Source organism: Daktulosphaira vitifoliae, unplaced genomic scaffold (assembly GCF_025091365.1).
Source record: "Daktulosphaira vitifoliae isolate Bord-2020 unplaced genomic scaffold, ASM2509136v1 Scaffold_5, whole genome shotgun sequence".
Classification (NCBI taxonomy): domain Eukaryota; kingdom Metazoa; phylum Arthropoda; class Insecta; order Hemiptera; family Phylloxeridae; genus Daktulosphaira; species Daktulosphaira vitifoliae.
In genome coordinates, this window is record NW_026099576.1 from 29,767,241 (window position 1) to 29,839,329 (window position 72,089).

General features: G+C 28.8%; 3 protein-coding genes across 5 annotated transcripts; 1 reads left to right on the forward strand and 2 right to left on the reverse strand.

The window, feature by feature from the left end:
* Window positions 1-37,814: 37,814 nt before the first annotated feature.
* Window positions 37,815-48,941, reverse strand: LOC126907274 (uncharacterized). 3 transcript variants are annotated; one of them, XM_050688431.1, is made up of 3 exons: window positions 48,813-48,941; window positions 43,758-43,791; window positions 37,815-38,768 (listed from the first exon to the last, which is right to left on the reverse strand). In XM_050688431.1, exons 1-3 carry the CDS (start codon window positions 48,931-48,933, stop codon window positions 37,922-37,924), a joined length of 1,002 nt encoding a protein of 333 aa, XP_050544388.1. In that variant the 5' UTR covers window positions 48,934-48,941; the 3' UTR covers window positions 37,815-37,921. The 3 variants fall into 3 exon arrangements, with proteins under 3 accessions (XP_050544388.1, XP_050544389.1, XP_050544387.1); XM_050688432.1 differs by lacking the exon at window positions 48,813-48,941 and adding an exon at window positions 47,767-48,311; XM_050688430.1 differs by lacking the exons at window positions 43,758-43,791; window positions 48,813-48,941 and adding an exon at window positions 42,376-43,348.
* Window positions 48,942-50,465: 1,524 nt separating this feature from the next.
* LOC126907287 (E3 ubiquitin-protein ligase RNF8-like) lies at window positions 50,466-54,156 on the forward strand. Its single transcript, XM_050688451.1, has 5 exons — window positions 50,466-50,579; window positions 50,721-50,787; window positions 52,520-52,617; window positions 53,664-53,862; window positions 53,917-54,156. Exons 3-5 carry the CDS (start codon window positions 52,609-52,611, stop codon window positions 54,033-54,035), a joined length of 327 nt encoding a protein of 108 aa, XP_050544408.1. The 5' UTR covers window positions 50,466-50,579; window positions 50,721-50,787; window positions 52,520-52,608; the 3' UTR covers window positions 54,036-54,156.
* A 4,675-nt stretch (window positions 54,157-58,831) lies between these two features.
* LOC126907275 (uncharacterized) lies at window positions 58,832-62,158 on the reverse strand. The gene is made up of 2 exons (XM_050688433.1): window positions 61,197-62,158; window positions 58,832-59,881 (listed from the first exon to the last, which is right to left on the reverse strand). Exons 1-2 carry the CDS (start codon window positions 62,069-62,071, stop codon window positions 59,038-59,040), a joined length of 1,719 nt encoding a protein of 572 aa, XP_050544390.1. The 5' UTR covers window positions 62,072-62,158; the 3' UTR covers window positions 58,832-59,037.
* Between the last annotated feature and the right edge of the window lie 9,931 nt (window positions 62,159-72,089).

Here is a 72,089-nt window from a genome sequence, read left to right on the forward strand (position 1 = left end):
TCTATTTATCTGCTGCTTTAGAGATAAAAAATAGGAAGAACTGCTTACAATAAGAGCGTAAAAAAAAATTAGTATGCATTTGAGAAAGATTTTTTTTACTGAATATATGCTGAATATTATACAATATTCAGCATATAATTCATAATGAATAGATTCACGTAGGAACTAATTTTGAAATAAAACTAACCACCCAAAAATCTCATTAATTAATAATTTTGAAAAATTATTAAGAAATACATAAGTTTTCAAGTTTTAGGATGTACCATCCTATTGTAATCAAACAAGTAAAAATTAAGTCACTTCTAACTTCTACTATTTAGCTTCAGATAATTCGATCGACCAAAATTAAATATACAGTGTACTTCGAATAAAAATTATTCAATTATGGAATATTTTTATTCCAAGATTACAAACGCTTTAAAGTTATATTTATAAGTTACTAAATTTAATCTTGTTGGCTAAATTATATTTTACTGTAATTATAAAGTTTTTTAAACTGGGGATATTTTGATTGCATCTACACTAATGCAATAATTTAGTAGGGTTATCATTTTTAGTATATAAACAACAAATGATACATAAAAACGCCATAGATATGCAAAAATATAGAAACCATAAAAATTAAAAATAACATTGAGAAGCCATAGAATTAAAGTAAATATTAGAAAGCCGTAGAAATGCAACATATTAAGAGGCCATAAAATTACATTTAGACTAGAATATTTTTTTTAGAAATTTTATTATCATTGTCTAAGTAAATAATGTTTATTATTCATAATAATTTTTTAATAAATGTTCATTGTTTCAAACAATTCAAGTTTGATTAAATATTGCTTATTTTTAGAAATTATTTAGTTCTTTTTTGTAATACTATATTATCCTGTAATATTCTGCAGAAAAATGTTCTCAAGAATATTCTCGTTACCAAGAACATTTTTATATTAAAATAACCATTTAGGTTTTTAAAAACATTTTAAAAAAAAACTTTAAGATTCCAGTTCTGTTCTCGATTTTTTATTTTCTTCGTCAGAAACGGGTTTGAACCGGTGCTTTAAGGTTCATTTTCAAAAGGTTCCAACCCCTGGTTACTATACTAAACAAATAAATCATTTTATAATTCTGTATTATCACTCAGGTTACAATATTTTCTTACTGTGAATCATTACAATGTTCTTGTTGATATTAATATTTATGTTTACTTTGTACATTTACTATAAGTATATTTCAAAAACGTGTCTATGGTATAATTTACATATTATATTATTACAATAATGTTACAGAACCAACTTAAAAGTCAAATGCGTTTTCATTTTGAATAAAAAACGGCAAGTGAAAGTTTTTCGCGAAATCAGTAATGCCTTCCAAAGATCAGTATAGGTCCCCTACAGTACACGATCGAATTTACTATTTTTGTCACGAACACGGCGTTTAACTAGCACAATATTATGTTGAGTCGATCAATGAGCGATTTCTGATTTCGTTAATAGACACGAAAGAAGAATTTTTCGTGGGAGTTTTTATACCGACGTCACGTTTTGAAAATTTGGGCTCTAAAATTACTTTTAAAAAATATTTATCTTACAATGTTATTTGAAAGGAACTATGTTAAGCAATACAAATTAAAATATTGGTTATAGAAATCCTGTTTAAAAGTCAATTGTTTAGATATTTTAGATAATCCTTCTTATCTATTAGCAAAAAATAATTGAAAACTTTAGTAAAAAATGCAACATCAAAATAAGTAAAAGAAACAACTCATCAAAAACTTGAAAAATATAGATTTTGATTACGAAATTAGTACTTAAGCTAAATTCTAAGGAGAATGGTAATGAAATAGAAGTATTCCATAGCAGAAATTAAAGATTTTTGTACTCCACTCAACCCAATAAATAGGTAAAAAGAAATTTAAAAAATTAGGATTAGAATTTAAAAGTAATTGCATACAAAATAATAATTTTTTCCTATTCGACCGGTAGCTGTCTGTTACATTCAATTTAATACTTGTACGCAGAGCAAACAGCTATGTTTTCCGGTAAGTATACGGGTAACTACTTAACTGTATAACGAGGATTCCGTTAGGTACGTACGGGTCTTATTATTTGTATACTAGTAAAAAACAAAAACAGTAACAGTTGGCAACCTAAAAAACAGTGATTTTTTTGCCTGGCACCTGTACACTGAGCACCTACCATCCTCACCGAAAGAGAAACGGAAAACGTCTTTAGTGTACACTACACAATATTAATGACATGTATTTGTGTTTGGCCTATACCGTCTCCTCGACCTTTCCTTTTGGGAAACATGCGTGAGAGAAGAACAACGTAGAAAACGAAGGGTGTTTGCGGTCTTCACTTTTTTTTTGTTCTCGAGAAGCGTCTTCACACTATTTGGATTGTAGCAACTGCATAGTAATGTGATCAACAGGTATATTGTTGTGCGATCTTAACAGGTGGCTACAGGTACACAATAAGACCGGGACCAGACTATCTCACGGTACCGTTACTGTTTCGTGCAATACACAACAGAGAAAGTGTCTTGTAAAGAGATAACGGGGTTGAATCTGCCCGTCCACTACCCTTAGTATACAATCAAAATAAAAATTACACATCCGGTTAAATGATTCGGTCTTCGTTCGATCTACAAAATGACGGTTCTTATGTAGACTCTTAGGGTATACTTTCAGATTCTACACTGACGACATAGAGCGAAAAGTAAAAGCCCATGTGCGGTTTGCTTCTATCCATGTTGTTCAATGTACTCCTTTAACATACCCAGACGTTTGTGTTAACATTTTTTTACTACATTTTACAAAGCTACCGGTGTAAGTACACTCTCTACGCACTAGCAAAACAGTAGTAGAGTTGCTGCTGTCACTTGGCAGGACTAGCAATTACATATCAAGGAAATTAAAATCATAAAAAAGAGTTTGTACTATTATTATCATGTGATTGCAGGACTACTAATAGTTTCTAAAGGAAATTGCAATGCGTCTATCATCACACACGAGGGGCACAAGAAAAAAATACCCGCATCGCATATAATTAGATTCAATTGCTCCAAGGAAGTGATTACCGAGTTAATATGATAGTAAAAGCGCGTGCGAACGTTGAAACGACACCAGAGGTGATTTGAAAAAGTATAAAGCTGTTACACTTTTTTTATAAAAAACAATTTTGTAAGGTGTACTGTAATTTGCCGTGCAACGTTGCGTTACACACGTTGCGACATCATTAGTGATCTAATGTACTAGTTTGTAGTTAACATCATCGTTTTTCTAATGACCGATCCATTAAACTGTATAATGACTAAAATCAAACACGGTTTGTATTAGAATATTACAATTTACAAGGCCGTTTTGGTCTTCAAGACAGTCGGCCAATTCGTATGGGTTCTTTAAACGTGTTTGTCTAATTATTTCTAGTTTTTTTTTTACAACGACTAAACGGTTGCGTGATAAGTTCTCTCATTACTTTCAAAATAGAGAAAATCGCATAGAAAAAACGGACTCAACAACTTTGTGTGTCGCCCGAGTGGGTTTGGGCTTTAGAATAACTTGACGAGCGTACTCTCATTCTATTGACTGATCGCTTCAATGACGATGTCACTGTGCTTATGACTTATCTATTAACCTTATATCTCACGTTGCATAAGAGCGTTCTTAAACGGCAAAGTTATATAATACCGTTCAATGATTATCTTCTTCATTATGTACTTGGGTAATTTATGCCACAACGGATCAAGTGCACAGTATTTACGAAGAATGGTTTTTGAAGGTTTCTCGCACTGCACCTTATAAACTATAGCTGGTTACGTTATATCTAAACATACACTGTATGTAAGTGTTATTTAGATACCTAACCCGAAGTTAGCAGTGCATAAAAACTCAATAAAAGAGTTTACAATCTTGTTGGAAGGAAATTGATGTATGAATAAAAATTATATTCGTTTCGTCGACTTAAAATATACTTTTTTTATCTATTAGATTTTTAGTAATAATTTATAACTATATTTAATGATATCACTTTTATGTTTTAGTACTTTCAAGGTTTTTTCGTTACTAACAAGATTTCATTTGACGCAATATACTGGAACACATTAAAAAAATATGATTATAATACGTATCATTTTGCGAAATTCAATATATCTTAAAATAATGTAACGATTATTTAAGAGCACATCATTATTATAATAAACATAATTCTTGTATCTTTAAGGTATCAACACATTATTTCGCATCACAATTAGATTGCAGAATCTAAATGCATCATGTATATGATACATGAAGTTTCGATATCAATGAGATTTGTTGTACTGAGCTATTAAACTACTTCATGTAAATTGCCGACTAAAAATATTATTAGTCAAAATTGTACCTTATTAACTGAAACATTAACTGTCAATAATAAAAACTAGTGAAAACTGACTATTTTTTACTGTTAATTCATTGTTTTTTACAATAATATGAAGTGAAGACCCGATTTCATCCAGTACGGTACTCTGTGAGCGTTTGTAGTTTCTGTACAACTGCGCTTCAAAATCACATAATTATAGAAACAAATGGTTCGATGCGCACAACTGTTAAGGCTTAGCACGGGCCGTATTATTTTTCTATATTTTTTTAAAAACTTTCTCACGGTTACATCAACACAAGCGGATTTGTTTATGTCATTTATTTACTCCTCTTTCTGTTAGATTTGCATCTTATTTTAATCCTAATAGTCCGCTATAACCTGTTTTGACATTCAGTAACTAACGACTGTCAATTTTGAGTAATATCGCTGATTCTGGTTTAAAAAAATCGTTATACGTTAAAAACATTACCAGTACTCTGTGTGCTACCCAGTAAATGCACAAACACTATACAAGCCGATGAATAGATATTCGTATTTCCACGAATGTTATCCAAAAACCAAAGGTCGTGGTTTTCGATCTGTTAACATTTACTGTACCCGAAATGCCATCGCGATGCACTTTTCCGACGATTTTCTTAACGTCGTTAGTATTGGAAATGGTAAAAAAACAGAATCCCAATAAGTTTCACATTTCCGAGTAAAAACGGTCAACTTTTGTTTGCAGGAGAAGTTTATCTCACCAGGCTATGCGGTAAAGGAAAACGCGGTAGCTCTGAGGTGACACAGATAAGCCAATCTAAAACGCGATGAGATACCACATTATTATGGTGATTATATTCGGGTGATAGACGTAGAAAGTTCTCTATGAAATCGAGTGCCACGGAAGAAACAGCTCTATAAAGAGATATCGTGACCGATTCGCTCCTGAAACGTGAGATCGCGTCCACCGGAGACCGCCGCCGTCGTGGCACGTTGTGTGCGTTAATATAATAATATTATTATATACATGTACAGGTATACTCATGGAATACAAACAGCGCGCGCGCCCGTTAACGTCCATTCAGCCGGTAAACAATATAATAACGCACACACGTTGTTGGCCTACGCGTATGTGTTTCTGCGGTGTGACGTCGACGCGCTAATAGCCACCGCCGCCAACGTCAAAAGCGAAGAAGCGTGAAAATAATATCGAGAGCGTGAGAAACCGACCGAGATGATGAGTTGCGCTGCAGGCTGCGGTATTATAGTCTTCAATGGCCTTTGTGCGCCGCACTCTCGTTATAATAAATAGAAACGCTTACGCGTAGCCACTTGCGACACGCTGACGATGACGAAACACTGCAAGTTTCTACCGAACAAAATAAAAACGTCTCGAATGGTGGAATTCACTGTGCGCCTCTATGACTTTTAACGTGCCACTTAGCGATGCGGCACGGTGCCGTAAACATTATTGTAATTATTCGGTTGCCGGTAATAATAACGTGCGCCACATAGTGATCATTATTATTGTTGTTGTTGTGTGGGTCCTTTGGACGGGTTAGGCCAACGATTTCACCGCATCCCCTGCGAAAAACGAGCGGAAAAAAAAAAGTGAGAAGGAATAAAAACGAGGTGGATGAACCCGGTTGATGCTGTTGTTGCAAAGAGGAACGTGGGAACCGACGGCAGGTGCTCGGCGAGGAGCAATCGCAGACGTAATTGCGGTAGTAGTAATAGTAGTAGTAGTAGTAGTAGTAGTCGTGTATTCTATACAACGCAGTTATGTGTCCAACACACAGGCCGCCACTTACGCCACCCACTACTCCAACATTGGTACGAGCACGCTCCGCCTAAACGCGAGCACACGCCTTCTCCGCCGCCGCCTCCTCGTTGCCGACTTCACCGCGCAATCAGTTTTTTAAGTATTTACTACCATTTAGCACCTAACATTGTCAATTACGTCTGCCCGTGGACCTTAATTGCACTGTTACATTGACAGTATTAATGTCACAAAGAATACTAACTCGATACTATGTAAAAATCTGTCGCACAACTTGAATGCGAGGCAAAACTTTTGGCTCAATCTTGTACTCTTTTAAATTAATTAGACTAGATAATACATAGTAATAAAATAACTTTGATTTTCAAATATGGACAGTAATTGTTATTGCGCAAAAAGTAAATTTTCACAAATCGTTCCAACAAATGTCTAATTTTTTATAAAAAAATTAACTAATTATCAACAAAAAAATATATATACATGGATGTTAATAATATTGTGCCATGTAAAGAACGTGTTTGTTAACAACAAATGACATACTTTATTAAAACTAAACACATTTTCAACTGCTAATGTTCACTGTAAATAATATAGCCAAAGACATATTTTATTGTTAATCACAACACAACTAATATCCAAAAATTAGTTTTCCTACTGATCATTCTCTAATTGTGGAAATTTACTTTACTTTAATTTTTTTTTTAATATGAGGACATATTTTTATTTCAACATAGGGGAGTATTACTGTCTGTTATCTTCAAAAAAAAAAAATAATAATAATAATTTTATTAAATTCTTCACACAAAAACCAATTTCGGAGACCGATTTTTCAATTTTTTTTTTTTAAGTTAATCATACAGTTAACTTATGTAAATTTAATCAATAAAATTTTATCTGAAAGCAGAATCTTAGTACTTGGGACTATTGAATCATTGTTTTCTTTGTCCTTCCTAAACCAGGTTTGAATATATTGATAAAATACTAAATTATTAGTTCGGGTAAAGTTATAAAAATGATATTTTTAAGGGAGATAATTTTAATAAATATTGTTATTTAAATCAAGTTTCTTTTTATGTAATTAAGCTGTGCGTGAAGTGTAATAAAAAATGTGGAGCCAGTGGTTAATAAATTTAAGAGGTTTGAATAGTTGTCTGTGTCCAGTTTTAGAGTAATTATTTTTTATTATCTAAAACAAAAGCACGAGACACAATTTGAGACTTTCGCATAAGAATAAGGAAAAATTAAAAACATTTTCATGATGTGTATAATTATTTTATTACCAATTTTAATAACTTAGTATATGATGAAATATAAATATACGTTTTTATGTTTACAATTTTTTAAATGATTATGTTCGAGCAACGCAAAAATGTATAAATACAAGTTGAAAAAAACCAATAGTAAAATCATTTTTTCTGAGGGACCTTTGACCTTTACTGATCAGCAAAAAATATTACATCATTTGTTTAATGCATAGTGCGCGGTAAATACTAGAAAATCATTTTATTATCTGAGTCTTAATGAGCTTGCACAAATATAATTAAAGAACGTTATTTACGACTGTCGTTAAAAAAATCTCGAATTATAATTGCATAGTAAAACCACGTTTAGCAAACTTGCATTGTCACATATACACATTTATGATTTGTGAATTATGTTTAAAATTTAAAATTGTGCATTAAATGTAATAAAAATATTTATAAATAAAAAATTATACTTAAAATTATAAAATTTCTGAATTCGTGTGACCAAAAAAAAATAATTTATTTATTTGGTCATCATTTTAAATGACCTAATAAGTATTTGGATAGTAAAAATAAGATTAACCCAAGTTGTTTTATGAACCTTGAACGATTAAAATAATTTGCAATTTGCTATTTATTTTACGTTACTGATGATTAATTATTTAATTATTATCATTTTATTTGTTAGTTCAATGACACCAACGAACGTTTCAGCGATTCACCGCAAAATCTTATTATCATTGCATTCCTAGAAATAGTACATAGTTTAGTGTAATATTGCGCAATTAGCTTACTGCTTACTTTCCGACTGAGCGTTTAATTTTTGTAAAATTGTTTAAAAATAATGATAACACAGATAGTAATTCATAATAATAACGGTAGTTGGTTTATAAGCACGGACTATAAAAGTCTAGAAGTTTAAAAGTGCGTGCAGTGATAACCAATAAAGTCAAATTGATTATTTCGCATATTTTTAACGTTTGTTGAACTTTCTAGGAAATTATTGTACATAAATTCCATCTAACTGCGAGAGTAGACAAAATTCTAAATATGTGTATATAATTTTTTTATACATATATTTTGATAATTTATTTAAAACGTAGTCGTTGTTTTAGCTTTTAACTGTATAATAAAGTCTTTTAATTAACATTAATCCAATCGTCAAATGATTTATATTAATAAATAAACACATAAAAATTCAAATGTTCACCAACTTTAAAATCCTACAGAAAATTTACTACTGAATATTAATAAGAATTATTTTTATCAAATAGTTTCCTAAATATTTAATGTTATGTGGATTTCTTTACATCTTTCACGTGTTGAAAAAACAATTATTTCTAATGTTATTTTCATACGTCTCAATAATAAAAATTATTAAAAAATATTTGTAACGCAAAATATACAATATATCATATGTTATTATATTTGCCAAAATATTGTGAACCAACCAACATGTACAAATACAGCTGTATTTAAAACTTAAGCTGTATATAGAAAAACGAAGAATACTAGTTGTCATCACTTTTTTATGGCGTGATGTTAACCAATTTTTAATGGCAAATAAGTAGTAATATAAATTTACGAAATTTTAAATGAGAAATAACAATAATATATTATTGTTAAAAAATAGATTGTTGCCTATGCCGTTATTATTAAATCAAATCAATAATACATTTATACTTGAAATCAAAGTCTTTAAACAATCTTAAAAAACAAAAGGTTGATCAAATAAAAAATACCTCGAAATGAAAAATATAAAATATCGAAAAATTTGTCTCAGTAATTAAAACTGTACAATTAGTAAATACAGTTAATGTAAGTGATTCAAGTAGGGATGATTAGAGTAAGCCCTCTTCACAATCAGAAATATTACGTTTTATGTCAACCTCTTCACATAAAAAATCTGGACGTACGACTAGTAAATTCGCTTAATGTTTTAAATATTTAATAGTAATAACATTTTCCGAGTTAAGGAGTTCTACGTAGGCAACAACTATACATTATTCCTATTTTTTAAAAATAAGCGCTATTTTAGAATGCTTATACATAAAACATTGATTTCTACCACCAGAGACCGATTCGTTTTTTAACATTTGTCAATTAAAATACTAATATGTATTTTTTGTAATTTTAACTAATTCAATTTGAATTCGCGTTCCATTGAGCTCTTAAACAAATTTGATTAATTTATGATTACGATTATCTTATATAATTTATTACTTTTGCTTGTCAGTGAAAACCTTTTTACATAATAAATAATTAAACTAGCATTTAACATAAAAATTGTCGAACTACTGTTTAAAATTAAGTCACTACGTTATCATCTGATATAATAGAATAAACATTTGGTACCAAACAACTGGTTTACCAGAAACACACCAAAAATGTCGGCAAAATTAATTAGATAGATGTAACGTATAAATTACATTTGAATATAAATAAAAAATCATTGATTCTACTAAGACGCTTGGGCGATGACCTTTTTTTTTTTGTACAGTAAAATATTTTAGACGGCTTTTACAGTCAACACAAAATGAATAGTCTCATTTCCGAACCACTCCAAATCGTTTGTTTTTCTCGGTGCATTTTTTCGCTGCGCCTATTTGTCCGGCACATACACAACACATTAATTACCTAAGACATGTCGACGCGCGCGATTCAAATCAGGAGACATGTCACCAAACAAGATTTGTTACAGCGTCTACTGGTGATCCAGTGGCGATAAAACTATCGGCTGTCGAGCGGAGGTGGTGGTGTGCGCCACAGTAGCGTGCCAGTAATGACGTCTGTCGGCATTGTATAAATTTATTTATTTGCCGCCACGACGGTGTACGCCAGACGTGCACTATAAATTATTATCGTTGTCTGCTCTCTCGCGGCGAACTGATCATTTTTTAATAACTTTTTGCTTTTTTATTTCACGAATAAAAAAAACCAGTCTACCGCCGTCGCCGCCGCCGCCACACTGCTTAGTCGTGCGCGATAATATTGCCGTTGTTATTGCAAACCGTGATGGCATAGACGAGATAAAGAAACGAGAAACATGAGGCGGAGGAAGGAAATACAGGAGCCATGCGCGATGACGGACGGGTAACGCGCGTCTTACGGGGCTGGGTGAGGCTCGAACCGTATATTGTCAAGACGTTTCGCGTGCCCGAGCGGCGTCCGCGTTGCGTAAGGAACCCCGTACGGCTTTATACATTATAATAATGAACAGGTAAGGCGGCAGCCGACACGGTGTGTATCCACAGCAGGGCCGTGGGAACGCGTCGAGTGAACGCTTCACAAACCTTTTATAATAATATTATTATTATTATTATTATTGTATTATTATAATCGCCGACGTCGTCGTGTTTCCTCGATCGTGGGCAACGCCTCCTCCGTTTTTGTTGTCACCTCTTCTTATACTTCATCTTCGCCTTCTTCGACGTTTTCACACCGCCCGGGCACCCGTCACGAGCGGAACGTGCCCTGCCTGGACTAGGTGGGCCCCCTCATATCAGTCACGCCGCCGATCAATTCAAGTTACAACAATAAACTACTGTAACGGCTTCCACAGTCCCTCCCATGACCTCCCACACCAGAGTATACATTGTCAGCACATTTACACGTTATTATTATCACCATGGGCGAGCAGTGATGCACACACGCAAATATTGCTACTTATGTGTTATTGTTATCTATCCGTACACAACACCCGCCGAATAGCGTGTGGTACTGCTGTCTGACACCGACGCCACTACTTTATTGGGTTATACAAACTTAAACGGATTCTACTAAAATAACAGTCCTGCACTAAATAAGTCTACTTTCGAGTTTTTCTATTTCCAAATTAACTTCACACGCTTTAATTATCCGACAGAAATCTAATAATTTTTAATTTAATGGTTTGTTATGTTTGCAATGAGTTGTGGAGTGAAAACTTGCAATTCAATAATTGGAAATTCGATTTTCCACGCATTTTTATGACTAGTAGTGCGTTAGCTTACAAACGATTTTACGAAAATAAATACAATTACCACACAATGGTAGAGTAACAAACGATTTTTCAATAATTAAAAAACCGTATGATTTATACTACAGAAGTATTTGCTTTATTTTATGTGTAATACAATCACACAATGCACAACAAATAGTTTATTCAGTGTACTACGGCAACAAATACATAAAGAGAGGAGAGAAAAGAAAAAATGTAGAAAGGACCTATACTTGTTAACTTTTATTTTCTCTTTGATTTCTTTTTCTTTACATTTCCTATGTACGAAATGTTTAATACTAGTTGATATTTCTTTGTGTACTAATACAATTTTATTGAGCAATAGATGATAAAATTATTACAGGAAAAATCAAATCGGGAAGTTATGGTTTCGTTAGAAAATAAATTTAACTTGAAGTAGTCACAAATATCAGTTAATTAATCTTTAACATAAAAATATTTTCATACGCATAGGATGAAAACTGCACAACATTGCCGTTCAGTATATTTACCCAGATATTTTTATATTTAATTTAATATATGAGATTCAATTGTTTTGTTTAACAAGACTTAAATTGAACTACACAATAAACGGTATAAATAAATTAACACTTTAACTTTCTCAGTTACTATGAATACATTGACTAGATATATTTAAATCTTAACGCTAAATGTAGCTTGTAAATAAATTAATCTAGGATAGAATCCAGTCTGTTAAATATACTATTTGATAGTGTACCGAAGATTAGGTGAAAAAAAAGACGAAAAATGTCTAAGAATTATTTTAAATAGAATTTAAAGACGATTGAACTAAGAAAATAGCAGATTAAAAGGTCTTAAAATGTCCGACTTTTCCAAAATTCCTGGATATTTCTACAGTGTTAAATTTCCAGATTTTTCACAACACTATTGACAGGAGTTTTGGGTAAGCTGCTGGTCTCTCTGCACCGGAAATAATACCTTGCGGGCAGCTATCACTAGGGCAGTACAAAATGCACTGGCCGAGTGGCTGTTAATAATACGTAAAACGACGGACATGATGTATTTTTTTACGCGAGGTGTTATCGCTCAGGGCGCGTGTAAAGCCTGGGAACGAAAGCCCTGCGCTGTGTGTAATAGCGATACCGTCTTATAATCATAATAATAATATTGTGAAGTATCGTTTCAACTCTGGCAGCCTACACCTGCCGCGCGTTACTCGATCGTGTACCGATTGCCGACGATTTATGACACGCACTTTCTCAGGTAAAGATATGCGCTACACGTCGATCGGATTACTCATATCGCGTGTCAAGTGATCCTTCGTTTTATGGACAAATGGGGCCGTTTAACGACAACCTGTTAAACAGCAATTATTCACAGACTCTCTGAGGGCGAAGTTAAACGAAAGCTACACTCTGATGCGTCGACAACGACACTACTGATGTGTCACCGCCAATAGCGAAGAAAAAAAATTTCAAAAATCGCTACTTATTCCAATAAGAAACTTTACGATTCCCAAGACTGTGTCGCCTAGTGACACGACATTGTCTAACACTCAATGTATTTATTATTAACTGTTTGTCAGGCGGACGAACACGTGCATCGCATCAACACTTATTGATGTCAGTCGGCCCCAACACGTCATCCAAACGAACCATTACTTCAATCGCACAATTATTGTAATCATTTAATTTTAATTATCGATTACATTATCGAAATCGTTACAGTGTGAAAATTAATAGCCCGCGTCAATATAAAACCAACTCGTCTCAAATGAAACAAAGAGAAAAAAATAGTTTTGAATGGCAGACGTACTATATACGCAAAAGGCCTGATGTGTAATTATCAGATGATGCATTTATAGTAATGTATGTACAGTTAGTTGCGACCTAAATTATGATCTTTTTCATGTGCAACGCACGTGTCAAACGAAACCGAATCGTACACTGATTGCTCTGCTGTTTATTATGTGCGCAATTGTTAATATGAAACATTTTTTTTTTATAAGATTATTTTCTCTATATTTGTGGATGTATTGTATCAAAGGCCGACTAGTCATCGCCCAAATGACGGCAATAATCATTTTTATTTCTACAACATCAAGTCCACGACTTTTATTCCTATTAATTGCGCAATACTGATTCTGTATAGAGATTAATCAAAATTAATATTTATGTGTAAATAATCATTGACACACTACCGAGTACAAAGTTATTTAAAATTTGAAGAAAAAATATATGACACCGAATTTGATTGAAAATATCGCTTTTACGTTTTAAACGAATAGTTATTCTGCATAGCCCTCGTTTTTTAAAATAGTTATTATAGAATAATACTTGGTAGAGGGGAGGAGTCGCATAACGCAAAGATGATAAAAACATAACTTTTCTCTTCTAGTAACCATTAATCTTGTTTTAGGCTATTAGTAATTCGCTGTTGTCTGTATCAATTTTTTGATTTCATAAGATCAAATGAATTTGACGTGCTTAAAAAAATTCAGTTCGATGGTTATTACTGGAAAAGTAAAACAAAAAATTGTACTTTTTTTGATTAATAACTAAAAATTAAAATATAACTTATGTGTTTACAAAAAATTTCACCGTCTTGAAATTATTCACAACAGATTTATTAAAAAATCAACTTATTTGTTCGTTTCGCCTGCTATTTGAAATTGACACTGTTGGTTGGCTAATATATTCAAGTAATATACACGTGCAGCCAGCGGTCATAGAACCTATGCAAGAAATTAAAACCTAAGAATAAATAATTGTTACTATAAAAACCCTAAAAAATATTAAAGATCAATGCACTGCAATGAGTATCTGAATCCACTTAATGCGCAAATGATCAATTGTAAACAGTTTAAGTATTCAAATTACATGGACGTTACTATCAAAATTATCTACGATGTACACAACAAGTAGTGCGACCCGAGACTTTTTCTTCAGCTAATTTATGTAAATGCGTTTTAAAAATACATTAATCTGGACGTGCGAGATTTAATTACTTTGCGTGCATTAACTTCAAATGAATTAACACCTCATAATAAGCACTAAGCCCCGAGGTGTCTGTGTACTCTAATGTAATCAGCCAGAGTACCTCACACGACCGGGTTCTGCTGGTCCGCATTACTTATTGTTTGTTTTGAAACGCAATTGAAAACTGTCCGATCGATAATTTCAATGATTAATTTTGTGCTGAGAATGCACATGGCCGAAAACACCACACCAAATCTTAAAAATAAATACGCACATTGCAGTCAAAAACTACATGTTATTCCAATTAGCGATTTGGTCAGCAACGTGTCCGATCCGGTCGCGCGTGTCGACGTTGGGAAATCATAAGACCGTATGGAATCTACAGACACATACGAAATGACACAAGTGTATAGTTATTAATTACCGGCAACGTCGGCGCAAGTCTCTGCCGGCACATATAATTATCGTTGTAGACTGTGGGAACGTCGTGTCCTGTGTGCGACGCAGCGCCCGCTCATTTACATAACTCGACTACATTAATTGTTTGAACTTAACTACTGCACATAGGAGTATACGTACTGGTATGCATACAACAACGCACTCGGATATAAGTTTGTGTGTGTTTCCCGAAACGGCATTGAATTACACATAAAAACAATGATGTACGTCTAACCGGTTCCGCGGACAGTGTCCGTTTTTTAAGTAAAATAATTACACTTGTCGTTTCCACGTCGTATGCCGAGTTCACACGGTTGACATTTATTTGCTAATTTAAGACCCTGTTTTTAATCGTTATCGATTAGATCTCGACGAGCGGATTTTTCCTACCACTGCGTACGTGACGCCGATTAGGTTCCAGTTGTCCCTACTGAAATCGTGTACATCAAATTTAATTAGTCCGTGTCGTTTTAAGTCATTTACTCGTCTCAAATTCGATGAGGCTTGACTACCGTGTAATAAACACCCGCGGCCTCTCTCGTAGCGTTCATAAAGTTTTCCCAAGCAGGTTGAGTTACCGGCCTCGTATGACTGCGACCAAGTTTTACCTACGCAGTCTTCGAGGGGGTGCGACTGAAAGCAAAGAAGTGTGTACGTTTTTTTTTTGGGGGGGGGGGGCTTTATACGCTATAACGTTTTATTATTTTTCCGTATTACTGTATACTGTTCATCTTACAGACCACTGAACAAATATTGAGTTTAACCCGTCGCCCGTAACCGGCCAGGAGCTGCCTGAACAAACACGTACAGTGTGTATTTTTCTACAGACAGCGTCGAGACTGTATTAATTGCAGCACCAAGCAAATCCCTTCGACATTGCGTGAGAACGTCATCAAAGAGTCTTTACACAAACAAACAATTGTGCTCAGAGCCCCGTAAAATCACTTGGATAGATTCACTGTGACTGACGGTAACAAATCGTAAACAACAAAATAACGTGTAATTACACTTGGGAATTTTCCTAAAATCGAATGCATTACGAAGGGTGTCGACGCAACGCTTTGAGTGCAAGGTCTAAAATGAGGTTAAACAATTTTCGAATTTGATTTCTGGAGGTCAAAACAGATCAGTCAATACGGTAGGTAAAGGACCGGTCCATAAAAGCTGTCGGCCGAGATGACTGACTAAGTAGATAAACTCGAGACCTTGAGATAATAACTCTTACACCACACTTAAAATAACGCCAATACATCTCGTTGCACAATACCATTCCCTCTTACATCTCTAGCTTGATTGTATTAAATTAGAAAAAAAATTAAATTTGTAATACTTGTTGTCGTGCAAGAGTTATTGTGTTAGCAGTACTCCAAATTAAAATTGAACATTAATAGTGTTGAGAAATTGTTCATTAATTGCGATTATAATGCTATTTGAAGGGTTTTATAAAACAAATCATTATACGGCACTTCAAAGACTAATCTCAGACAGTAAACTTCCGTTTTAAGTGCAAAATTGCTAACAATATCGAGTATTTTGTTTACGAGTAGTTCTTAACACACAATAATAAACACAATACATAAACTACTGCAGATCAATTACTTTCACAGACTTTTGTATCATAGAAAATCGTCTGTTATAATTGTATTATTTCGGGCAGATTTCTGTTAAAGATTATATCACAAGTGTAAAAATAGTGTCGTCCAATGTATACAAACTTAATTTATCCATAATTTTATGTTTATAGTTTTGTATTTCTTCTGAGAATAAAATCGAGATTTATGATTACTCAAAGTAGAGATTTCTTTTTTTTTTTATTAAATGCTAATTTATTCTAACAAGCAATAGCACGTTTCATAGGACATGTACACGCGTAGCTCTTAAAAACAAAATATACATGTATACATGGTTGTTATCACTGCGAAATTAGTGCGATAACGCGAGATGATAAGTAAATACGTCCGCTGTGGTTAATTAGTAAAACTGTGTTGGTTGTTGGACCGGTTTATTGAACGTATACAACGAGTTATATACACTAGACGGTAAATAACAACAGACATCTACGTGGTTTTAACGGTGGCAAAGATTTATGCGAGAGTAACACAGGTAGCCATCACCTGCCGATGGTTCTCACGGTTTACCACGGTCACCGTTGCCGTCGCACTCCTTGACCCGAAACAGGTGTCGGCAGTGGCGGAAGTATTGACACGACCGCGATAACGACTGCGATTTTACCCAAATTACCCGTACAGTCGTTTAGATTCAAAGAAAAAAATAACAGTGTTGTCCGATTTAGGCACTTGTTGGACATGTATTAAAGAAGAAAAGAGTAAACACAATAACTACTTTGCGAAGAAAAAGCTTTCTAATTTTACGGTCATTTAGGTTTTTATGTTGACTAGAACGGTCAGGCTTCGGGTAATTAGTAATTATAAATATAGTCCACATAGAAAAACAACAATTGTACATGTGTGCAAGCAAGTGTCTGGTGGCATTGAAAAATGATAGTAATAAAATCATGAACAAAACTATACCGAAACGCTGATTTGATTTCAGAAAAAAATACACGAATTTATCTCTCTTTTTACTATTGTAAAACTTCTAATGGCCTTCCAGATTTTTCACACCTTCACCTTTGTGCTGAAATAAAACGTTATTTATTGCTACGGTATTTTGATAGTGACGCACGTGTAACGAAAATAACATTTTTTTAGTAAGAAAAGTAATTTACTAAAAATAAATTGTAGTCATGTTATAAAACACATGTTGCTATAGTTAAAAATAAAGTTATCTCCTAATTTTTCTAAATATCATATCGAGTATAAATTTATTTTCTATTTGTTATAATATTATTTCAACATAACAACATATTTCACATAAATATTTAAACAACCAATTTTTAAATGTTGTTAAATAGCTACTAAAATTTCTATTTAACAAAATTTGTTAAACTGAAAAGTCACTCCTGAAATAATTGTGTATATAATATTTTAATTTATTAAAAGTTAGATGTTAAGGAGAAAAACAAACCCAAAAATTATACGAATCAACGAAAAGTGCCATAACGCCTGATATAGATCAGCTAGGCAAATTAATATACTTACGAGTGCATATCGGGAGGTCTAATATGGCGCATCAATTTTTACTATGTATGGCCATTGTTACACAAAAATGAATCAAGCATATTTTTACAAATTGAACCAGAATACAAAAAATTAAGTGCAATTATTAAATTATTTATCGTATAAAACTATTAATTTGTAATTGAAAATTATTAATGAACTATATTTTTTGTTTAACAATTCTAGTTGCTGTTGATGACTTTATAATAACATCTTATAATATAATATTGTTTTTTTAATGTCATCAACATTTTTTGATAAAATTTATCAAAACAATATAATTTGTTCAAATCTTATACTATTTTATGTGTATTTTTTATTTCAATTTATTCGAGATGAATAAATAAGATTTGTTTTCCTTCCAATAAGATTATTTCCTCTTATGTTTATCATTAAGTATTTTAGAATTTATTTATTTATTATTATTTATCAATTATAGGAAATATATTTAAGAAATGTTTTAAACATTCAAAACAAATAAGCACTGTTTTCTTTAAAATGTTAATTAAAACAATAGAAATATTTTTATTAAATTTTTTTTATATTTATTAATGAAAATTGAGATTAAATGTCACAAAGTTAATAATTATGTGTACGTATCTTTTGTTCGTACCAAATTGCATAAAAATTACCTTAAACCAATAAAACTTTATTAACACAATACAAATAACAAATTGCTTATAAACTAAGAAAAAAATAAAAAATAATAAACAACCTGAACATAAAATAACATTTAACATAAAATAATCAGTTTAATTACATTATTTGCTTCACAATAATATAAAAATTTACCATGAATAGTTGTATTAATTAACAAATAAAATTATTTAGTAAGTATATTAGATAAAAAAATTATATATTTTATAAAAACACAGATCATACATATTATAATACACGTATTCAACCATATTAACTTGATTTATAGATTTAAATATTGATACAAGTTTTTATTGATTTTTTTAATACCTAATCTGCCCCTAAGTTTAATATTAATAATACCATATGTCAAAAAAATCTTTTTTATATCCGCTAACGAAACATGGGCTTTTAATAGCTGTTTTACCATGTCTAACATTTTATGGCTTATTTTATTTTTTAAATCCAACCACCATAAAAGAGGCTTGACAGTACCAACAACATTTTCTTTAAAAAGATAATCTCTAAGTGGAAATCCACGAACTTAAAAAGTGATTATTTCACACGTGATTTCTGGGTGATAAATATTGATATAGTTGTAGGTTGTATCCATTTGATCTTCATTAAAAACATTACTCAAATATTTAGGATCAAGTAAGTAAGCTAAAAAATGGTAGGTGCTCAAAGCCATTTCAAAACAGTTTATGAGTAGTTCTATTAAACTTTTGTTGAAAATTTCAACTTTATAAAACATATTTAAATCTAAAACGATGAAGGTAACTTTATTGATAGAACTTATTATTATTAAAAAGAATTTATTAAAAAAATGTTTAATAATTTTAATATAACATATAAAAATATAAACATAAATTATTATATCATATTTTACTACGTCAAATGTCATATTATGATGTTTTCAAGTATGTTTGCAATGATTCATACTATTAATTTTTTTTAAATAAAACGTTTAAAATCAGGTTTTTTATGTTTTAAACTATTAAAAAAATCGTTTAATACAATTAAAACTTCTGGTTTTATTTAACGTACTTTTTATCAACTCTGACTAAAATAGTTATTAATTATTATATATATTCCAATAATAAAGTAAAAATATGTTATTGAACTTTGAATAGTTAATAGTATTCAAGATTAAGTTAAAATAAACAATTTTATTTTTAAATTACATTTAAAATTATTGTCGCGCGTGAATTTATTTATTTGTTAGCATTAGACTTAGATAGACTTCGATTAATTATTTGAAAAAAATAATTTTTTAAAAAAACATTATTCAGTCAACATTTGTGATATTTATAGAAATAAGCAGGAATTATTTAACTGAAATGTGAAAAATATTTGAAATAATATTAACGTAATGTTCTTAATATCTCATTAATATAAATAAATAATAAATTTTCGTTATTAGTTAAATTTTTATAATAAAGAACTTATAATAGATTTTAGTATTAAATAATTTAAATTTTCTGTGTAAAACATGATATAAATGTCAAGTATCAAATTTAAAATTTATGGATCGACTTTCTTCGAAATAAATTAAACTATTTTACTTGGAAATTTTTATTTGAAAACCCTAATCTTTTAATCTTTTTGAATAAGAGATAAAATTTAAGGAGTATTAAAAAAATAAATTTCTAACTGAAAAAATATTCCGTTTTAATTTAATATATTTTCTTGTGACTCACATTATTAAATTTTTTGTGGAGTTAGGATTATTATAATGTTTATAAATTTAAATGAAACAATTTACAAAAAGTAAAAAAAACAGAAAAAGTTATTTAATTCGCATAAATATTGAAAAATCTCTTTAAAAAAATTGAAGTAATACTTCACAATATTGCTATATTCTTAACATAAATTTTATGTTATGTTTAATTTTTCAGATTTAATTTACAACCATCTCAGAAAACGATTATCTTTCAAACGAAAATTAAAAAACTATTTATTTTCCTAAAACATTTTTGGTATCTATGTTTTTAATAGTGACGTATTCTAGGGGGGTAAAATGAGTCAACAAACATTAGGGGCATACCTTGAAAATGATTGACCTTATATTTATTTACTAATTTTTTATATAGAAATGTATATATAATAAAAAAAGCCATATAAACTGATATATTATCCCTAGGGCAGCTAAATTTTAAACACGCCTCTGAAAATTCCATTGTAACGTATTATTGCTGTAAGTACTTAAATTAAAAATGTTTTAAAAGTGGAACAAATAAAGACCATTAAAAAAATACTAATTTGATTTTTAAACTTTGATTTATTATAATGTATAAAATGTTTTTATTATAATTCTTAAGGGCCATGTGTTACCTAAAATTTAAAAATCACGAACGGGTTTTAGGATTGGAGTGCACTTGTCGCATTTTTACCAACACAAATGACGTACTCGGAACAGGTGGTATTCAATCCCGGAAGGGTTGAAAAACCTTCGATGAATGGGACCTAGAGTACTACAACCCTTTCAAAACATCTTATTCACAAAAACGGTTTTTGGCGCCACCATAATGCAAGACGTGTTTGTACATATAAACGTTTAACTTTTAACGTTGGCCCGGTCTTGATAGTGCCCCGAAGAAACCGCGTGGCGAGAAAAAAAATCACGTGGTATCCACCACGTGGTTAGGGATTAGGCCCTTTTCTGACCTTGTCTTTTGATCGCCTTCAGCGTCGCTTAATATCCATAGAGACTTCGCGAGATGAATTATAGGTACCTGTCTTATCCAGTAAACCACGTGAGTCTTACACGCAACCGCACCTGCAATACTACGCGAGAACCTCGTGGTGCATTTTACGGATTTTTTAAAGGTGTACACCTACTCTTAACTCAAGGGTGCACGTGTGCGACCCACGTGTGCCGGCAGGTGTTTGTAAAATTTGATAGAATTTTTTTTTGGTGGGAAATTTCAAACCGAAAAGCGCGGGCAGATGTTATGGGCGCCAAAAGAATCGGTAGGACAATGATTTTTTTCCTCTTGTTGCGTTGGCGGGTTTATTGTGCGTGCACGTCGGATTACGTATACTCTCTACAGGACAGTGAGCATAACGTGTTTGTCCCTTGCACGTGCGTCAACAATGGACGTAAGATCCTTACCCGCCCAAATCTTACCCGCCACCAAAAGAGCCGTTCACTCCCAACGAATCCTTACCATAGTAACCTTTGACATTTTTTTCTTCTAAAGACATGTTTGTAGCGTCTACTTTCATAAAATATTTTTCATTTATTCCCGAAATAATTTCAGTGGACATTTTCCCAACATGTTTCTCTCGCTACTAATTGTGACCAGTCATCATTTTAATTACAATTTCCTTGGACAATCAACAATAACATAGACTGCTAATCACGAATGGTGATTAGAGTTGCAGTTTCTCACCATCAATCATCGATGATAACATTACGACGGGTATATGGCGCCAAATCGGTGCTCATGTTTATGCGGCCGCCGTGAACACCGCTTACGGATACATAAAAGTGAGTGTATCGGCGGGTAGACGGCGTAATGTATGTGCGTAGTGCGGGTACCTTCAGTGGCGGGAGCTGGAGAGCCTCGCGTCGTACTCGCGCGCGCGCGCACACGTTCTACGTACATAGGAGGAGATGTTATTTATTTACGTGACGCTCGTGCTGGTTAACGACGGGCGGCGTGCGAGCGAGTGAGGCACACCTTGCCGGTGACGGGAGGAGGTGACCCCGGGCGTGCTACTATACTACTATGTGATACACGCCAGGACGGCGGCCAACTCGTACCGTGGGAACGGAGAGCAGGTGTTCAACGACGGCGGCATGGATACATAATAATGTGTGCCGACCCCGCGCGCGCGCGCCTTGTACCGGAGCACAAGTCACGCAGCGCGCCCAATCACCTCCTCCACCGTCCACCCCGTCGACGACCCGACAATCCTACCGCACCGTCCGCCACTGCATTATAAATCTTTACCGTCTCACTAATTTACGTGCGCACTCTATTTACCGGGTTTTTGTTTCTTTTTTATTTATTTTTTTATAAATCATTATCATGCACATTGAATTACTGCGGACATTACCCGTGTGAGTCCCGGCTCAACACGTAGTGTGTTATTACAGTATTATGCCCTCAGTCTTGTCCATCTGGGAACAACAATGAGACATTCCCATAGTCTACATATCATAGACAACGACGCCATCCGTGTTTTATTTGGCTATTATTGTGTTACGTCTGCGAGTAGATTTTTATTATACAGATTTAGTATTTTCGATAGATTTGCAAGGTGATACAAATATTTATTAGTTGTAACCAGTATAAAATAATCATGACTGACAGATACAATTTTTTTATTTTAGAATGTATAGATTAAAGAAATAGAACTCTAGGGACAAACTATTCTAACTACGTTATAAATAAAATAACATGAAGTACACTATGTCTCACTATGACACGTGTAATAAATATATTTATAGATGAACATTATACCTTGTACTTATTAAATTAACATAGTTTAACGTTTTATTAATAGTATTAGCTTAATTTTAAGATATCGGTTAAATTATTCTTGATAAATAACACGACTAAAAAATATTAATAAAACATTTGCAACACGTTTGTTATTGTTTTATTAATATTTCAGTTTCATTTTCTATCTGTGCAATTAATTTTTTTCTGTAGAAATATTATATTTTATTTATGGATAGGATAAAATGATTTCTATATCAAGTTTATTAAAAAAAATAGAAAATATTAAAATTATTATCTTATACAAGGCCATATTTAGGGGTGGTGTAAAGGGGCAATAGTCGTGGCAAAAGTTCTAAATTTCAATATAAAATAGCTAAATCTACCTAATTTCCAATGAACGGTCAATAAAGAACATTTTTTTTATTCTATCATTAGTAGTTTTAATTTATATGATATTTTATTTCCATCATTATTTTAAAATTTATCCAAAGTCCGACGAAAATTTTCACTTGTGATGGAAAAAAATTGTTGACCTTTTTTTTATCGTCGATATTATTTAAAGGACGATACTGAAAAAAATTGAGGGTGCTAAGACACATTTAGCCAGTCTACCCCAAAATTCTAAATCCGGCCCTTTGATCTTGTATCAAAAGACAAAAACAGGAAAGATTAATATGGGAAGACAAAAATAGCAGATTTCCTCAATTTTCATTTTATTTTTTAATAATAAAAGCAAAATCATGATTTTATAACCAAGAGACTATTACATATGTTTACTGTTAGATATTTACATTCTTCGTTAAATGAATCAGCCGTTTATTATCACATACCTTAAGCACCCTGTCTAATTACATTACAGTCATGGCTTATTTATTTGTAATAAATTCGAACAGATGCAATAGTGGTGTGGTTAATAAACTACTACATTTCAAGAAGGAAACTACCGTTGTACTACTTCACATAACTTGTTCGTAGTTAAATGAAGACGTATCATTATTATCCTTACCCAAACCAACCGTATGTGTGTCCAATTATAAAGGAAGTCAATAGGTTTAATGATTGATATTTTATTGGAGAATAAGATGTAAAAAGGTTAGCATTATATTAAACCAAAGAAAAATAAATTATATGTATTCTTATTGAATCAATATAAGAATCATCAAAAAGTGTATACATTTATACATATAATACACACGTCATTTATATGTAAGCGTATAAAGAAGTAAATAGCTGTAAAAGAAGTAATCACACCATAAAGATTTTGAATAACGATTGTGTGATTCAAAATCACCCCAAGTCATCGTCGTCAACTACTAAAATTGGCTTTTTACTTGAATTATTTATTATTATTTCTTTGTTATCCCACTTGGTCTACAGTGGTTTTTTCATGAAGCCTTCAGTTTGCTGTAAATTAATCTCCCCTATCTTGACAACATAAAAAAAACACTTACATGATAGCGCCCCGACCGTACATTTTACATGCGTGTGACCTCAACAAGAGTCATTTACGTTTATGTGTTTATTTTATATTACGTAAAGAAACTACAGTTTTTTTACGTCAAAAAACGTGCGATAAACATGAGCGTTAACATCGCGTGCAGACGACGCAAAAAAAAAGCAACAAGTGTGCGAGTGTAATCCAGTAGAGATGTTTATCTAAACGCGTATGATAATATTATTATTGAAATCCTATTAAAATGTTTTCAACTTGTTGACGTTAAACGTCCGAGTTTACTCTACAGTCGTGAATAATGAAATAAATAATCATCTTTTGGAGATTTTTTTACTTTCGAGTAATTAAATTACAGTCGTTATAACATTGTTAGTACATTTTATTAACTTATAGACCAAAAATAATGCCAACTTGGTATATTAAAAAAATGTGTACAACTCACAACAAAGACAACTCAAAAAATACCTGTGTTGTTATTGTCATTTGCACAATGTCTCCGTTGCGTTTATCTGTTATTATAAACGCGCTTATCAATGTATTCGCATATAAGGGTGGAAACCGAACATACCTTCGTATTGTTTAGCGGGAATCCGTCGGGGAAAACGGAGTGATCGAAAACACTTTTGTGTCCAGAAGCGTTTAGTTTCGTTTGAAACACTGTTTTTGCCGAATCCCCCCCAGTAAATTTAAGGATACAGGTGAATGTGACCGTTGGCTTATGTGAGTGGTCAACAATACTCATTGCTAAAGGATAAATCACGAAATAGTTTCCCTTCGTACGTGTTGTTGTTTTGAAATACTTTCAATCGTGCGTCACTTGTTTACTCGCATTCCTTTGGGGGATTTCCCGTTGCAGTCGAACAACACAATGTGTGTACTTCCTTTATGTACACATTTGTGAGTACGGTGGTCCAGTGCAAGAATGGACCACAAACGGGATGACATACTATAATGTGGAATGTGGTAGACGAAAAAGAAAAATCTACCTAAGTGTATGTACACAATAACGACAATAATTATTATTATCCAGTAAGGTCAAATCGTTTTACTAAGGGGTTTTCATTTGTAATAATATATAACACTGGACCATTATGATGTGCATACACAGAGCGTATTAGGGGTCCGTGTAGCAGAGACCCGTAAGGTGCCATATGGCAGGTGAGTTGGGGTACCGTACCCCAACGGCGGCAGAACCTAGTGGGTCGGTGTTTACAATAATATACATATAATCATGGGGTTGGAAAACGTAAGGCGAGATTGTGCCGGAGAGAACGGCTTAACCCCCTTCATCCCCTTGCCCGTACCAACGGTTTCTTGTGCCCGGTCCACACGCCGCACAATATGTACCTACTGCTGCAGATACGCTATCCGGGTACGTATAGTAATATTATTACTACCGATTCAAGTGGTTAAAAGTGTAGATATAAGACGACAGGTGATGTTTGGCCAGTAGATTTTTTTTTCGTTTTCGAGGTGCGTGGGAACTGGTGAACGATCGTCATTCCCACGGTGAATATGTGTATTGACGACGACGACGTTTCACCATCATCGTCCAGATGTGGTCCATATCACCTGCCCGCGCCCCCGCCGACCACTCCCCACCCATTAACTAACCTTGTACGCAAAACCGTCGAACGCTTACGACAACACGACCGTTATTAAGATGCATGTGTACGAATTTCGGTTTTTATTATTATATTTGTCTACAACAATAGTGCGCCGATGAAACTTTTTTTTTCTTTCGATTATCCGGAACACAATATACTGCCCGCCTTTAACTGTTATTTTCAATGCAGATGCGGTTGCGTCACGGGAAAAAGGGAAAACCGTTTTCAATATGTTTTTTATGCATCGTTTTGCTTTATTTATTCTAACGTCCAACGATTCGTTCAGTTTTTTAGAAATTCACAATTTCCTCAGACTGAATGCACACGACGCGATATAGCAATTAACAAAAACTTACCATCTTATCATAGATTAAAAATAGTATCAAACTTTTAAAGTGACACATTCAGTCAATGTAAAAGCACTTGCTTTGACTTCAATACATAATATACATTTTAGGGTTGTCAAATTTTCGACTTAATTAACTAAACTTTAGGTAACACTAACACATTAAAGTGTACATTTTACTTAAATTGGAATTTAAATTTAAATGATAAATAAGACGAGGTATGAATTTCTTTTGAAAACACTAAAGCACTGTAACGTTACCAACTAAGTGACCAGGATCGTTTTAAATACAAAGTTTTCAAATAAATATGTAAAACCACAAAAAAAAAAATTATGCAATCAAATACTTTATCAATACAGTTTCAATATGAATGAAATATTTGTCGAAATCAAATTAAAAGTCAAGTAGTATTAATTGTAAAAAAAGAGATTTTTTATGAAGATTTATATTTCAGGCACTTCATAAATCAATAACACTCGTAAATGTATTAATAGATATTATTTTGCTGTAAGAGCGTTTGTTGATTCTGTTGTTTTCTTTCTATCTTTACTAATTAGTTTATATTAATTACGGGCGTTGTCGGTGTTATTTACTATTATGACTTGATAATCATTCGAACTATGCGCTGTAATTATTTTCGAAAAAATACTTTATTGATGTATTATAAACAATAAAGAAAGTTTTATTTTGAGAAACACTGGCTTGATCGTAATTATAATTTCTTCAAATTAATTGTACCTTATAGGTAATAACAAATCATCAATAGGTTTTCATTTCTTTCGAGTTTTATAATTTGTATTATTTAGTAGTTAATTATGCTTGATTTTTGTTTTATTTCGTTTGAAGTTATTATGTATTGTGGTCCATGTTACACGTTTTCGTTACAAATTTTTTTTACTTATATGATTTAAATTGTTAAATGGTAGTTATAACACTTTAAAAATGATTTCATGCCCTAATTTAACATAAGAAATTTAAATTTTCAACATTAATGAAACATTTTAGTCCTATACAGTTCTAAATCAAACCAATGAATACCATTAATCGTAACTAAAATTGAGACAAATAATTCAATTTAAAATATATTTTTTGAAATAATAATTACACAATGAATTTAGAAGTGAAAAAGTTAAAATATATAACAAATAGTTTTTGAAACATTAAATAATATTTTAATAAATTTTATCAAACCCAATATTTTTGAATTCAAAGTTGATAAAATGTTTACAATACGTGTACAATTCCACACAAGCCCGTTGAGAGTTAGTAATCGGTTAATTAATTGAACTATTGTTCAATAAGCAGCATTTATCTTGATAATATTTTTTATAACGCTTGGACTTTGTATAAAAAGACAGCGATCTTTTAGTTTTCGTTGTAAATAAATTAACCTACGTAAAAATAAATATAGTTTAAAAAACACGCTTTTAAAGCACATTGAACTAAAAAGTTCAAAANAAATAAATATAGTTTAAAAAAACTAAAAAACACGCTTTTAAAGCACATTGAACTAAAAAGTTCAAAATAATTTTTAAAATAAGCTTAAAACAATATTGAACGAAAAGTACTAGAATTATTGTGATAAAAGCATGGGTGCTTCGTGCCATATTTTTCGTATATTGAGCGACCGACGCTTTTATCACAATAATTCTAGTACTTTTCGTTCAATATTGTTTTAAGCTTATTTTAAAAATTATTTTGAACTTTTTAGTTCAATGTGCTTTAAAAGCGTGTTTTTTAGTTTTTTTAAACTATATTTATTTTTTACTTTTTAGTTTTATGTTATGATAATAGTTACTATCAATATCATGGTTGTAACGGGTAACGGGAATACAGGGTTCGATTCCGGGGAGAGAGTCTGAGAAACGGCTAGTGACGAAAAATGATACGGGAATCATCCCCCGTAATCGGAATGAATACATCACATATCTCTTAATGAGAATAAAGCGTATTAATATATAAGTTTTAATAGTAATTAGAATATATATATACATGTAAAGGGACTTAAGTACGTAAACGTATCATGCATGAGGTATAGCCGTGTTTTGTGGGCGGGGGGAACATTATACACGAGGCATATATGGCGGCAGAGGCGTCGGCTGTAGGAATATATAAATGAATATTAACATATACGTATATACGTATAAATATTAATATATATATGTATATATATATATATAAATATATATATATATATATACGAATCTGGCATTTGAATTTTTAATAAAACTTAATTTGTTTATTAGATATAAACATTTAAAGTTTCAAATTTTTGAGTTAATATATAGATATAATACACAAGCGATTATAAATACAGGTAGCTAATTGGTTTTTTATGATATTGCTATCACAGTCACGGATTGTTCATTATCAATTATGACTATCAATAGATATACTTTTTGTATTGTCAGTTAGTGTATTTATAAACTCACAACAATGTACCTTACTATCATTGATAATAACAATGCTGTGTATCTGCTAATATCGATGTCATATGTCTTGCACTAAGTATTTGATCATAATACGTTATCGATATATGACTTACTGTTTCCCATTTTCCACTTTCAAGAAGTATATTTATCATTGATATTCCATGCATTTGATAAATTGAATCTTTCTGTGGTGGTATTAAGTGTGTTATGCTTAATAAAAAATATACAAATTAAATAAAATTATAAATTTATTAATTTTGGCATAATATTTTTTATGCCTCAAATTATATAGTATTATATTTAAACCTTTAGCAGAATTTTTGGTAACGCATTTTTTAGAATCTGTATTTTATTTTAGTTGTATTAAAATAATAACTCAAGTAATTTCAAGTATTTATTAAATACCTTTTTTATTAATTAATAATTTTTTAACATCAAACAGTTATTATTTACGAAGAATTTTAACAAATCTTTAATTACTGTCCAGTTTGAAAATAAATGTTTTCATTTGTAATTTTATATGCCTTATAGGCTGTAATAATAATAGAAAATGAGTGCATTTTTTAGTGAAACGACGTTATTAGACATATTGATCAAGCATAGTGTATTATTTTCTATTCAATACTCAAACAGAACTAGATTATTAACAATTAATTTTAGAGATTTTAAATTAACAAAGGGTAAGTTTTTATTTATTTCATATAGCTACTAGTATGTGGTTATTAATAGTATGTTATTCAATTAATTAACTGAAGTAAAATTAAAAATAAGCTCACGTTAACACCAAAGATCTATTAAAAATGACTTATTAATGATCAAAATTTACAATAAATTAATATTTTATCAAGGATGATCTGTAACGTTTATTAAGAGATTATTCGTCTCTATTTCAATAAATATTTTCACAATACTAGATGTTCAAACAAAAATTATGTGCAATCTAAGATCCCTTTAAAGTTGCCCAAAAAAATGTATAAATGCACATAAAGCCGAAATCTAATTGTAATTAATCATATAATAGTTACTTGTATATCTTAGGATATTACAATTCGATGAAACCAAGGTCTTTATAATCATTTTTAATGGTTTCACTGTAAAATATATCAAATTGATCGAATAAAAAGAAAATGTAGTTAGTGTAATTACTCTGATACTTAAGATACTGATTGTCGTAATTTGATTATATATCTTTACGTTTGGGAATATTTGAAAATATACTATAAATTTTCGGTGATATATTCTTTGTCATATCATTTAAGTCATTAACAAATATTTTCAGAATACAAATAACGTTACTTGCATTGTTAATATTATAATAAATTTGATTATTTTTATTTGAATCATTTTTTTTGTTACCATAGAAGAAATGTATTGCTTAATAAAGTCAATTTCATCAACTATTGTAAAATAATTACCTGAAATTTCTGAAAATAAATATTTTATATCAATATAACTGATAAAAGTCATTGCGTTGTATAATTTATCAAACATGTCCAAAAATTCTTTTATTAGCTTCGATGCGAAGCTGAGAAGGTATTGGTTTTACTATGATGTGTTTTTTTTTTTTTTGTGTGTCTGTTACCACTTTTTTTCAGCTCTCAACGAACGGATTTCTTTCAATGATACATCAAAAGATCACAAATCGTATCTAGTCGAAGACATTACCCTCAAAAAGTGAAAAAATTTCCCTCGTTTCCCGTAAATGGGGGAAACCTCCAAAAAAATTACAAATTTAAAAATCGCTAATTTTCGAAATATTTTCAATTTTTTTGACTTAAAAGTGCCATTACTTTTTTAAAAATGAACATATCAATATAATTTTTTTTTCATAGATGCTTGATGTCTTTACCTATCATTTAGCATATAATTTTTGTAAATCTGACACTTAACCTGCCCTCAGGGGGGGATTTAAAATGACAAAGTTTTCACAAAAAATTTACTTTTTCAACTGAACTTTTTAAAGTGTTCCGGAAGGTCTGACACTTTTTTATGTATATTAAATTAAAGATTTGTATATATGTAATGTATTTCATTATGGAAAAAAAAAATTTGACCTCTGGACTTGTCTTCATGGTGAATAGGCTACCGAATGCTATTTTTGTGTGAAAATTCTCGATTTTATTTTTTACATTTTTAACTTTATAATGCTATAACTTATTGAAAAGTGTATGGATCAACACAATTTATTTATGAAAAATAATATTTTTTTATAATCCCTTTTTCATTCGACATACTTTATCTTTATCAGGATATTAATAAGGCACTAGCAGATCATGTAGCTTTTGGAATAATACACCAATTTTTTTCAGTTTTTCAGATGACAAATGACATAAGCTCTACATATAAGTTCTCTTCGCATTCATTTATAATTATATTTACTTGTTCTGCAAAAGTTTTAATCGCTTCAATATACTTATAGTTAAGTAAAGAAACAATTACACAATAGACGTTTAAAAGATTCTTGTCTTGAGCATTTTGCTTTAAAATTTCATCAGCTGATATATTTCCGAAAGATCCTTAAACGAATGAATTTAATTGTATGTTTTTAATCAAATCCTCATCCTTTTTGAATAAGTATGTGATTTACTATTCGTGTTATATATTCTGTGTACAATATTTTAGATATTTTTTGATCTGCGATTTTCATGTGAACTAATGTCAATAGAGACAAAATCGTAAAAATTATTATTGTAGGACGCATTTTCATAACTGCATAAAACTGAAACAATTATGTGATATTAATTGTGAAACACTAATACATATATTGTTGCAGTATATTTTAATAATTTTATATAAATATCTATATTGAGCTATCTGTTTGTACTGAACCATACAAATAATTATAGAATAAAAATAGTTTTAGTATCTTTTATTCACATATACATGTTTATTTATGTGTGTTTTGCAATATTTTCAAAAGTATATGGTACAACATATTATTTTGTTTTCAGAATTTATGAGTATGATACTCATAAAATTGTATGATACACAATTAAATTAACTATAAAAGTAACTTAATACTTTCTCCTTAAAATGTAATATTTTAAGTTTTTTAAAATCTGCATGAATAAATCGCCTCATATGGAAGTTGATCAAGTCTATACCTATTAGCAGCTATTTTTAATACCAAATTTTTATATAAATATAATATAATTTATGCAATATATTCATGTGTGAGTAATCAAAATAAACATCTCTTTTATAAATGTATAAAATTCATCATACTACTTTTAACGTTAAAGTATTTTATTAATAATTGTAATACAATAATTTATTTTTTTTAAATTTAAAAATTATAAGAGATCGTCATGTTTTAGATGATTCTATATTCTTAAATATATATTGTCAGATATATCCTATATTTTACAAAATTATGAGAATCCTAATATTGAAATATAAAACTTAATGAACACAAATCAAATGCAAAAAATTAAATAAAATTGAAAAATACTAATACCAATAATAGAGAGTATCATATTTTTGGGAAGGCCAAACCTCTATTAAGAGGACATAGAGATGATGTACTTATATTATCTTCTTCAATAGCAGACAACAACAATTTCAAAAATGAAGATAGTTTCAGAGAACCGGATATATTAAACTAAAATTAACTATAACCATTTAAAAATACTCCATCAGAAGCTACTTACATCAGTTTAACTATTTATAATGAATTAATTGAAATATGTGGCAAAGAAATTTTAAATAATGTTTAAAAAAATAAAAATAATGACAGTATTTATAGCATAATATTTGATGAAACATTAGTTTTGAGGTGTCTCAATCGAGACATGTCTCGATTTATTGCGATTAATCGATCTCAATTAAGTTAAGTTATTCCATGTACTGATAATAAGAGAATAATAATAAGAGAGGATTTTTGATGTTTTTTTATGCATTTAACGAAACTCAATTAATTTACTATAGGAGTTACAATAACCACTCAATAAGTGATTATGAAAATGAAGACAATGAAATAAATAAAATATAGAAGTTTCAATAACTGGAAAACTACTTTGAAAAATTGTACTTTATCAGCTGAATAAAATGGGTTTAAAGAAGTGTGTTGATATTAGTACCAATAACTGCAGTTTAATGGTATCAGAAGTTTTTGGAATTATATGTCAAATTATGAGGATGCACCTAATGCTCGTGAATGTTCAAAGTACAATTATTTACTTAATATTTCGATTTCTAAGTCATCTCAAGTACAAAGTATAAGAAATCTTGCAGGAGTAATTAAAGACGTGGTTTTACTTTTCTCAAAATCGGCAAAAGGCACTGCAGTTGTAAAAAAATATACTAATCATAAGTTAACTTCTTTATGTGAAATAAGTTGAATTGAATCAGGAGTTATGAAATTTGTAAACATCATGCCAAAAATAATTGATGCAATAACTGAAATAAAATTGTAGAAAAATTTACAAACATTTGGAAAAGCAAAAACACTAGCAACATGTTGCAACAACTCTATGCGATACTAATTTTATCATTTCTATTTTCAGATTTTAAAGCCTTATTTTCTGACAACGTCGTCTCAATTAGTGAGTTCAATATTTGGAAAGAATAGTGAATCTGTGAACAAAAAGAAAATTCCTCAGTAACTAATATGTATGCTGTTGACATTTTACAAAAACGCCAAAAAGAAGTTTTTCCAATAATAAATAAGATAATTAACACTTTGCTTGGCAGTAATTCTATTTCTGAAAGATTGTTCTCTTCATTAAAATGCCTTAAAACTTAGTTAAGATCGACCACGTTTAAAACATGCATGATTGGTCTGACACTATTAAATATTCACAGGGAAAAAGAATTGGATATTGAAAATCTTATCCACAGGTTCTCTAAATATAATAGAAAATTACCATTTGTTGTTTAACATTTGTATAAAAATAGTTTTGTTATTTTATGTTAAGCTTAAAATGATTTTTATTTAATTTTTTAAGGTTTTTTTTATTCACCTAAAAGTTTATATTCATCCAGTTTTACGATATTTTGTTAATTCAAATTTTCTGCGATAAACCGTTTTTTATTATTTTTATCATTGAATTAAAATTTAATATCATAGTTCTCCATTATAATAACTTCAACGTGGACTGAAAGGAAAACGTATCAGTGGTTAATACAACCCTCAACCACAAAAACAATTTGTACCGCCTTTTTAACATTTTTTTAAATTTTAGAAGCTTAAATTACATTTTATTAAGAGAAAAAGTGAATTAAGGGATACCTTTTTGTCACGTTACAAACTCTGTAATATTATCAATAAATAATTATTCTATCAATAATATATATAGTCACAGTTCAGTGGCGCCGCAACCGGAGGAGAAGTAGGTACCTCGGTCAAAATACGAAGAGGCAAAGGTATCATTATGCCCTACTAACAGAAACTAACAAAAAAGTTATGACTATAAAATAACTTATTATTGTTTGGGGTAAATTAAAAAAAATTTTTTTTAATAATTACATTAAAATAAAATCGTTTATTATCGATTTCAGATTTTGTGAGTATCCCAATATTATATTTATTGTTATTATATTATCACTAGCAATTAAGTTCTTCATTAGGACAACACTCCAAAATACTTTTATCAATTATCATTGATCATATCATAAATCTTATAAACATGGATTCTTTATCAGTGAAAACTATGGTGGTAGTAAATTGAGGATATTTGTTTGCATTATTACACGATAACATTTTATTTTTTATTATTTAATGGTTAGTAATAAGTCATTAGTATGAGTTATGGCCACTATAAACATAATCTTAGTAGAAAAATTACTGAAAAATTTACTACTAAGTGTTCAAATATTATATTTTTGCTAAAATTATGTGTGTGGTCTGTAACAGCTGATCGGTTGGGAGATAGTGGTATCCGTTATTATGTTTGTAGTTTTGAATGGGTGAACGTGAGAGAATAAACTGGTTCGAGCACGCGTATTAACCGCATACACACAGCAGTAGCGGTAATACACACCATTATGTCGCGGCCACAACAAATACCATTTATCAAACTGCTAGTGGGGCCACAAGAGGGAGGGCTAAAGTTAAAAGCGGCGAGTATACTCCAGAAGAACATTGTTGGAAAATGGTATCTCAGCGTCATACGCTGGACCAATGTAAAGCCCAGTTAGACTCTGATAAGAAAGGTGCGTGGACTCAAACAATCAATCGAGACTTGTGCAGTTAGGTAGAAAGTTCACATAACCAAATATACTTTTATTTGTCATGATTGTTTTAAGATCTACTTAAAAAAAACGCAGCACAGGGGGTCGCGGCACAGTGGTGAAGTGGCATAGTTAGATCAAGTATAATGATATCCGACAGTGATTAAAATCACTATAAAAAAAAAACGATTCGATGCAAATCTTTAGATAGTGATTAATTTTAAAAATTAAGATAAAGTATGTCTAATGAAAAAGGGATTATTAAAAAATATTATTTCTCATAAAAGAATTGTATTGATCCATATATTTTTCAAAAAGTTATAGCATAATAAAGTTAAAAATGTAAAAAATAAAATCGAGAATTTTCACACAAAAATAGCATTTTTTTTCCATAATAAAGTACATTACATTAGCTTTAATTTAAGATATATATAAAAGTGTCAGACCTTCCGGAACAATTTCAAAAATTAAGTTGAAAAAGTTGTCATTTTGAATCCACCCCTGTGGGCAGGTTAAGAGTGATATTTACAAAATAAATATACCAAATGATAGGTAAAGACATCAAGCATCTATGAAAAAAAAATTATATTGATATGTTCATTTTTTAATAAGTTACGGCAGTTTTTAGTGAAAAAAATTGAAAAAATTTCTAAAATTAACGATTTTTAAATTTGTAATTTTTTTGGAGGTTTCCCCAATTTACGGGAAACGAGGGAAATTTTTTCACTTTTTGAGGGTAATTTCTTCGACTAGATACGATTTGTGATCTTTTGACGTATCGTTGAAAAAAATCCGTTTTGTGAGAGCTGAGTAAAAGTGGTAATAGCACAAAAAAAGAAAAACACATCATAGTAAAACAAATACCTTCTCAGCTTCGCATCGAAGCTAAAATAAAGAGCTCTAGTGGAAGAAACCGCCCACACAATAGTATACTGACCAGCGTGGTATGTGTAAAGATTACAGCTTATCAATGATATTGGACTTCTAATCTCACCTATGTTTGTAAAAATACAGGCCTTCAAGATTTTTTTATTTTTGGGAACAATAAAAGTCAAGCTGGGCCATGTCTGGCGAATATATGGATACTAGGGCGTTATTAAATTGTTGTATTTTTTTTCAAAAATTCACGAGCGAGAAACTTTGTTCATAACACTTTTGAAACAAATTTTGCTGCTACACGTTTCATACTAAAACAGATGACAAAATATAACGGTATGAGCCAATAAATATATTAAAATCAACAGAATCTACTCTAACAGATATTCTAAAATCTTTCATGATCATTTCTTCCACTTTTTCAAGTTTTCATCGGAAAAGTAGTATTTAACATTTTTAAAATTTTGTTGCACTTCATTCCATTTTTATACCAATAATTAATATAAATTTTCTAATCCATAAAATATTGTCGACTGTTTCATACGTGTTATTCTTTTAACTGCTGACGAATGACTCAAACAGATTACTTAGATACTTAAAGTTAATATATACTTTTAAGTCATGTTTGCCAATACAATAACAAAAATCGGCAAAATTTTTAAATTCCCGATACTTTTTTTAATCTTATACTATTTATTATATATTGGAGGCATTATGAATATTTTAAAGCTCCCTAACAATAAAGAATAAAAATTAGGTGTTTATTGTAGCATTAATAAGGGTTTATTGTTATCAAAATAAACCCAACCCAACCCAACCAAACCTAGGGGAAAAAATGCTCCAGTGCTAGATTCGTCAAATTAATTTAAAAATTATAATCTATAAAAGATAATATTAATTTTATAGTAATATCTTTAAGTCTTTTAATTTGAATATTAAATATAATTTATATTTAAATAATGTGATATCCTGTATTTATATCATTTATGCATATCATGATCCCGTGTTTTCTTTTTTATTAACTAAGAAATGCAAATTTTCAAAATCAATGAAACATTATATCTATATATGGCACCTAAGTCTAAAACAAATAAACACTCCCATTTTTAATAATTAAAAATTGAATCAAATAATACAATTTTTCATTAATTTTTTGAAATAATAACTTNTCCTGTATGCAGATTTAGGGTCAGATTTATAAAAAAATATACCAAATCATAGTTAAAGACATCAAACATCCATAAAAAAAAGAATTATATTGATCCATACATCTTTCAAAAAGTTATAGCATTATAACCAGTTATTTATTTGTTTAACATTATTATTTTCTATAAGCTTTTATAAAATTGTTCTATTATGTATTAACAGTACGTAATTAACATGTGCTACCATAGTTAAATAAAATAAAAAATAAAATCAAGAATTTTCACACAATAATAACATTTGGTAGCCATTTTCACCGTGAAGATAAAATAAAGTCCGAAATTTTTTTTTGCATAATAAAGTATATTACATTAGCTTTAATTTAAGATATATATAAAAGTGTCAGACCTTCCGGAACATTTTCAAAAGTTAAGTTAAAAAAGTTATTTTTTTGTGAAAAAATTGTCATTTTAAATCTCCCCTTGTGGGCAGGTTAAGGGTTAAATTTATGAAAAAAATATACCAAACGAAAGGTAATGATATTACACATTTATATAAAAAAGAATTATATTGATATGTTCATTTTTGAAAAAGTTATGGTACTTTTAAGTAAAAAAAATTGAAAAAATTTGAAAATTAGAGGTTTTTAAATTTGTAATATTTTTGGAGATTTCTCCCATTTATGGGGAACGACGGAAATTTTTTCAATTTTTGAGGGTAATGTCTTCGACTAGATACGATTTGTGATCTTTTGACGTATCATTGAAAGAAATTGGTTCGGTGAGAGCTCAGAAAAAGTGGTAACAGACACACAAAAAAAAAAAAAAAAAAAAACACATCTTAGTAAAACCAATATCTTCTCAGCTTCGCATCGAAGCTAAAAAGAATTTAATTATGAATACAATGAAAATTTAAAATATGTCATAATTAGTTATTAAAATAAGAAATATTTCAATAAATTTTATGAAAACCAAGATTTTTAAGTTCAACGTTGTTAAAATTTTCACAATACTTGGTCAGTTCCACACAAGCTTGTTGACAGTATGTAATCGAATCATTAATTTCAGTATTGTTCAACTCAGCAACATTTTTCTTGATCATTTTTATAAAATTTCTTTGATCAAATCTGGGATTTGATTCAAATATACAACTCACTAATCGTTTTCGTTTCGAGTCGCATAACTTACTTGACAACATATTTCTTACTAGTTTTATATCAGATAGATATTTGTGTACTATTATTTCCATATCAGAATTCTCTATATGAAAAAAATCATCACGTAGTAAAGATTTTTTATTTAACAAAACAAAATAATCATTTATCAATTTTTCTATGGGTGATAATAATGAATCTGCTTGTTTTTGAGACCAAATCGACGATTTCTTTAAATTCATTATGGCTGTATTTATATTATTAAAAAATTCCTGAGTCCTTTTAACAGTATCAAAAAATTTATATACCGATTCAACATATTTAACATGATTAATTGCAAACTCTAAATCTTTTTTCTCTTCGCCAAATAATTGTAAGATTACAGTTAAATAAGAAGTGTATTCTGTTAATACTTCTAAAATCTTACACCTGAATAAAACTATGATATATATTTTTTTGAGATGAAAGTTATAATTATCAACTGGATCTCTGAGAACACGGCTCAAACTAATTGTTTGATAGGATTCCTGTATTGATATACCAGTCAAAGAATCCCAATTAATCTCATCAATAAGTATATTCATAGCTGCTATTCGTTGTCCTGGATTGTTTGGATCATCTAGTGGTGGTACGAGTGACGGAATACTGTAAAATAAATTTATCGATTAAGAAAATGTTATTAATGTTTAGAATAAACCATTACAAATATTAGTTGCTATTAATGTTACCATGCAGAGTATTAGCTTCAATGCGAAGCTTAATATGTATATTATAAAAATTGATCACTTGTGGCTAATATTACTTAAAATTAAAACTATATTAAAAATATTATTAATATAAAAGTTAAAGCAGTGCGTATTACTAGTACGCGCGAACGAAGTAAAACTTCTTTCTTTATGAAGATATTGGGTTGGGTCTATTGTGGTTCTTTAAAAAATTTTTATGCACAATCAAAATTATTTTATGCATTTTAAATAAAATTACTTTAATTTTCGAAAATACAATACTAAATTATAATATAAAATATACTTCACGTTACGTTTAACACATACTGACAATCTGACCTGAAAAACCCTCTTATATTCCCTTAGTGACTTTATAACCTAGTGACTTATCACTAAGTAATATTATCACATTTCGACAGTTTACACAAGTTTAATAATGAGTTTTTCAGTGGACTCGTATACCAATTAATAAAATTATTCTTATTTTTAAACATTTCTATTGCCTTCCTTGTATTATGTTCTTTGTATTTATTTACAATTTTAATTAGTTTTATGATTTTAATGGAGTGACTATGTGTCAGTTAATTGTTCAGCCACCGGAGTTTTATCAACTTCTTGATTTTTTATGTTTCTTATGTGCTTTTTAAACCTGACCTCTATACTTCTTCTTGTTTTTTCTACATTATATTTATTACAATTTTCATATTGTATTTTATAAATGCCCAAATTCCTCCCTTCTTCTACTTTATCTATAGGATTACTTGATAAATCTCTTAAATTATTACTTTTAGATGTTACTAAAGTAATACCAAAATTCTTAAAAATTCTAGCTGGTCCATTTAAGGTGCCCGGATAATATACAGGGTGATTTTTTTATCATAACCCACTCAATTACTTACAGAATAATAATAATTTATACATTTTTTTTTATTATTATCTTTAGTTACACATTATTCTTGAATTATTAACTATGTAATACTTTTTAAGTTCATCCCTTATGCCTGGTAAGGGTGTCAACTTTGTTTTTTTAAATGGCAACACGTATTTTTAATTTAATAAAATGTTTGAGTTTTTAATTCAATAGTAAATGGCATTTGAATTTTTAATAAAACTTAATTTGTTTATTAGATATAAACATTTAAAGTTTCAAATTTTTGAGTTAATATATAGGTATAATACACAAGGGATTACAAATACAGGTAGCTAATTGGTTTTTTATGATATTGCTATCACAGTCACGGATTGTTTATTATCAATTATGACTATCAATAGATATACTTTTTGTATTGTCAGTTAGTGTATTTATAAACTCACAACAATGTACCTTACTATCATTGATAATAACAATGCTGTGTATCTGCTAATATCGATGTCATAAAAAATGAATTAGCTACCTGTATTTATAATCCCTTGTGTATTATACCTATATATTAACTCAAAAATTTGAAACTTTAAATGTTTATATCTAATAAACAAATTAAGTTTCATTAAAAATTCAAATGCCATTTACTATTCAATTAAAAACTCAAACATTTTATTAAATTAAAAATACGTGTTGCCATTTAAAAAAACAAAGTTGACACCCTTACCAGGCATAAGGGATGAACTTAAAAAGTATTACATAGTTAATAATTCAAGAATAATGTGTAACTAAAGATAATAATAAAAAAAAAATTTTAAATTATTATTATTCTGTAAGTAATTGAGTGGGTTATGATAAAAAAATCATCCTGTATAGTGAGTGATCTAATTTCTTTTTGTTAATATGCTAGTTAGTGTATTAGCCGCCTTCCTTTCTTTATTTCATTTTTCTGTTCAGACTAATTTTGAAACTACGTTCTCATTATACCCATTAAATCTAGTTATTTCTCTTATACCCCCAAGTTCTCAATAGTATCAAAATCTATTTTATTCGACGGAATATTAACTAATCTGTATACTATACTATTAAAAGCTGCCTATTTGTGTTGCCAGCTATGGTTCGAATTGTTTGGAATGTTTTTTAATTGATTAAATGAAATAATTTTTTGAAATCGAAAAACATTAACTTAAAGATAATCAAAAAAATATAGATATTAACTTATTTAAATTGTTGTAAATTTTATAAAGGCAGACAAAACTTCATAAAATGTTAATAAGGTATATAAGACAGTGACCTTTTTTTAAAATGTGATCTTTAGTAATTGACTCTTAAAAGTAAAAACTAGGGTTGAAGTGTGGATATTGTTATTTTATAATTAGATATAAACTGCACTCTTCCTTCTACTTAAATATGAAAGTTTAAAATGATACAGTACTGTGTATTTCTCAGTTGCACGTCTTGTTATCAACCTATATAGAAGTATATGAGATTTTGAATCATAATATGCTTTGCCCTTGAGATAAGGTGTGTCTCTAAAAAACCTTAGGCCATGGATTTAATCCCATACCGTGTTTCATATTTTTACATGATTTGTGATACAATTTCGATGTCCGGCCGTAGCATAATACGAGAGGAACGATTTTTATTTTAGAGGGTTGTGGTTCTTTTATATACCCATAACTAAAATTCTATTGAATATACATTATTGAGAGTTTAATAATAAACAAGAATTATATTGTTCATTAGTGTTCTCAGGATGAATAAAACTGTTCTGAAACTTAGTTATAAAATAAATAATAACTTATACAAAATATTGATTTTTAGCATTTATAAATAAAAAAAATAATAACCTTAATATTCTATTATTTTATTATATGTAGTCTTAATTTAATTATCTTAATAACTTATATTAATTATTTNGATATTAACTTATTTAAATTGTTGTAAATTTTATAAAGGCAGACAAAACTTCATAAAATGTTAATAAGGTATATAAGACAGTGACCTTTTTTTAAAATGTGATCTTTAGTAATTGACTCTTAAAAGTAAAAACTAGGGTTGAAGTGTGGATATTGTTATTTTATAATTAGATATAAACTGCACTCTTCCTTCTACTTAAATATGAAAGTTTAAAATGATACAGTACTGTGTATTTCTCAGTTGCACGTCTTGTTATCAACCTATATAGAAGTATATGAGATTTTGAATCATAATATGCTTTGCCCTTGAGATAAGGTGTGTCTCTAAAAAACCTTAGGCCATGGATTTAATCCCATACCGTGTTTCATATTTTTACATGATTTGTGATACAATTTCGATGTCCGGCCGTAGCATAATACGAGAGGAACGATTTTTATTTTAGAGGGTTGTGGTTCTTTTATATACCCATAACTAAAATTCTATTGAATATACATTATTGAGAGTTTAATAATAAACAAGAATTATATTGTTCATTAGTGTTCTCAGGATGAATAAAACTGTTCTGAAACTTAGTTATAAAATAAATAATAACTTATACAAAATATTGATTTTTAGCATTTATAAATAAAAAAAATAATAACCTTAATATTCTATTATTTTATTATATGTAGTCTTAATTTAATTATCTTAATAACTTATATTAATTATTTTATAGTAATTTTACGTTCAAAACTATAATTCTCACTTATTTATCGCAGGAAAAAGTAATAAATTAAATCCAAATTCATCAAATCCATTTCTTGCAATATGGTCATAAACTGTATCGAGTTCGTGTAAAATAAATTCATTATAACTCGAGAATTTATTTGAACAGGTTTTGTATTCCATATCAAGTATTTGTTCAATATTAATTCGGTAGGAAAAATTTACTAAAATATTATTTTTCAATTTATTGATAAATACCATTCTAGTTACCTCATTTGCGAAATTTGTTATATTGGATAAAACTGTTACTGCTGTAGTTTTGACTAAATCTCCTCTTTGGGTCTTATAATATGACCAATTTGTTAATATTATGGAACTTACGAATTGTTTGATAAAATATATTTCATCAACTATAACAAAAGGATTTCCTTCAATTTTAGGAAATGCATATTTTAAATCTAAAGAACTGATAAACGTTGTTGCTTTATACAATTTGTCAAATAAAATTGTAGATTTTTTTACACTATTCTCAAGTAATTCAGAATAAACAATCAATTTATTAAATAAATAATCGGCAGAATACCTTTCACACTTGTTTATAATGATTCTAAGAAACTCTAGAAATGATCTTATAATTTCAATATATACATTGTTCAGTAAAACAATTATTAAAGTTAATACATCTAAAAGATTTGTATTGCTAATTTTTTTTGCCAAAACTTTTTCAACATGTATACCATCGGACGAATTTAATTTCAGTTCAAAATTATTTAGACAATTCCAACCCTTTTGTACACGTATTAAATTTACTACTTGAGTTAGATATGTTACATATTCTCTTTTTTCATTCTTAAAATTCACCGTAGATAAAAATCCAAAACATAATTGACTTAAAAATACAAATATAAAAATCGCACTATACATTTTTTAATTATTAATCATTCAGTTATAACTAATTTATAAACTTGTATGAATTAAATAAAATAATATTATAATATAGTCAAGAAACAGCATATTACAGTAGACTGTACTATTCCTTTAATTTAATGTTATATTTAATTATATTAGATTTGCCAATAAAAAAAGACAATGCAAATAATAATGTCTGTTAATTTGAATAATTTAGAACTTTTATTGCAAACATCATAAAAACAAAGAAATCAAGTTTACTAAAAATAACTGAATAAAATTAAATTGGAATTTTTTATTTGGTTTGCTAATTAAAATTAATTTTAGTATTATTTTTTGTTAAGTGACGTTACTAGAATTTTTAACACCGGTTTAAAAAATAAATAATATGCCCTCACCATCAATGGTTAATTATCATAAAATTGTATAATATAAAAATATAATAACATGTATTAGTTATTACATGTTATTAAATTATGCATAATTATGTAAGATTTAATAGTGTGTGTTTACTTGTAATTTATATTCATGATACTTTTGCTTTGAACTGAAAAATACATAAAATAAAAAAAATACTTAATACAGTTTTTAATGAAAATAACAGTAAGATAGTAATAATAATACCTTATCTAAGAGAATAATACATTGTTTGGAAAGAACATATTTCATGAGTTTCATTTCATTTTAATGAAATGCATTTATATATGCACTCGCTTTATTTTATGACAAAGTTATTTAAAACCAATAAAACTTTGTCGTATAAAAAATTGTTTTCAATTTAGTATTTTTACTTAAAACTTTCATAACTTTTTGATGGATGAATCATGAATCAAAACAAAACTTTTGTTTATAAACACCTTAGTTATTTTTCTTTTATTTGATATAATTTTTTGAGAAACTTGACTCCATTAGGGAAATTCAAAATAATATATATTTGTAAAATAAAGTTTAAGAAAAAGTTGACAGAGAAAACATACTTAAGTACTATTAATAGTTAACTATTTTTGGAGAAAAGCTAAAACAGTCTAATATTAATAATGCCTGTCAAGCTTAAGGTACGAACTTCAAACCTATCTGTGGCAATGCATTTTTTTCATTATTATTAGCTTTGATTTCGATGTGTCTGTTACCACATTTTCTCAGGTCTCACCGAACAGATTTCTTTCAACGATACGTCAAAAGGTCACAAATCATATCAAGTCGAAGACATTACACTTAAAAATTGAAAAAATTTCCCTCGTTCCCCATAAATGGGAGAAATCTCCAAAAATATTACAAATTTAAAAACCTCTAATTTTCGAAATTTTTTCAATTTTAATTACTTAAAACTGCCATAACTTTTTCAAAACTGAACAAATCAATAAAATTTTTTTTTATAGATGCATTATGTTCTTAAACATCATTTGATATATTTTTTTTATAAATTTAACCCGTTACCTGCCCACAGAGGGGGATACAAAATGACAACTTTATCACAAAAAATTAACTTTTTCAACTTTTTAAAGTGTTCTAGAAATACTGACACTTCTGTATATACCTTAAATTAAAGCTTATGTAATATACTTAATTATGAAAAAAAAAAATTTGGACTTTATTTTGTCTTCACGGTGAAAATGGTTACCGTATGCTATTTTTGTGTTAAACTTCTCGACTTTATATTTTACATTTTTAAATTTAAAATGCTATAACTTTTCGAAAAATGTATGGATCATTATAATTTTTTTAAGAGAAATAATATTTATATATTTCTTTCATTCGATATACTTTTTTTTTAAATCGGACCATTCTCTTCATGCAAAGGGGGTTCAAACTTAAAAATGCATATAGAAAGGAGAACTTTTTGAACTTAATTTTTGTAAGTGTTTCAGAAATACTGACACTTTTATATATATTTTAAATTAAAGCTTATGTAATATACTTTATTATGGAAAAAAAAATTAAGACTTTATTTTGTCTTCATGGTGAAAACAGACATCAAAGTTAATATAAAAAACGGTAGCACAGTGCGATCGAGGCACAGTGTAGACAAGGCATAGATGGGACAAGTATAGATGATATCTGACAGTGATTAAAATCACTATCATAAGAAACGCTTCGATGCAAATCTGTAGATAGTGTTTCATTTAGAGAAATTGGTGGATTATTCCAAAAGCAACATCAACTCTTATTTCTTTGATTATATCCTAATTAGTAGTTTTTTGATTTTAAAATATAATATATGAATAAATACTTATTATAATTATTAAATTTAGTATGAAATTGATATTCAATAATTTAATATTATAAAAATAATAAAGAAGTTGTATTTTGCTTTATTTTTACGTGTATAAAAATTTAAAGGGCTTGATACAATAAATTTCAATAAAATCTCTGTTTGTTACTATAAATAAATGCACTGAACTACAAGGAACTTTCATCAGTAGCAAAAATATACCATTCTAAATCAACTTTTCGCGATGTTTTCAAATCTGCAATTAGACTTTTTCTATCACTTCTAAGTTTAAATATTATTAAAAATTAGTATTTACATATAAAAAATTCGCATCGAAGCTAAAAAATTGGCTATTTAAACTAACTCAAATTTAAAATTTACTTTTTCGACTTTAAAAAAGTAAAAAAACCCAGCACAGTGGGATCGCGGCACAGTGGTGACGTATCATAGTTGGATCAAGCATAATGATATCTGACAGTGATTAAAATCACTATAAAAAAAAAAACGCTTGGATGCAAATCTTTAGATAGTGTTTCATTTTAAAAAAATTGGTGGATTATTCCAAAAGCTACATGATCTGCTAGTTCTTTATTAATATCCTAATTAAGATAAAGTATGTCGAATGAAAAAGGTATTATTAAAAAATATTATTTCTCATAAAAAAATTATGTTGATCCATACACTTTTCAATATGTCATAGCATTATAAAGTTAAAAATGTAAAATACAAAATGGAGAATTTTTACACAAAAATAGCATTTGGTAGCCATTTTCACCGTGAAGACCAAATAAAGTCCGAAATTTTTTTTTCCCATAATAAAGTATATTATATTAGCTTTAATTTAAGATATATATAAAAGTATCAGTATTTTCAAAAGTTAAGTTGAAAAAGTACATTTTTTGTAAAAAAGTTGTCATATTGAATACCCTCCTGTATGCAGATTTAGGGTCAGATTTATAAAAAAATATACCAAATCATAGTTAAAGACATCAAACATCCATAAAAAAAAGAATTATATTGATCCATACATCTTTCAAAAAGTTATAGCATTATAACCAGTTATTTATTTGTTTAACATTATTATTTTCTATAAGCTTTTATAAAATTGTTCTATTATGTATTAACAGTACGTAATTAACATGTGCTACCATAGTTTCGAATGTTTTTAATTCAATATAAATACTTTCATTACTTTTAAGTCTACTTTAAAGTGTATTTATATGATAGATTTGAAACTGAATACCATTAATCTTAAAAGAGATAAAAAATACAATGAGTTTAAAAAGAAGTAACAGTTATTCTGACATAACTGGTAATGCAACATTACAGTGCTTGGCTAGTGGCATTAACTATTCTATTGGAGAGACTGAGGTAGATTTTTTCTTTAAGAAATAAACTCAATTTAAGTATTAAGATGAACTTATTAAAAATACATATATTTTAATATGAAAATAATATCTATATTAATCTTTAAGCCATCTTAACTTTGTTTTATATTTTACAATATACTTTATTTTTCTTTAAAATGGTTAAATTGATATATTATAACTCTTCAGTTTGTTATTGGACGTTCTCTTGCCTATTTACTTGTAATTGAAGAAAAATCTATAGCACGACGACATTGTTTTATAAATAAATCCAATGGCCAATATCTTATTTCTCACAGTGTAAGACTTAACATTTTTATTGCATGTTTATATTAATTTAGCTATCAAAGAGAATAATTAATTCTATGTTGATCAACAATATCTGTATTACAGGGAACAGGCAATGAAACTTATGTAAATTGTGTGAAAATTCCTAATAACAAAAATGATTATCAAGTTTTAAATCACGGAGATGTTATTTCCTTTGAAGATGGGAGTGGAAGTTATAAATATCTGTACAGATTTGTTTTACAAACAAATACAGATAAAAAATTGAAGTAAGATTATTCTTAAGACATCACGTCTGTAAGTAATTTGTAGAACATGGATAAACAATACACTAATATAATCAAATCTATTATTCATTTTATTAAACGCCATCAAATAAATTGATTAATATAAACACTATATCTAAATCAAAATTACCTGAAAAATATTATTTTAATTCATTCTTTTAATATATGTCCGTTATTTTTATTATAAACTTTCTAATCGCTTAATATGATAGTTACAAAGAGTATGAACAATATTTGTTTATAAAACTTTAAATATAGATTTTACATTTAATATTGTTAAAAAATGAAAACAATTATTCCTTTTTAAATTTTAACTTTTAAANTAATTCCTTTTTAAATTTTAACTTTCAAACTATGACAAGACTTACGTAACAAAAAAGGTGGTCGACTCTGGTTTTGAGGGTAGAGACCCGTGGGCCGTTTATTAAATGAGCGACAACAGATTATTTTAACAAAAATAAAACAAACCGAAAAGATAAACACAGTAATAATAATCTTCGCATAATATCGCGGCACTTTTGATAGCGTCGAAGACGCGATGTCCGGCGTGATCTTTGGGCGACAACAGGTTAGCAGCGTTGTAGGCGATGGTGCGCGGGTGCGGATCGGTTGGGTCGACGCTGTCGCTTTCACAACGGGAGGAAGACTCCCCCATCATTTGCGGCGGGTCGTCGTCGGCTGTGCGTCATTTGCAATTTGTCATTTGCAATTTGCACCGTAACGTATAACACGCGGTGTTGGTCAGTCAAATACTCATAGTAGGGCGACGGCTGATAAAGGTGGCACGAGTTTTTATAGTTAACGCAATTTGTAATCTTGAACCATAAAAGATAATAGGACGAAAATATATAACACAATGTTACGCCTGACTGGCACTGCACAAACACAGCGAGATATAACACGGTAGTTAGTGCCGAAACCAAAGGTCTGTGCTCGCCGTTCGTTAATGATTAACAACACGTTACACGACTGATTACGAAGCAAACCGATGAGGTCCGAGAGGCAAACTTTTTTGATTCAGTTGCTATACTGGATTATTACGATTGATTGGTGAGGGAGAGTCGTGAATACTTGGTAAAATGAGGCTAATGTAAATTTTCCTCAGCGGTGAACACCATTGTGTGCCAGGTGGTTTCAAATGCGAAACGACATTTTATTAAATGGAATCGATTTATATTTATTGTTCCTAATCTATGCTTACCCCACAAAAACAACAAACGAATTACGTTTATCACAATAGTTATCAGTAATGTATAAAATTATTATGCGATTATAATTTTTCATCTTATACTCTATAAAAATTTTAAAGAATTAACATGTTACCGATTAATACAGCTATTATCTACGTGTACCTATAATCTTAAAAATAGGTATATTCTTTATTCAAATTTACTAAATTAAAAGTTTGCCTCACCACTTCCGAGACCCACGAGCCGCCACTTGTTTATACGCGAACGCAAAGCGCGTATTCTCGCGATTGTTGATATCGTATTTCCGAAGAACAAAAACAAACTACCACCACTTGTACTTTTCATTTTTGGTTAATTCGATTGAAATACGGTCAATAACGTTCACTATGACTGGAAGAGCACCGACCAGTTAAGCTGGCCCACAATTACAATGCCATTCAAATCCAAATTGCAAATTAACTACGCGCAGCGCCAACGGCCAGTTTGCTTGTCACCGGTAACGAAATCGAGCGCGTTCCTCTCGGTCAAAATGACGAAATTTTTAACGACCTTCCATTTCACCTCGCCCATTCACTTCAAACTCGACTACAGCCCCTCGCTCACAACGCAGGACAAGCTGTAGCCCCTTTAAATTCACTCACCGCATCACCCACCCACAGTGAGGGACACAATGCGGTCTTCAAGGTCTTTAAAAAAATTAATCATACGGTCGAGAAAACAAAAGTCCCCGCGTTATACGATAATAGCGCGAGTCGATATGTTGGTCACCGTGGGGGAGGGGATACCAGCCGAGACGACATACCCGCTTATGGCGATTGACACCGCCGGCGGACAAATCGTTCGAACCGTAAACCCACCCGAGTTTTGCCGAACAAACGCACCCGCGTAAAATTACAACTCCCGCTGTGGAACTTGAATTTTACAACGGTTTTGTGACGGCATTACTTGACTCACAAGCGCAAAAGTCATATATCACCCCACCAATAGCCCATAATTACGGAATTGTGCACAAAGGACCCACACACGCGGTTAGACTAGCAGACGGACACACGAAACCAACCGCCGGCACCGCTACTTTTACCGCGAACATCGCAGATCTGACAATCACTTTTACGGCTGTTATCTTAGAGAATCTGTACTGTGACGTACTCCTGGGACACGACTTTCTAACAGAACAGGAAGTCTCCTGGGACTACGCTGCAGGTATAATTCACTTGGGCGCAACGCGACGCGCTACAGCTTGTTGGAAAGCGAGTACTCGACACACGCTACCCGATGTAGATCTACCAACACTAGATATAGCAGGTGACCCACACACGCGCGAACTATCATCACAGATAGTGAAGAACTGCGCTACGTTTTTAATGACACGGTGGGACACATAACGCTTATCGAACACGCATCATGTTACCATCCGACCACAAAGCGCGGACCAACTACACACTCACTTTATTAGTGCCAGGCCGAGAACAGAGGCTGACACCACCACCCTTAGCATCGAACGTGGAGGAGACACCGTTTTAAACTACAGTAACAGCAGCAATAGCACAATAGCGGTGACAACATCTAAATCAGCAGCGGTGAAACAGCGACCGGCGGAAAAACCCACGGTATTGGTATACACCCACTCACCCCTTAGATCACCCAACAAACAACGTGAGTTTGCGGCCTTCACTGCGATACGCGGTTTCTTCCCGGTCGCCATTAAGTAGACCGGCGGCTTGGCGGTATTTGACACGGCCCGCGTCGCTCGTTATACGCGATGCCCATCTCTATCTCGCACCATTTGCGGCGGGTCGTCGTCGGCCGTGCGTCATTTGCAATTTGCACCGTAGCGTATAACACGCGGTGTTGGTCAGTCGAATACTCATAGTAGGGCGACGGCTGATAAAGGTGACACGAGTCGCGGGACATCGTGTATAACGAAGCGACGCGGGCCGTGTCAAATATGCTTTGCTCACAAAAAATATTAAAAAGAACTTGCATTCATGGTAAAATGCTTTTTTGCAAAATTCAGAATTATGCTTAAAATATTTCATTTATATATACCCTATTCTTTTAAAATTACTCTGCTGTTTGTGTTTAATTTTTATAAAGTTAGATGTTTAAAATTAATTGCATTTATTTTTCAGACGAAATAATGAAGTATATGGTGAACAATATGAATCTAGTAAAAGTCAATCTTATGTTGACAATATTGTAAGTTTTAATTCTGTGGATGATATTTTTTTTTGCAATTAATTTCTTTAAATGAATACAAAAATTATATATTTATTTTTAATTTTTACTTATGATACGACCCTATTTGGGTTCATATCTCATATGCCTGTTAACAGTAACCCAACATTTTAATTAGTACATATCCCATTAGAAAAAACTAATTAAAGAATAATGAAATCAAATAATAATGTTTATTAATAATAAAATAAAATAAAATAATAATCTATGGATTCAAGATATGTTGAAAATGTCCATCAGGGAGATGACAATGTGCTATAAACATCATGAGAATTATAATTTTTTAAATCACAATTAAATAATAATAATAAGTTCAAATAATATTAATTAGATGTTAAACATTCATATGGTAGGTCTCAACTGCTTGTTGCACTACATTTTCACATACAGTTTTCTGTAAGAATGTGTAAAATTGTCAGCGGGTCCCTGTATATCTATCTGTAATAAGCATGACCAAGCTGTTAAATGTTATTAACTGAACCAAGATTTGTGCACAAAATGTGAACGTATCACTTATTTAAAACCAATTTTTTAATTATTAATTGACTTATTTTAGCTGAAAAGTGAAAAAGCATTAATGAAGCGTTTTCTAATTGCTAAATTAGATAAATTTAATGAAATAATTAATCGAGAATCAAAAAAAGTTAAAAAATTGAAAAAAACAGTTTTAAAAGTAAATATATTTTAAGTAAAAATAACTTAACCTCTGGTTAATACATATTATATTATTTTCACACAATAATAATTTTTTTTATTAACATTTACTATAATTAAAAAAAATACAAAGAATGTATTAGTTTTTAAATTAGTTCTAAAATCATGTTTTATTAACCTATATTTTTGTATTAAATCATATTGAAAAAATTTTTGTCCGCAGCATAAACTCGCCAATAATGAATTAACAAAAAAGAATTTAGATTACCAAAATACTTTAAAAATTCAACAAGATGATTATATAAGTATATATGTTGTTATTAACTTACTTTATTTAATTTTACACTTGTTTAAGCAAAGTCACATGATATTCTTAATATATAACATGAAATATACTGTGTCTTAATCTGGACTTATTTATCTGTATAAAATATATAAGCGAATAACCTATGAACTCCGTTTATTTATTTTTTTGATGGAGTTCACGTAATGGGGTATAAATTAATTTTGGGCTTATTTATTACTATTGTATTAAATTGAACATTAGAAACATTGGTAACAATATCATGTCCATACATTTTTGTTTATAAAACATTACATTTTTTTATATTATAACAATTATAATTCAAATCTCTAAGATAAATATAATTTATAATGCATTGTCATGTGTGGTCTTAATTGGTTTTTATAAATATTTTAGAAACATCTTCATCACGTTTTAAAAATAAATAAATCTTATTCCTTTTATTAAATATTTTGATAAGAAAAAATATTAATTAAAAAATAAAACACCTATGGATTTAAGACATTTTTGAAAAAATTAATTTATCTTATTTTTCCTAAACTTTCAATTGTATTAAGGCTAATGTTAAATTACATTAAAAAAAGGTATTTATCAAATTATTATCATTTGTAACTCTATTTTCTAGATAAAATTTTTAAGTTAAACTTTGTTAAGTCATTTAATAGCTTCAACATACTTTAATTATTATCTTTTTTTTTTGAGAAGTTAATTTTTTTGTTTGAATTTTTTTTCTAGATCAAATATCACAAATTGAAGAAACAATCAAAGAAAAAGTTTATAGTGTTCTAGAAAGTGATTTTCAATGTTCAATTTGTAATGAATTAATGGTTAAGGTATTATTTTTACATTTAAATCCATTAATAGTGGAAATATAACACGTCATCATGTTAAAAGTTCTTAGCAAATTTATTATGTTACTTTGGTTAAAAAATGTAGTAGGGAATAATTTTTAATCAATTTTAAGATTGTTAAATAATATAAAGTGATAGTAGAGATCTGAAAACTTTTTAAACTTTCTGGTTCTAGAATTGTAAATAAAGTTTCTGAAAAGTAAAGCTAAAATATTTTAATTAAAAAATTAATTTCTGATGAAAATTTTATTTTTTATTAGTTAAAAAATTAAATAAATGTGTTTAAAAATCAATTGTAAAAATCATATAATAAAATCTAGTAAAGTAATTTAAAATGCTTTTCTTTAGGTATATGTACATATTTTTATTTTGAACTAACAATTAATATGATTGCTAAACATATGAAGACACAAATTTTCAATTTAAAATAAAATTTGCTTAATCGTCTAAGATAAAAAACGATTTTACAATTACTTTTNAAACATATGAAGACACAAATTTTCAATTTAAAATAAAATTTGCTTAATCTTCTAAGATAAAAAACAATTTTACAATTACTTAATTTACTTACATTGACATTACTTTACCATAATGTGTGACATTTTAAAGTAAATTTGTTTGCTTGTGAAAATAAAATGCAATTTAAGTAAAATGAAACATATTACTATGTCATTGTCTATATATTATTATTTTATAATTTAGTAACTATTTGTATCCAAAATTTAAATAAGTTTTTAAATTTTGTTTTTGATCAATTAGCTTCTAAGAGACTGAAAAAAAATCACATACTTCATAAATTTTCCAACAAAATTATTTTATTTTAGAATTTGAGTTTGAAGTTTAAATAAAACATATTTTATCTCAAAATGTTAGTTCAAGAAAACTTGAATTATAAGCATCCATAAATTAGATTAAAAAAATGATTTTAAATATCTCATTATCATTGGGAAATAAATAAAATTTAGTCATAAATTGTGAAAATGAATATTTTATATAAAATTTAATATGTAAATTTGTTTTTTTTTTAGGCGTGTACAATTAATTGCAGCCATACATTTTGTGAAATTTGTTTAAATACTTGGTTGAAATATAGTCAAGTGTGTCCTCTTTGTCGAACTTTAGTTCAAACCAAAACTCTTTGTCTATCTCTGGATAACTTTATTACCAATATTTGTAATCTTCTTGGGAATGCAATAAAAGAACATCGGGAAAAAGTACAACAAGAAAGTAAGTATATTTGAACATTTATTAACTTATATTTATTGTTATAACTATTTTTAGAATTGACAGTTAATGTCCCACGAGTAGAGTATGCACGACAAACTGCTAGAAGAGGTAGTAGAAGAGAGGTACAACTCAACGTCGAAATACACATCCTGCACATGTTCAATAAGAAATAGTGCAAAGAATTCATGAAGTTATGTTTTGATAAATACCTGAATTTTTGACTAATGTAATACATTTTAAACTTTCCAAAAGAAAATTTACTTTTTACTCTTTCATATTTTTAGAAAAATTGAACAAAATATAATTAAATAAATATAATTATTCATGTGAAATTTGTAAATAATTTTAGTTTGTTTTTGTACAACTTAGTTTAATAAACTCATACTACATATGTATTATTTAAACTTTGAATTTAAAATTGTTAAATTTTATATAAAATTAAGATAATTTACCTTATTGTTAAAAATAAAATATTTTCCATACATTATCTCATCTATTGTATTTTAAATTTTAATTAAAATATATTTGATACCTAGCAAAATGATAGGTACTTTTTTAACAACTATGAGCACAATAAAATATTATTTAATGTTTTTAATACAAATATAAATAAGCACAAGTATTTTAATTATATTTTACAAGAACTCTATTAAATAATAAAATAAAACCTTGGGAGCTAGAGCTATTGGTTGGTACATAAGGATTTTGTTCGCCACCGGGTTCCTACTAAAGCGGTTATCCCATATGACTAATAATAAAAAATAACAATAAATTTCAATAATAGATTTCTAACCATAAAAAAAAGAAAGATTACCATTCATCTAATTAATATGTTTTTTTCTGTATGATATGATTTTCAAATGTATAAATTCATATTTAAATTCAATCGGACGTCCGCAAAATACAAATGTAATGACATTGAACTATAAAATAATTTTACATACACTGAGAAGATATACTCCAAGTCAATTCACGGATTCAACGATTCGACGCACAGTGGGGCAACGAGTTTCAAAAGTTGGCATTAAATCATGGAGCAAAAAAATATATTCCTAAAAATTAATATTATTTTTATTTTTGTCCATCAAATATATAAAAAGTCATTTACATAATATTAACATAGGTATTTACTATTTACTAAAATCCCAGCCCCTCATTATAGCTTCACCTGGAACAGATTTTACGTTTTTTCTGCTTTAAAATTCCGATTTTTTTTTACTGCGGTCTCCACACAATCTCATATCCGCTATGTTGTATTTCATTCTACTAATATGTAATTTTGTCAGGCAGTTCCATAAATTCTTGAAATTACATGCATTTGATTATAGGAATGATTCTTAGGAAGGCGTACTTTTAATATACAGAAATTTACTGAACATTAGCCACTCAGAAATTTCAATTAAACACCTCATGTTTAGATTAATTTCAAACAATACGACAAAATTTAAAAACTATAATCGAATCATAATAATCATAGACCGTAATATTTATTTAAAAAACCATTATAAATTTTGTAATAATTTTGATTATAAGTAATGTTTTAATAAATAAACCATTACGTTATGATACTAAATTAAGTTCAGAAATATTCTTCGTTTTAATATGTTATCAAAATCGTTTTTAGTTAAAATATAACTGCAAGCGCAACTCGTCAAGATTTTGTCTCGCATCTAACGGAATATGATTAGAAGTGTACTTTTGTAGGTATCCGATAAAGACTAGTGATGGGCATTTTCGAATATTTTAAACTATCGTATAACTATTCAAATTGTGTTTATACAACCGTATAGTTTACTTTTAGCATAAACTATCGAATATTTTTACTATTCGAATATTTTTTGAATGACTATCGAATAGTTTGAATAGTGGACAACTATCGAATAGTTCGATAGTTTCTATTCGATATTTCCCATCACTAGTTTTTTTAACTACGGCAGCCGTTTACATGCAGAAGATAAAGTGTCGGGACAATTTTTAGCTTCGATGCGAAGCTGAGATAGTATTGGTTTTACTATGATGTGTTTTTTTTTTTTTTTTTTGTCTGTTACCACTTTTTTTCAGCTCTCAACGAACGGATTTCTTTCAATGATAATTCAAAAGATCACAAATCGTATCTAGTCAAAGACATTACCCTCAAAAATTAAAAAATTTTCCCTCGTTCCCCGTAAATGGGGGAAACCTCAAAAAAAATTACAAATTTAAAAATCGCTAATTATCGAAATTTTTTCAATTTTTTTGACTTAAAAATGCCATTACTTTTAGCTTCGATGCGAAGCTGAGAAGGTATTATTTTACTAAGATGTGTTTTTTTTTTATTTTTATTTTTTTTTTTTTTTTTTGTGTNGCTGAGAAGGTATTGGTTTTACTATGATTTTTTTTTTTTTTTTTTTGTGTCTGTTACCACTTTTTCTCAGCTCTCACCGAACGGATTTCTTTCAACGATACGTCAAAAGATCACAAATCGTATCTAGTTGAAGACATTACCCTCAAAAATTGAAAAAATTTCCCTCGTTCCCTGTAAATGGAAAAAACCTCCAAAAAAATTACAAATTTAAAAATCGCTAATTTTTGATATTTTTTCAATTTTTTTTAATAAAACTGCCGTAACTTTTTCAAAAATGAACATATGAATATAATTTTTTTTTTTATAGATGCTTGATGTCTTTACTTATCATTTGGTATAATTTTTTTGTAAATTTGACCTTTTTTCTGCCCACAGGGGGGCATTTAAAATGACAACTTTTTCACAAAAAATTAACTTTTTCAACTTAACTTTTGAAAATGTTCCGGAAGGTCTGACACTTTTATATATATCTTAAATTAAAGCTAATGTAATATACTTTAATTTGAAAAAAAAAAATTTGACCTCTGGACTTGTCTTCGTGGTGAAAGTTGACATCAAAGTTAATAAAAAATTACGATTTTTGTAAAATAATTTTTTTTTATATTTTTAACTTAATAATGCTCTAACTTTTTCAAAAATGAACATATCAATATAATTTTTTTTTATATAGATGCTTGATGTCTTTACTTATCATTTGGTATATTTTTTTTGTAAATCTGACACTTAACCTGCCCACAGGGGGGGATTTAAAATGACAACTTTTTCACAAAAAATTAACTTTTTCAACTTAACTTTTGAAAATGTTCCGGAAGGTCTGACACTTTTATATATATCTTAAATTGAAGCTTATGTAATATACTTTAATTTGAAAAAAAAAAATTTGACCTCTGGACTTGTCTTCGTGGTGAAAGTTGACATCAAAGTTAATAAAAAATTACGATTTTTGTAAAATAATTTTTTTTTATATTTTTAACTTAATAATGCTCTAACTTTTTCAAAAATGAACATATCAATATAATTTTTTTTTATATAGATGCTTGATGTCTTTACTTATCATTTGGTATATTTTTTTTGTAAATCTGACACTTAACCTGCCCACGGGGGGGGGATTTAAAATGACAACTTTTTCACAAAAAATTTACTTTTTCAACATAACTTTTGAAAATGTTCCGGAAGGTCTGACACTTTTATATATATCTTAAATTAAAGCTAATGTAATATACATTAATTTGAAAAAAAAATTTTGACCTCTGGACTTGCCTTCACGGCGAAAATGGCTACCGAATGCTATTTTCGTGTGAAAATTCTCGATTTTATGATTTATATTATATTTAACTTTATAATGCTATAACTTATTGAAAAGTTTATGGATCCACACAATTTTTTTATGAGAAATAATATTTTTTAATAAACCCTTTTTCATTCGACATACTTTATCTTAATCGAGATATTAATAAGGAACCAGCAAATCAAGTAGCTTTTGGAATAAAACACCAATTTTTTTAAAATTAAACACTATCCAAAGATTTGCATCGAAGTGTTTATTTTTGATAGTGATTTTAATCACTGTCAGATATCATTATACTTGATCCAACTATGCCACGTCACCACTGTGCCGCGACCCCCCTGTGCTGGGTTTTTTNATCCAACTATGCCACGTCACCACTGTGCTGGGTTTTTTAAAAATGAACATATCAATATAATTTTTTTTTTATAGATGCTTGATGTCTTTACCTATCATTTAGCATATAATTTTTGTAAATCTGACACTTAACCTGCCCCCAGGGAGGGATTTAAAATGACAACTTTTTCACAAAAAATTTACTTTTTCAACTTAACTTTTTAAAGTGTTCCGGAAGATCTGACACTTTTTTATGTATCTTATATTAAAGATTTGTATATATGTAATGTACTTTATTATGGAAATAAAAAAATTGACTTCTGGACTTGTCTTCATGGTGAATAGGCTACCGAATGCTATTTTTATGTGAAAATTCTCGATTTTATTTTTTACATTTTTAACTTTATGATGCTATAACTTATTGAAAAGTGTATGGATCAACACAATTTATTTATGAAAAAAAAAATTTTTTAATAATCCCTTTTTTATTCGACATACTTTATCTTAATCAGGATATTAATAAGAAACTAGCAGATCATGTAATTTTGGAATAAAACACCAATTTTTTAAAATTAAACACTATATATTTGCATCGAAGTGTTTTATTTTGATAGTGTTTTTAATCACTATCAGATATCATTATACTTGATTCAACTATGCCACGTCACCACTGTGCCGCAACCCCCCTGTGCTGGGTTTTTTTCATTTTATAGCATAAAATAAGCTTTAATTTGATATGTTTTTAAAGGACGCAGTATTTCATTTTCAAAAACTAAGTTGAAAAAGTTAGTTTTTGTAAAAAAGTTGCTATTTTAAATCCCCCCCCCCATGACCAGGTTAAGTGTTAAATTTTCAAAAAAATGATATCAAATGAAAGAGAAATATCTAAGGATTTAGTATAAAAAAATATTAAGTTTTTTGAAATTATTATATTATTTTACTATAAATAAATTGAAGCCATGCATTGAATTCTACCAAATTATTTATTAATTTTACTATGATGGGGTTTTTTTTTTAAACTACAATATGAAGAATATTCAACAATAATGAAATATTGTAGCTACATATGGACCATTATTACTCAAATAAAAATAAAATAATCCAACTTTACATGTAATTTTTAAATAATAACTTAACAATGAATTTAGAAGTGAATACTATGAAAGTTTAAAATATGCCATAAAAAGTTTTTATAACATAAAAAAATATTTTAATAAATTTTATCAAAACCAAGATTTATAAGTTCAACGTTAATAAAATGATCACAATACATGTACAATTCCACACAAGCCTGTTGACAGTAAGTTTTTGAGTCAATTGTATTATTATTCAATTCAACAGCATTTATCTTGGTAATATTTTTAAAATTTTCTCTATGAAATCTGGAACTTAAATTAAATATACAACGATGTTCTCGATTTCGTTTCAAATTACATAACTTATGTGAAAAGAGTTTTTTTACTAGTGTTACATCAGATAGATATTGGTCTGCTTTTATTTTCTCATCACAATTCTCTTTAAAAATAAAATCATCGCGTAATAAAGATGTTTTATTTAACAAAACAAAATAATCATTTACAAGCTTTTGTATAGGCCATAATAATAAACTTGCTTGGTTTTGAAACCACATCGATGATTTATTTAAATTCATTATTACTGTATTTATAATATTAAAAAATATCTGAGTCCTCTTAATGGTATCAACAAATATATACACCGATTCAACATATTTAACATGATTATTTGTAAACTCTAAATGTTTTTTCTCTTTGTCAAATAATTGTAAGATTGCAGTTAAATAAGAAGTATATTCTGTTAATACTTCTAAAATCTTACACCTAAATAAAAGTTTAATATATTTTCTTTTGATATGAAAGTTATAAATATCAACTGGATCTCTGAGAACACGACTCAAACTAATTGTTTGATAGGATTCCTGTATTGATATACCAGTAAAAGAATCCCATTTAATCTTATCAATAAGTATATTCATAGCTGCTAATCTTTGTCCTGGATTGATTGGATCATCTGGTGGTGGTACGAGTGACGGAAAACTGTAAAATAAATTAATGTTATTGTATGAAAAATTAATAGTTAAGATAATGTTATTAATGTTTAGAATTAACCGTTGCAAAATTTAGTTTCAATACAAATATCAGATGCTATTAATTTTACCGGGTAGAAAAATATTATCTTCAATGCGAAACTTAATATGTATTATACTAGACATTAAATATTGTTTTTTGTGTTAATAAAAATGTTCAGCTGTCAGTGAACTGATAAGTGGAATCATTTTTTTGAAATTGAAAGACATTAAATTATAAACATTAAAAAAAATATAGATATTAACATATTAAAATGCGGACAATGGACCAACAGGTCTGAGTGCATGGGCACCTCGATAATAACTAACTTATTAAAATTGTAGTAAATTTTAGAAATACCGGCAAAACTTTATATGTCTTTTATATTTCAATTAAGTTAATTTTTTTAAAAATTTTTTGAATTTTTAATAAAATATATAATGCAGCAACATTTTTTTTTTATATAATATTTATGGAATTTCAATTAAAAACCAAAATATCGGAAGGATATGAAAAAGACAATTTACGCATGCCAATTTTTTTTTTAATTTCAGTTTTAATAAGATAATGTGTGTCTCTACTACGCCTTGGGTCATTAGATTTAATTCCATAACGTGTTGAAATTTAAAGTTTAAAAATAACACGAATTATATTTTTCATTGATGCACTCAAGATGACTAAATTTTTATAAATGTCATGGATTATGTCGCAATAATGTATTCGACACTGGTTTTGATGATATAGACCCGTTTATTATTTATAAAGAACAACAAATTGTTTTAAAAGAACTGAAGAGACGAACACAATTAATAGTAATTTTCGCATGATATCGTGGCACTGCTTAACTTTGCGCAGTGGCGTATGGCACGCGGTGTTGGTCAGTCAAACCCAAAGACACAAAAGACCCAAAGACACAAAAGACCCAAAGAGAGCGATAGCTGATAAATGAGGTGTTGGTCCCACTGTTTATGACGATGCGACGTGGCACCATGTCAATGATAATGTTCCGAACTTTAATCATAAAATAACTAAAAACCATGGCTTTTCTGATATTAAATAAAGTGTTCGATAAGTAATGAAACGGGTTTCTATTTTTCTTATTGTATGTAACAAATCACCTGTTCCCTTACTTACTGAACACTTGTATAAAATATTGACTACTAGAATTTATAAATGAAAATAAAAATAACCTTAATATTTTATAATTTTATTATAAACTATCTTAATTTAATTAACTTAAACTATAATTTTTGAGTAATTTTAAGTTGCAAATCATATTTCTCACTTATTTATTGAAGGAGAAAGCAATTCATTAAAGCCAAATTTATCAAATCCATTTCTTGCAATATGATCATAAACCTTATTTAAATTAAGAAAAATAAAATCATTATATCTTGTGTATTGATTTGTACAGGTTTTGTAACCGTTATCGAACATTAATTTAATATTTATTCGGTAGGGAAAATCTACTAAAATTTTTTTTCCCTTTTCTATGTTTAATATCATTTCAGTTACCTCATTTGAAAATTTTTTAATATTAGAGATAATCATTACTGCTATGTAATTGTCAAAATCTTCTTTTTGATTTTTATAATATGACCAATTTGTTAATATTATGAAACTCACGAATTGCTTGACGAAATATATTTCATCAACTACAACAAAAGGATTTCCTTCAATTTTAGGAAATGCATATTTTAAATCTAAAGAACTGATAAACGTCGTTGCTTTATACAATTTGTCAAATAAAATTGTAGATTTTTTTACTCCATTCTCGAGTAATTCAGTACAATCAATCAGTTCTTTAAATAAATTATCAGCAGAATACTTTTCACACTTGTTTATAATTATTCTAAGAAACTCCAGAAATGATCTTATTACTTCAACATACAAGTTGTTCAGTAAATTAATAATGAAAGTTGACATTTCTAATAGATTATTGCTAGCATTGTTTTCCAATACTTCTTCAACAGGTATTCCATCGAAAGACCCCAATTTCAGTTCTAAATGTTTTAGATAATTCCAACCTTCTTTATAACGTATATAATTAACTACTCCAGTTAGATATGTTACATAATTTTCTTTTTCATAAGTCATCGTAGATAAGAAGCGGAAAGACAATTGACTTAAAAATGCAAATATAAAAATTCCACTATACATATTTTGAATATTAATTGCACAATTCTCACTAATTTAAAAGCTTTAATGAATTTAATGAAATATTAAATAGTTAACTGTTCTATTTGATATAATATAATAGTATATTAAATTATATAAGATTCAAGTGTTCAAATTATATAAAGACAATGTAAATAATAATGTCTGTTGATTAAATGATTTAGTACATTTATTGTAACATCCCAAAAAAAAAAAGAAATTAAAGTTAGCAAAAATGACTGAATAAAATAAAATTTAATATGTTGATTTTGCTTATAAAATGTAGTTTAAGTAAATTTAGGTAAATTTTAATGATTATCGCAATTAGAGTTTTTAGAGTCGGGTTAGGAAATAAATAATATGCCTCCACCATCAAAGTTTAATCATTATTAAATTTTGAAATACAACTCTATAAAAATATAACAGTTACAGCTCGTTGTTTGGTCGACAAGACGATCGCACTGTCTATTAAAATTATTTAAAAGAAGAAAATTAATTGTATATTCTTAATTCTTCATTTAAATGCAAATTTTTAAACAGTAAGTTAATTATAATACATTTGTCCTTTATGAACATGTTGTTTCCCTCAGATACCAAGATAACATAAGCAGCGATAGGACGACCAACAGCGTCATCAGAGCAATATTCTGAAACGTATATTATAAGCGAGGGGCACAATCATATGCGTCTGGTCACGGTTCAGCTGCGATCTTGTGTAATCAACGGGTTTTGGACGACCGGCAGCGTGGGTGCTTTGTGTCATATTTTTCGTATATTGAGTGCCCGACGCTTTTTTCACAATAATACTAGTATTTTTTGTTTATTATTGTTTTAAGCTTATTTTAAAAATTATTTTTAACTTTTTAGTTCGATATGCTTTAAAAGTGTGTTTTTCAATTTTATAAAACTATATTTATTATGGAATGTGTAAGAACATTTATTACTATGTTCTTACCACTTATATTACACACATTTTATTTCTATTTATTTAATTCGTAATACATATTAATTATCATAGAGGGAGATGCTGATGTGACAATTCTACTCGTCTGTAGCCCGGAGCTACTGACGTCGAACTAACAAAGGACAGTTGTGTTTGAGTGGCCGTTAAAGACATAGTTTTCAATACTATTACTTTCATCTTCTTTATATTATTTATAACTCAACTTGTTTTATTCAACTTTATCGCCAATTGTCATCATAGCCAACCAACTCCGTCTCACTTGGATATACCTACTAACCAACTGTACTAGGATTCAGGTCAGACGTATTGTACATTACATATAACTTATACTTACTGAACATCTAAAATATAACTTTACTTTGTCGTTGACATAAAACAATAGTCTAATTTTATTTAATAATCTATCCCCTGTAACTAAGGTACACGATTGCCTGTGTCTCCTTCAGGCAATTAAAACTCATTTAAGGAGATAGGGACGATATTTGGGCAGACGTCGGGTAGCTTCCGATTCTTGGCTTTGACAAAGATTCTCAACTATTAAACAAGCCCCTAACAAATTTATTTATATTTCACTCGCTTAATTTTAAATGCGCTAAAATTTTGAGTTTTCACTTTTCTTATGTTTAGCAATAGTACCAAAATTTGAACATAGAAATAAAATTATCATAATGTGTATCATGTTTTGTTTAGTATTAAGTTATTAGTCCTGGTTTGTAATTTTACTGTAAAGTATTACAAAAATGTACACAAAAAAGAGCTGTTTTACACATAATTTGTACTAATTTATATAAATTTACCCACATTTTTACAAATTTTAGCCTATATATTTTTGTAAATTTCAACAGCAAACATTTAATACTATAATTTTTTCTGAAGATGGTTGGATAAGATCAAAAACCACCAATACAGTAAAATTTTTAATCCTATTGCGGCACGAGTTAATGTCACTCATATTCGATCAAAATTTGTATAAATTATTAGTTTCGATGCGAAGCTGAGAAGGTATTAATATTACCATGATGTGTTTTTTTTTTTTCATGTCTGTTGCCACTTTCAGCTCTCACTGGACCGATTTCTTTTAAAAATACGTCAAAAGATCACAAATCGTATCTAGTTGAAGAAATTACCCTTAAAAATTGAAAAATTTAATAATAAATTATTTTATATTTTAATATACTAATATCGGATTTTTAGTTAAAAAATTACCATATTTATCAGTATAAAGTGATCCATTTGAAATTTTCATTATATTTATATTATGATAAGCGTAATAAAGTTTTTCTACATGACAAACAGAATTCCTGAAATATTTAAAATAAACCATTTAAAATCGAAATAACTCATGTATAACTTTGTTCAAATTGTTAAACATAATCATGAGGTTTTTCACCTCATTTTTAATGCGTAAATAAAGTTTGATATTGACATCATTAAAAAGAAAATTTTATGAGAATTAAAAAAATGTTATTGTTAAAATTAATAAGCAGTCAGTAAATTTTGATAATTACTATTTACAGTAAATTTATTAGAAAATTTCAATATTTTTTGCATTTTTATCGTAAAAGTAAGTCAAGTGAGAGCTGAGAAAATAAATTATAGTGTTAAAAAAACCCAGCACAGTCATAAATCACTATCATAAAAAACGCTTCGATGCAAATCTGTAGATAGTGTTTAATTTAAAAAATAAAATTTGTCAAAAAAGTAGGTCAAATGGGAGCTGAGAAAATAAATGATAGCTACAAAAAAAAAAACCCAGCACAGTGGGGTCGCAGCACAGTGGGGACGTTGCATAGTTAGGTCCAGTATAGATTTAATCTGACAGTGATTATAATCACTATCATAAGAAACGCTTCGATGCAAATCAGTAGATAGTGGTTAATTCTAAGAAATTGGTGGATAATTACAAAAGCTGCATGATCTGCTAGTTCCTTATTAATACCCTGATTAAGATAAAGTATGTCGAATGAAAAAGGGATTATTAAAAAATATTATTTCTCATAAAAAAATTGTGTTGATTCATACACTTTTCAATGAGTTATAGCATTATAAAGTTAAAAATGTAACCAACCCAACCCAACATCAACTCCTATTTCCTTAATTATATCCAGATTAGTAATTCGTTTAATTATATATTACATAATTTTTATAATTAATTATTTTCAAATTATTATTGATTTTTAATATGTTAAAAGTAATCATTTTGAATCAACTTCTTTTTGTCCTTTAAAGTGAAAGTTTTATTAAAAAAAAAATGAGTTTATTACCATAACTTTTAACTCAACTTGCAAGTTTGAAATAGATATTATTAAATAGAAAAAAAATGAAATTAGTAGATTATTTCAAAAACAACAATAACACTTATTCCCTTAATTTTACCCCGATTTATAATTATAATATATGAATACATAATAATTACAGTAATTAAATTGAGTATGAAAGTGGTATTCAATAATATAATATTGTAATTTTTACGGATATTATAAAAATAAAAAGGAGTTGTATATTCATATACTTTTAATGCGTATACAAATTTAAAGGAATTTATGCAATACTTTTTAATAAAAAAATTTTGTTACTTATGAATAAATACACTAAACAAAAGGAACTTTCATCAGAAAAAAAATATACTTTTCTAAATAAACTTTTCGCGATGTTTTCAAATGTGCCACTAAACTTTTTCTATTACTTCTAAGTTTTAATATTATTATTTATTATTAAAAAATAAGTATTTACATATAAAAAAAAAATAATTAAGAACAAAAAAAATTGTATTAAATTAATACTGATTTTGATTTTTAATGTGTTAAAAGTAATCATTTTGAACCTATTTTTTATTGTCTTTTAAAGTGAAAGTTTTAATGAAAAATACCTTCCCAGCTTCGCAACGAAGCTAAAAAATGAATTTGTTACCATAACTTATAGTTCAACTTGCAAGTTTGAAATTGACATTATTAAATTGAAAAAAATGAAATTTTTAAGATTAATATGCAATCTGGAAATTTTATAATTACTAATTACAGTACATTTGTCAGAAAAATTCGATTTTTTTACATTTTTATCGTAATAGATAACTGAAATAGAAAGAATAGTAATCATATCCTAATAACTTTTGGTGTTTAAAAAAATTCTGCAATTGAAATATTCAGAACTTAATTAATTTTAATAATTTACTTTAATTAAATGAACCAATCAAAACAAAGTAGTTAAAAAGATTTACTCAATTGAGTGTATTATAAAAAATAATTATAATAATTATAACGATAATAATTATAATATTTAACGATAGATTTTTACAATTATTGTAAAAATCCATCGTTAAATTCAGGTGAAACTAAAAACCATTTTTTTTTTAAATTTATGATTTATATAGCAACATATTACAATAAAATTTGGCATATTATAGACTGGTAGTAGCACACACTAATAGAGTTAAAAAATTAATAAATTATAAGGTAAAATTATTTACTTTTGTAATTGAATACTTTTATCATATCAAATCTAATTCGGCAATAAATACTTTAAGAATATTAAAAATTAATGATTTTAATTGTTTGTATGGAAAACGCTGGTTAAGCTACATTTTATTTGAATATGGAATATTTTTTTGATTTTTAAGAGTAATAACTTAAACTAATCATTAACTTAAATATCATAAACTTAAATGAATCATTTGACGTATCGTTGAAAAAAGTAGGTCTAGTGAGGGTTGGCAAAATAAATCGTAGCCAGAAAAAGAACCACATAGTAAAATAATATTAACATGAATATCAATTTTTTCTCACGAGGGGAGACTATAGTGATAAGATCCTTTATATTTATTGAAATTATTGAATCTAAATGAGATAAATATCAAATGATTTGAAAATTCTATTNATTGAATCTAAATGAGATAAATATCAAATAATTTGAAAATTCTATTCTAACTCAAAAAAAAAAATGCAATATTATAGAAGCCACAGACGGAGGATTTGAACCTCGTACCCTATGCGTAAATGATCAAGGTGTTACCCATTCGGCAACTGTTCGTTACTTTTTGTTGAATGATAAAATTGGCTATTTAAGCTAAATCAAATTTAAAAATTACTTTTTCGACTATAAAAAAGTAAAAAAATTTTAATAAGTATAATTTCATAAGTCTTATGAACTTTATTCTATGTCAATGAAATTATATAATATTCATGAAAGTCAGTTTATTCCCCTAATAAGATATTTTAAAATAAAATAAAATACAAAACCCAGAATTTTAATAAAAAAATAGCATATTTTTGAATACGGTAGCCTTTTGCGCATAGAAGATAGGTCGTCGGGACAAATTTTTTTTTTTCATTTAGTAGTACATAAAATAAGCTTTAATTTGATATATGTTTAAAGGACGCAGTATTTCCGGAACATTTTCAAAAGTTTAGTTGAAAAAGTTCTATTTTTTATACAATGTTTCAAAGTTTGAAACCTCCCTATATAAAGGGAAATTGTCTAATTTTAATAAAAAGTTTGTCAAATGGAAGATGTACTTATAATGTATTTAGAAAAAAAAAATTGTGCTGATACATACATTTTTCGAAAAGTTATAGCATTTTTAAGTTGAAAATTAAAAATCGAAAATCGAAAATTTTAACACAAAAATAGTGTTTTTTTAACTACGGCAACCGTTTACATGCAGAAGATAAAGTGTCGGGACAAATTTTTTTTTTTCATTTTATAGTACATAAAATAAGCTTTAATTTGATATATGTTTAAAGGACGCAGTATTTCCGGAACATTTTCAAAAATTAAGTTGAAAAAGTTAGTTTTTGTAAAAAAGTTGCAATTTTAAATCCCCCCCCATGAGCAGGTTAAGTGTTAAATTTTCAAAAAAATTATATCAAATGAAAGGATAATATCTAAGGTTTTAGTTTAAAAAAAAATTATGTTGATTTGTTGATTTTTGAAAAAGTTATAGAAGTTTTAAGAAAAAAAAGTGAAAAAAATTGATGTTTATTGAAGTTATAGAATTTAAATGAGATAAAAATCAAATGATTTTGAAAATATTTTTCTAACTCTAAAATAATTAAGAAAAAATTTCACCTACACAAGTGGGTTCGAACCTTGTACCCCATATCCTCATATACTTCTCGAAACGAAAAAAATGTATCTTTGTCATATAATAATTTTGTTTTAGGTTATACAAGACCCAATCCCTACCATGATTATGCCAGTATTCTCCGTTTTGTATATCTCCAGCTTCAAAACTTCTTACTTCTTACTACCAGACTATATTCATCTATTGTACCCTAAACGTTAAAGACGTCAGTTTTATCGATTCGGCAACCGTACGTCACATTCTTGATTTGAAAAAAATGTCAATTTAAGCTAATTCAATTTTCTCAGTTATTTTTCTCGATTTAAAAAAATTTAAATAAGGTTAACTTTATGTTCTATGTCAAATATATTTATATAATATTTATGTAAATCAGTGTACTTCCCTTGTAAGGTATTTTAAAATAAAATAAAATACAAAACCCAAAATTTAACATAAAAATGGCATATTTTTGAATACGGCAGTCATTTTTACCATGAGGACAAGTTCAGAGGTCAAATTTTTTTTTTCAAATTAAAGTATACTACATTGGGTTTAATTTAAGGTATATATAAAAGTGACAGTATTTCCAGATCATTTTCAAAAGTTAAGTTGAAAAAGTCAATTTTTTGTAAAAAAAGTTGCCATTTTGAAACCCCCTGTGGCCATTAAAGAGTTAAATGTTCATAAAATAATATCAAATAATAGGTAAATACCTATCGTATCTATAAAAAAAAATTCATTTGTTCATTTTTAAAAAAGTTATGCGAAAAAAAAAATGCCGATTTTTAAAATTGTAATTTTTTGGGAGAATTGTTGAAAAAACGAAAGAATTTTTTTTAATTTTTGAGAGTAATGTCTTCGACTAGATACAATTTGTGACCTTTTGATGTATTGTATACCAAAGCCATTTTCCGTCACGATGGAAATGTGCTAGGCTGGTACTTCTTAGGAAAAGGAATAAACTGCTAGCAAGCCCCTCATCGTATAGACCACTATATATGCTTGACACCACGGGGAAACTCCTCGAAAAAATCTTGGATAACAGTCTGAGAGAACACTTGGAAGAGACAAATGGATACACGCATTCACAATATGGATTTCAGAAGGGGAAATCAACAATTGATTCGCTAAATAAACTAAACAACATTGTAAAAGCAAAGGGGAAAAAAAACTTCACAGGAATGCTTACAATAAATGTGAAAAACGCTTTCAATTCTGCACCGTGGGACAGAATACTAGAAGCCATGTCTACAAGTCTTTGCCGAACTATAGATAGCTACTTCTCGCATAGGAAACTAAATTACACAACAGGAGGAGCGATAAAGACCATAGAATTGACAAGTGGAGTACCTCAGGGATCGGTTATCGGCCCAACCATGTGGAACCTACTGTATGACGGACTGCTTAGAGAAAACATGCCAGTTGGAGTCGAAGTCCTCGCATTCACCGACGACCTGGCAATAGTGGCCACCGCAAGGAAAACATGCACAGTCGAGCGACTACTAAAGACATCAGCCGAAATAACTTTATTGTGGCTGCAAGGGGTAGTTCTAGAAGTAGCCATAGAAAAATCAGAAGCCATAGTATTTACTAATTGTAGAGTGCAAAATACAATAATAATTTCGCTAAGAGGATCAGGATAACATCAAAGAAAATTATAAAATACCTTGGAGTCCATCTTGACAGGAAGCTTAATTATAAAGAACATGCTAGATTAGCAGCCGATAAAACAATTAAGTCAGTAAACAACCTAGGACAGATAATGCCAAATGTAGAAACATCAAAAGCGAGGAAAAGAAAATTACTTTTGACTGTTATAACATCCCAAATGCTCTACGGATGCCAAGTATGGGCTGACAAAATGGCATCCGGAGGGTAGAAACTACTAGAAAGGAGTCAGAGGGCCATCATGATCAGAGTAGCGTCAGCGTACTGAACAGTAGCTAGTGAGGCACTTAACATATTGTCCGGATTATCCCCAATCGAGCTGCAAGCAAAAGAAAGAATGCAGAACCACAAAGCAAGTAAAGAGACAGAGAATATGGCAGAAACGAGAGAAAAATCAAAGCGAAAGCTCCAAACCGACTGGCAAAGCAGATGGCAGGGATCACAGAAGGGCAAATGGACCAAACGCCTCATCCCTAAAATATATAATTGGCTGAACCGTAAGCATGGTAAAGTAAATTATCATATAACACAAGCTTTAACAGGGCACGGATGTTTTGCAAAGTACTTATTTGAGTACAAGAAAATAGAACCGCCGAGGTATTGGTTCTGCGGGCAAATAGAGGATGACGCACAATAAAATCTGTTCGATTGTGACGCATTTGAGGCCAAACGTAGAACGCTCAGATCCGCGATTGATGAAAATAATATTAATGCGGACAACCTTAATGAATTAATGCTAAGATCACAAGAAAAGTAGAAAGCAGTTGAGGACATCATAATCGATACAATGAAAAAGAAGGAAACAGAGAGAAGGAAAAGGCTAGCACAGGCCACACAGACCAACATATGAATATAATTTTTTTTTTTTATAGATGCTTGATGTCTTTACTTATCATTTGGTATAATTTTTTTGTAAATTTGACCGTTCATCTGCCCACAGAGGGGGATTTAAAATGACAACTTTTTCACAAAAAATTTACTTTTTCAACTTGATTTTTGAAAATGTTCCGGAAGGTCTGACACTTTTATATATATCTTAAATTAAGGCTAATGTAATATACTTTATCATGAAAAAAAAAAATTTCGGACTTTATTTTATCTTCTCGGTGAAAATAGCTACCGAATGCTATTTTTGTGTGAAAATTCTCGATTTTATAATTTACATTTTTAACTTTGTTATGCTATAACTTTTTGAAAAATATATGGATCAATACAATTTTTTATGAGAATAAATCTCTTTTTCATTTGACATACTATATCTTAATCAGGATATTAATAAGGAACTAGTAGATCATGTAGCTTTTGGATTAATCCACCAATTTTTTAAAATTAAACACTATCTACAGATTTGCATCGAATCATTTTTTATGATAGTGATTTTATTCACTGTCAGATATCATTATACTTGACCCAACTATGCTGCGAACCCCTGTGCTGGGTTTTTTTAACACTGTATTTAATAGATAAAAATGTTGATGAAGAATAAAAAAATTCTTAAGGATTAATTCGTAGGTCTTCTTTACAATTCCTCAATTGATTAATATAGAATTATGCTTCTATCTTAACTCACTAAATTACTTACAGAATAAAAATAATTATTTTTTAAACTTTTATTTACATACTGTTCTTAAATTATTAGCTATATGATATTTATAAAATAAATCCATTAATCCTTTGTAAAGGTGTCAAATTTGTTTTTTAATTTGATAATCGTATTTTAAATATAATAAAATATTTGAGGTTTTATTTTAATAGTAAAAAGCATTTGAAATCTTAACATAACTTTGTTTGATTATTATTATTATTGTTAATTTAAAGTTTCAAATTTTTAAGTTAATGTGTATGTATCATATATACACGATTACAAAGAAAAGTTGCTAATTATTTTTTTATGACGTCATTATACACGTATACGGAACATTTATTATCGTTGTGACTTTATTAAAATATTTAACAGCTTTTTGTTTTATCAGTTGTTGTGTTGATAATGTTAACACACAAAATTTTGACTAATAAACTATACTTTAAGCATATCGATAAAAAAATTTCAAAATTATTTTTATTCTGCGTGTAGATGAGTATTTATAAAAATTATTAATTGAAAAAAAAAAAATTGACACCCTTTTAAGGATTATGGGATGAACTAAAAAAGTATGATTACTTAATAGGTATTCAGTAATCCAACTTTTTCAGTGTAATATAAAATTATAAATGATAAATCAAAAAATATATTTCAATGTAAAAAAAATATTCATGAAATTATTATATTATTTTACTATAAATAAATTGAAGCCATGCATTAAATTCTACCAAATTATTTATTTAAACTA

What these genes read in the sequence shown, in the direction of transcription:
- LOC126907287 (XM_050688451.1), top strand. An exon ending in GGAAAAAGTACAACAAGAAA is followed by an intron (nt 53,863 to 53,916) that starts GTAAGTATATTT and finishes AACTATTTTTAG; the next exon opens with AATTGACAGTTAATGTCCCA.
- LOC126907275 (XM_050688433.1), bottom strand. Translation starts at nt 62,071, where the DNA reads ATGTATAGTGGAATTTTTATATTTGCATTTTTAAGTCAATTGTCTTTC. An exon ending in CTTTCTCCTTCAATAAATAA is followed by an intron (nt 59,882 to 61,196) that starts GTGAGAAATATG and finishes TTTATTTTACAG; the next exon opens with TTTTCCGTCACTCGTACCAC.
- LOC126907274 (XM_050688430.1), bottom strand. Translation starts at nt 43,259, where the DNA reads ATGTATAGTGCGATTTTTATATTTGTATTTTTAAGTCAATTATGTTTT. An exon ending in CTTTTTCCTGCGATAAATAA is followed by an intron (nt 38,769 to 42,375) that starts GTGAGAATTATA and finishes TTTATTTTACAG; the next exon opens with TATTCCGTCACTCGTACCAC.